Source organism: Argopecten irradians, chromosome 2, assembly GCF_041381155.1.
Source record: "Argopecten irradians isolate NY chromosome 2, Ai_NY, whole genome shotgun sequence".
NCBI classification, from domain to species: Eukaryota; Metazoa; Mollusca; class Bivalvia; order Pectinida; family Pectinidae; genus Argopecten; species Argopecten irradians.
Genome location: NC_091135.1, coordinates 41,161,085 through 41,219,487, shown reverse-complemented (window position 1 = coordinate 41,219,487; position 58,403 = coordinate 41,161,085). Strand labels below are relative to the sequence as shown.

Here is a 58,403-nt window from a genome sequence, read left to right as displayed (position 1 = left end):
ATTAGCGTACCATTGATACTACAATTGTCTACACATTCTGGACAATTTTATCAAAATAAATCAAATGTTAATTTTCTTTAGTCTTATGTTTCCAGCCGTCGTCCTAATTACCGATCGTTAATTGACTATCACTGCGCCAGACGGCAAAACAGCACATAAGTTAACTTTAATGGTTATCTCCCTTTCAACAGAGATAAAGCATAATTCACAAAATAAAATAACCAATTTGTCTTCTTAAGACATCTTTGTGTCCAAAAAAACTGTCAATCAGTCATCAGTCAACATGTAACAGCATATTTAGCACATCTTTTGGCCGCTGCCGTATTTTGCGTAGCATACTAATATACTGTCGGATTTTGCCATACCGGACGCCTACTGGACCTTTCGGTTGTAGTTAGTATGACAAAACTTTAAAGATGGCCGTCTTCAACGATTTGGGGTTGATCGGAACGATAGACGATAACGATAACATTGATTTGGCAGAGGAGAGTAGTGACAGCGATGATGAGGTTTGATTTTTTGGTGTTATACTCATTGGTTTTTTTTTGTAATATATACATTCAAATGTATTTTCCAAGAGGGAAATCGAAATCACAAGTACACACGTGGCTAACACATGGCCATTTTGTTTATACCACAGCAGGGTAACCTGTTTTGACGGACGCAAACATTCACAGTTCAAGAGCAGAATTATTCGTTACCTTTTTAAAACAATAATTTCTTCACTGGTGAATGAAGTGGGTGTTTTGTTTGTGGTGTACATGTTTTATTATTGATTCAGATGTCTTCTTGATGAATTAATATATTTATGCTATAGAAATAAATTTTAATTTGTATGTATATCTGTATAAAAGCTGAAGAATTTCATTATTAGAATTTTATTAATAAATTTCATTTTGAGAATGTAACTAACATCGTTCTGCTGTTCATATATATATATATGTTCTCCATTTTAGGATGCAGTTAAAATTGTTAAGAAAAAGAAAAAGAGCAAAAATCTAGCAAAAGATTTCAATTCAAGTTTTGTCTTTGCTGATGAGAAAGATTCACAAACAGCTTTTAGTGTTGATTATGGCTTAAAAAAGCAACGACTAAGACAAGATGAAACAACCTTAGATGAAAAAATTGCAAAAGCTCGCAAGAAGATAAAAAGGGAGGTAAGTAGTGCTGTGAAATTGTCCATTGTTTTATAAAATGTTGGATAAAATTGTTAATTGATATATCTACATCAATTACACAGAGGGCTTAATTCATCCACCTTTAAACCTGTTATGTCTGTAATGACACTGGCTGTTAAGCTATACAAACATTAATTGTGTCAATAGCCTATTAGGAAATAAAGAGCTACGTACGAATATTATTTATGTATCATCACTTACAGAAGAAAGATGAAGATGCTGAAAGTGGTGATGAGGAGATAGAAGAAGACATATCATCTGATGAGGAGATGATAACAGGTAAATCAAATAGCAGTGTTTATCCTAGAATTGGGAATCATCAGTTCATAAAATCACAATCGATGATTACCTGAGAAAAACCTTTTTGTGTACTTATTATCGATTGTGGGTTATTTTTGGAAACTAGAATGGAAATGTTATATAAACCACTTTCATTATGTGCAATTGAATAAATATGTTATATTACTACATCTAGCTTTAATTTGCTTCCATGTCTTGTTTTTGTGTAGATACTGTTAAAACAAAAGAGAAAAAGAAAAAGAAGCAAAAGAAAAAGAAGCAAGATGATGAAAGTGAAGAGGTGAGGAATTGAATAAGTCTTATAAAAAACTTGATCATGGCATGTAAACCCCCCGCTATGTCAAGTTTGGTTTAATTATTCATTTTCAGTGAATTGTTTCTTTTTTCCCTAAACGGTGAACAAGATGGCCGACAGGCGGCCATATTGGATTTTGATAGTTAAAGTTTGTTACCACTATTTCTCAAAAAGTACTGAAGGGATCTTTCTCAAATTTCATATATATGTTCCCATAGGATCCTAGTTGTGCATATTACATTTTAAGACCGATCGATGAACAAGATGGCCGACAGGCGGCCATCTTGGATTTTGATAGTTAAAGTTTGTTACCGCTATTTCTCAAAAAGTGCTGAAGGGATCTTTCTCAAATTTCATATATAGGTTCCCCTAGGACCCTAGTTGTGCATATTGCATTTTGGGACCGATCGGTGAACAAGATGGCCGACAGGCAGCCATCTTAAATTTTGATAGTTAAAGATTGTTACCGCTATTTCTCAAAAAGTGCTGAAGGGATCTTTCTCAAATTTCATATATAGGTTTCCCTAGGGCCCTAGTTGTGCATATTGCATTTTGGGACCGATCGATGAATAAGATGGCCGATAGGTGGCCATCTTGGATTTTGATAGTTAAAGTTTGTTACCGCTATTTCTCAAAAAGTGTTGAAGGGATATTTCTCAATTTTTATATACAGGTTCCCCTAGGATCATAGTTGTGCATATTGTATTTTGGGACCGATCAGTAAACAAGATGGCCGACTGACGGCCATCTTGGATTTTGATAGTTAAAGTTTGTTATCGCTATTTCTCAGAAAGTACTGAAGGGATCTTTCTCAAATTCCATGCATAGGTTCCCCTTGTACCCTAGTTGTGCATAGTACCTTTTAGGACTGATGCATAATGCCTTTCGGGACTGATCGGTAAACAAGATAGGCAACCGGCCGCCATCTTAGATTTCATTGTTGAAGTTTGTTACCACTATTTCTTAGAAAGTACTATAGCGATCTGTCTCAAATTTTATATGTAGTGTGTTTGAAAAAGTTTGAAAAGCAGGGAAAAGATCCCTCTTTCCATTGTCAGACATTGATCATTCTTTGGTGGGCGCCAAGATCCCTCTGGGATCTCTTGTTTACAAACTGTTATTACATTGTATTATTATAGCAAATTTGTAAGAGTTTAAAATATAATTTATAATATCTTTGTAATGACAGTCAAATAAACATCCAAGTTAGAAGCTTTCCTTAGATGATCTGAAAATATCCCCTGCCAACTTTACATAAACTGTCCAAGTTAAATCTTTTAATATGTTTAAAAATTTTAAAAAAATTAAAATTTCTAGGTCATGCAAAAGCCTTTTTCGTTTACTTACAGGAGCCAGAGAAGATAGAGTTTTCAGAATCAATTGATACATTTGACGACAGAGTTACCTTTAATGATATGAATATATCGAGACCACTGATGAAAGTAAGTTTATAATGTACCAACTTTCTTTCATATTCAATTGTTGTTCTGCTTGGTCCATATTGCTTTAATTTATATATGACTGAGTATGTAGATTAACAACATCTCACATGTGACTACTGTAAAATGATGTGGAAAGATCATTAAGCACAGAAACATAAAAATTATGTTGTCTTCAAAATATTATACGTTGGTTTAGCTTGGTAACTTGGTGAAGGCTATATTAACTTTTTGGGAACGACCTGAAGGGTACGAATAAAGGAGAAAGATATCAGTGTAATAATCGATACAGTACTAGCATTTGATGAACATATAGGTGAAAAGATAAAAAAGGCAAATCAAATCTTTGGTATATTACAAAGAACATTTAATTTCATTGATAAAAAATCATTCATCCCGCTGTACAAAAGTTAAGTTAGAATACAACTAGACTATGCAAGTTTGGTGTGGGTTCCCTACAAAATTAGGAATATTGACAGACTAGAAGCGATGCAGTGTAGGTCAACAAAAAGTCTTCCAGGAATGAACAGTTTAGATTATATCATAAAGAGGCCTGTACTGTCGTAAAACTGTTGCAGCTAGGCATAGTAGCAGAGGAAATACAAGAATGATCTTCCCACAGCAATCCAGGACACTATTACGTAGTAAAAATTTCACATTAAGAACAGTGAAACTGCTTAACAGTCTACCCGAACAAGTTGTTTCAGCACCCAAAATAAACTGCTTTAAAAATAGACTGGATAATAATTGGAAATAATCAGGAAATACTATTTAACTATATAAGGCTAACATAACCTGAATATGAACTTAATCACTTTAACAATAAATGTATGAGTCTGGTGTAGAGGAACTAAGTAGTTCATGTACTGGAAATTTTCTATATTCTATATTCTATTCTATTCTATATTCTAAATAATGATGTATGCATATCTCATAAATCTATTTCTTTTGATGATGATAAAGATGATGTTTATATCAGCTGAGTTTTGATTGTCTCTCTCCTACTAAGTTTAGGAAAGTAAAGTAGTTTGGTTCTTCTTGTGAATTTCTTCTCCATGGCTTAACTTCCGAAATGTAAACTGGTTGATGAAATATTATTATACTTGCATCAATAAAGTGCTATTAAGCCATTGCACATCAAAGGTCAATTAATCAACTTGCAGTTTGATATTTTCCAATTAATTTTCTGTACAGGACCTTGAACCCATTAACTCATTCACCCATGAAGACATATTTTAACTCCTATGATTCAAAGACTGGAATAGTTCAATAAAAATTTGTCAGGGGCGAATGAGTGAAATATATACATGTACAATGTACATAGTGATTAAATATTGTTGATATGCTTGAAACAAAAATTTACAGCACACAAAAGAGATAGCAACAATTCCTCAGTTTTAATTAAGCTGGTGAAGAATAAAACAAAAAAGAAATCTATAGTACTTTATGTATTCAGTGTTAGGTCATTTATTTTGTGAGAACTGGTAGATAATTTATGTATTAAGTGTTAGGTTATTTACTTTTGTGTGAACTGGTAGATAGTTTATGTATTAAGTGTTAGGTCATTTATTTTGTGAGAACTGGTAGATAATTTATGTATTAAGTGCTAGGTTATTTACTTTTGTGTGAACTGGTAGATAATTTATGTATTAAGTGTTAAGTTATTTACTTTTGTGTGAACTGGTAGATAGTTTATGTATTAAGTGTTAGGTTATTTACCTTTGTGTGAACTGGTAGATAGTTCATGTATTAAGTGTTAGGTTATTTACCTTTGTGTGAACTGGTAGATAGTTTATGTATTAAGTGTTAGGTTATTTACTTTTGTGTGAACTGGTAGATAGTTTTTGTATTAAGTGTTAGGTTATTTACTTTTGTGTGAACTGGTAGATAGTTTATGTACTAAGTGTTAGATTATTTACCTTTGTGTGAACTGGTAGATAGTTTATGTATAATAAGTGTTAGGTTATTTACTTTTGTGTGAACTGGTAGATAGTTTTTGTATTAAGTGTTAGGTTATTTACTTTTGTATGAACTGGTAGATAGTTTATGTATTAAGTGCTACGTTATTTACTTTTGTGTGAACTGGTAGATAGTTTATGTATTAAGTGTTAGGTTATTTACTTTTGTATGAACTGGTAGATAGTTTATGTATTAAGTGTTAGGTTATTTACCTTTGTGTGAACTGGTAGATAGTTTATGTATTAAGTGTTAGGTTATTTACTTTTGTGTGAACTGGTAGATAGTTTATGTATAATAAGTGTTAGGTTATTTACTTTTGTGTGAACTGGTAGATAGTTTATGTATAATTAAGTGTTAGGTCATTTACTTTTGTGTGAACTGGTAGATAGTTCATGTATTAAGTGTTAGGTTATTTACCTTTGTGTGAACTGGTAGATAGTTTATGTATTAAGTGTTAGGTTATTTACTTTTGTGTGAACTGGTAGATAGTTTATGTATTAAGTGTTAGGTTATTTACTTTTGTGTGAACTGGTAGATAGTTTATGTATTAAGTGTTAGGTTATTTACTTTTGTGTGAACTGGTAGATAGTTTATGTATTAAGTGTTAGGTCATTTATTTTGTGTGAACTGGTAGATAGTTTATGTATTAAGTGTTAGGTTATTTACTTTTGTGTGAACTGGTAGATAGTTTATGTATTATAAGTGTTAGGTCATTTATTTTGTGAGAACTGGTAGATAGTTCATGTATTAAGTGTTAGGTTATTTACCTTTGAGTGAACTGGTAGATAGTTTATGTATTAAGTGTTAGGTTATTTACTTTTGTGTGAACTGGTATATAGTTTATGTATTAAGTGTTAGGTTATTTACCTTTGTGTGAACTGGTAGATAGTTTATGTATTAAGTGTTAGGTTATTTACTTTTGTGTGAACTGGTAGATAGTTTATGTATTAAGTGCTAGGTTATTTACTTTTGTGTGAACTGGTAGATAGTTTATGTATTAAGTGTTAGGTTATTTACCTTTGTGTGAACTGGTAGATAGTTTATGTATGAAGTGTTAGGTTATTTACTTTTGTGTGAACTGGTAGATAGTTTTTGTATTAAGTGCTACGTTATTTACTTTTGTGTGAACTGGTAGATAGTTTATGTATTAAGTGCTAGGTTATTTACTTTTGTGTGAACTGGTAGATACTTCATGTATTAAGTGTTAGGTCATTTATTTTGTTGAGAACTGGTAGATAGTTCATGTATTAAGTGTTAGGTTATTTACCTTTGTGTGAACTGGTAGATAGTTTATGTATTAAGTGTTAGGTTATTTACTTTTGTGTGAACTGGTAGATAGTTTATGTATTAAGTGTTAGGTTATTTACTTTTGTGTGAACTGGTAGATAGTTTATGTATTAAGTGTTAGGTTATTTACTTTTGTGTGAACTGGTAGATAGTTTATGTATTAAGTGCTAGGTTATTTACTTTTGTGTGAACTGGTAGATAGTTTATGTATTAAGTGTTAGGTTATTTACTTTTGTGTGAACTGGTAGATAGTTCATGTATTAAGTGTTAGGTTATTTACTTTTGTGTGAACTGGTAGATAGTTTATGTATTAAGTGTTAGGTTATTTACTTTTGTGTGAACTGGTAGATAGTTCATGTATTAAGTGTTAGGTTATTTACTTTTGTGTGAACTGGTAGATAGTTTATGTATTAAGTGTTAGGTTATTTACTTTTATGTGAACTGGTAGATAGTTCATGTATTAAGTGTTAGGTTATTTACTTTTGTGTGAACTGGTAGATAGTTTATGTATTAAGTGTTAGGTCATTTACTTTTGTGTGAACTGGTAGATGATTTATGTATTAAGTGTTAGGTTATTTACTTTTGTGTGAACTGGTAGATAGTTCATGTATTAAGTGTTAGGTTATTTACTTTTGTGTGAACTGGTAGATAGTTTATGTATTAAGTGTTAGGTCATTTACTTTTGTGTGAACTGGTAGATGATTTATGTATTAAGTGTTAGGTTATTTACCTTTGTGTGAACTGGTAGATAGTTCATGTATTAAGTGTTAGGTTATTTACTGTTGTGTGAACTGGTAGATAGTTTATGTATTAAGTGTTAGGTTATTTTCTTTTGTGTGAACTGGTAGATAGTTCATGTATTAAGTGTAAGGTTATTTACTTTTGTGTGAACTGGTAGATAGTTTATGTTTTAAGTGTTAGGTTATTTACTTTTGTGTGAACTGGTAGATAGTTTATGTATTAAGTGTTAGGTTATTTACTTTAGTGTGAACTGGTAGATAGTTCATGTATTAAGTGTTAGGTAATTTACTTTTGTGTGAACTGGTAGATAGTTCATGTATTAAGTGTTAGGTTATTTACTTTTGTGTGAACTGGTAGATAGTTTATGTATTAAGTGTTAGGTCATTTATTTTGTGAGAACTGGTAGAGATAGTTTATGTATTAAGTGTTAGGTTATTTACTTTTGTGTGAACTGGTAGATAGTTTATGTATTAAGTGTTAGGTTATTTACTTTTGTGTGAACTGGTAGATAGTTTATGTATTAAGTGTTAGGTTATTTACTTTTGTGTGAACTGGTAGATAGTTTATGTATAATAAGTGTTAGGTCATTTACTTTTGTGTGAACTGGTAGATGATTTATGTATTAAGTGTTAGGTTATTTACTTTAGTGTGAACTGGTAGATAGTTTATGTATTAAGTGTTAGGTTATTTACTTTTGTGTGAACTGGTAGATGATTTATGTATTAAGTGTTAGGTTATTTACTTTTGTGTGAACTGGTAGATAGTTTATGTATTAAGTGTTAGGTTATTTACTTTTGTGTGAACTGGTAGATAGTTTATGTATGAAGTGTTAGGTTATTTACTTTTGTGTGAACTGGTAGATAGTTTTTGTATTAAGTGCTAGGTTATTTACTTTTGTGTGAACTGGTAGATGATTTATGTATTAAGTGCTAGGTTATTTACTTTTGTGTGAACTGGTAGATGATTTATGTATTAAGTGTTAAGTTATTTACTTTTGTGTGAACTGGTAGATAGTTTTTAGGTCATCTGACCCGAAGGGTCAGGATGACCTATTGTCATCATGCACCGTCCGTCGTCGTGCGCCGTGCGCCGTCCGCCGTCCGCCGTCCGCCGTGCGCCGTGCGTAAACTTTTTATTCAAACAACTTCTTCTCAAGAACCAGAAGGCCCAGGGTACTCATATTTGGCGTGTAGGTTGCTGGGATGGAGGGCTACCAAGTTTGTTCAAATGAATGACCTTGACCTTCATTCAAGGTCACAGGGGTCAAAAAGGCTAAAATCTTTAAACGACTTCTTCTCAAGAACCAGAAGGCCCAGGGTACTGATATTTGCCCTGTAGGATGCTGGGATGAAGGGCTACCAAGTTTGTTCGAATAAATGACCTTGACCTTCATTCAAGGTCACGAGGGTCAAATAGGCTAAAATCCTTTAAACAACTTCTTGTGAATAACTAAGAGGCCTAGAGACCTGATATTAGGCCTGTGGCATGCTGGGATGAAGGGCTACCAAGTTTGTTCAAATAAATGACCTTGACCTTCATTCAAGGTCACGAGGGTCAAATAGGCTAAAATCTTTAAACAACTTCTTCTCAAGAACCAGAAGGCCCAGGGTACTGATATTGGGCCTGTGACATGCTTGGATGAAGGGCTACCAAGTTTGTTCAAATGAATGACCTTAACCTTCAATCAAGGTCACAGGGGTCAAAAAGGCTTAAATCTTTAAACAACTTCTTCTCAAGAACCAGAAGGCCCAGGGTACTGATATTTGCCCTGTAGGATGCTGGGATGAAGGGCTACCAAGTTTGTTCGAATAAATGACCTTGACCTTCATTCAAGGTCACGAGGGTCAAATAGGCTAAAATCCTTTAAACAACTTCTTGTGAATAACTAAGAGGCCTAGAGACCTGATATTAGGCCTGTGGCATGCTGGGATGAAGGGCTACCAAGTTTGTTCAAATAAATGACCTTGACCTTCATTCAAGGTCACGAGGGTCAAATAGGCTAAAATCTTTAAACAACTTCTTCTCAAGAACCAGAAGGCCCAGGGAACTGATATTTGCCCTGTAGGATGCTGGGATGAAGGGCTACCAAGTTTGTTCAAATGAATGACCTTGACCTTCATTCAAGGTCACGAGGGTCAAATAGGCTAAAATCTTTAAACAACTTCTTCTCAAGAACCAGAAGGCCCAGGGTACTGATATTTGCATTGTAGGATGCTGGGATGAAGGACTACCAAGTTTGTTCAAATAAATGACCTTGACCTTCATTCAAGGTCACGAGGGTCAAATAGGCTAAAATCTTTAAACAACTTCTTCTCAAGAACCAGAAGGCCCAGGGTACTGATATTGGGCCTGTGACATGCTTGGATGAAGGGCTACCAAGTTTGTTCGAATAAATGACCTTGACCTTCATTCAAGGTCACAGGGGTCAAATAGGCTAAAATCCTTTAAACAACTGCTTGTGAATAACTAAGAGGCCCAGGGTACTGATATTGGGACTGTGACATGCTTGGATGAAGGGCTACCAAGTTTGTTCAAATGAATGACCTTAACCTTCATTCAAGGTCACGAGGGTCAAAAAGGCTAAAATCTTTAAACAACTTCTTCTCAAGAACCAGAAGGCCCAGGGTACTGATATTTGCCCTGTAGGATGCTGGGATGAAGGGCTACCAAGTTTGTTCAAATAAATGTCCTTGACCTTCATTCAAGGTCACGAGGGTCAAATAGGCCAAAATCTTTAAACGACTTCTTCTCAAGAACCAGAAGGCCCAGGGTACTGATATTGGGACTGTGACATGCTTGGATGAAGGGCTACCAAGTTTGTTCAAATGAATGACCTTAACCTTCATTCAAGGTCACGGGGGTCAAAAAGGCTAAAATCTTTAAACGACTTCTTCTCAAGAACCAGAAGGCCCAGGGTACTGATATTTGCCCTGTAGGATGCTGGGATGAAGGGCTACCAAGTTAGTTCAAATAAATGACCTTGACCTTCATTCAAGGTCACAGGGGTCAAATAGGCTAAAATCATTTAAACAAATTCTTGTGAATAACTATGAGGCCTAGAGACCTGATATTAGGCCTGTGGCATGCTGGGATGAAGGGCTACCAAGTTTGTCCAAATGAATGACCTTGATCTTCATTCAAGGTCACAGGGGTCAAATAGGCTAAAATCTTTAAATGAATTCTTCTTAAGAACCAGAAGGCCCAGGGTACTGATATTGGGCATGTAGCATGCTGGGATGAAGGACTACCAAGTTTGTTCAAATGAATTACCTTGACCTTCAATCAAGGTCACAGTGGTCAAATAGGCTAAAATCTTTAAACGATTATGTTGTATTGTACTAATAGTCAGATGACCGTTAAGGCCCATGGGCCTCTTGTTGTATTAAGTGTTAGGTTATTTACTTTTGTGTGAACTGGTAGATAGTTTATGTATTAAGTGTTAGGTTATTTACCTTTGTGTGAACTGGTAGATAGTTTATGTATAATAAGTGTTAGGTTATTTACTTTTGTGTGAACTGGTAGATAGTTTATGTATTAAGTGTTAGGTTATTTACTTTTGTGTGAACTGGTAGATAGTTTATGTATTAAGTGTTAGGTCATTTACTTTTGTGTGAACTGGTAGATAGTTTATGTATTAAGTGTTAGGTTATTTACCTTTGTGTGAACTGGTAGATAGTTTATGTATAATAAGTGTTAGGTTATTTACTTTTGTGTGAACTGGTAGATAGTTCATGTATAATAAGTGTTAGGTTATTTACCTTTGTGAGAACTGGTAGATAGTTCATGTATTAAGTGTTAGGTTATTTACCTTTGTGTGAACTGGTAGATAGTTCATGTATTAAGTGTTAGGTTATTTACTTTTGTGTGAACTGGTAGATAGTTCATGTATTAAGTGTTAGGTTATTTACCTTTGTGTGAACTGGTAGATAGTTCATGTATTAAGTGTTAGGTTATTTACTTTTGTGTGAACTGGTAGATAGTTCATGTATTAAGTGTTAGGTTATTTACTTTTGTGTGAACTGGTAGATAGTTCATGTATTAAGTGTTAGGTTATTTACCTTTGTGAGAACTGGTAGATAGTTTATATGTATTAAGTGTTAGGTTATTTACTTTTGTGTGAACTGGTAGATAGTTTATGTATTAAGTGTTAGGTTATTTACCTTTGTGTGAACTGGTAGATAGTTTATGTATAATAAGTGTTAGGTTATTTACTTTTGTGTGAACTGGTAGATAGTTCATGTATTAAGTGTTAGGTTATTTACCTTTGTGTGAACTGGTAGATAGTTTATGTATAATAAGTGTTAGGTTATTTACTTTTGTGTGAACTGGTAGATGGTTTATGTATTAAGTGTTAGGTTATTTACTTTTGTGTGAACTGGTAGATAGTTTATGTATTAAGTGTTAGGTTATTTACTTTTGTGTGAACTGGTAGATAGTTCATGTATTAAGTGTTAGGTTATTTACCTTTGTATGAACTGGTAGATAGTTTATGTATAATAAGTGTTAGGTTATTTACTTTTGTGTGAACTGGTAGATAGTTTATGTATAATAAGTGTTAGGTTATTTACTTTTGTGAGAACTGGTAGATAGTTCATGTATTAAGTGTTAGGTTTATTTACTTTTGTGTGAACTGGTAGATAGTTCATGTATTAAGTGTTAGGTTATTTACTTTTGTGTGAACTGGTAGATAGTTTATGTATTAAGTGTTAGGTTATTTACCTTTGTGTGAACTGGTAGATAGTTTATGTATAATAAGTGTTAGGTCATTTACTTTTGTGTGAACTGGTAGATAGTTCATGTATTAAGTGTTAGGTTATTTACCTTTGTGTGAACTGGTAGATAGTTCATGTATTAAGTGTTAGGTTATTTACTTTTGTGTGAACTGGTAGATAGTTCATGTATTAAGTGTTAGGTTATTTACCTTTGTGTGAACTGGTAGATAGTTCATGTATTAAGTGTTAGGTTATTTACTTTTGTGTGAACTGGTAGATAGTTCATGTATTAAGTGTTAGGTTATTTACTTTTGTGTGAACTGGTAGATAGTTCATGTATTAAGTGTTAGGTTATTTACCTTTGTGAGAACTGGTAGATAGTTTATGTATTAAGTGTTAGGTCATTTATTTTGTGAGAACTGGTAGATAGTTTATGTATTAAGTGTTAGGTTATTTACCTTTGTGTGAACTGGTAGATAGTTTATGTATAATAAGTGTTAGGTTATTTACTTTTGTGTGAACTGGTAGATAGTTCATGTATTAAGTGTTAGGTTATTTACCTTTGTGTGAACTGGTAGATAGTTTATGTATAATAAGTGTTAGGTTATTTACTTTTGTGTGAACTGGTAGATGATTTATGTATTAAGTGTTAGGTTATTTACTTTTGTGTGAACTGGTAGATAGTTTATGTATTAAGTGTTAGGTTATTTACTTTTGTGTGAACTGGTAGATAGTTCATGTATTAAGTGTTAGGTTATTTACCTTTGTGTGAACTGGTAGATAGTTTATGTATAATAAGTGTTAGGTTATTTACTTTTGTGTGAACTGGTAGATAGTTTATGTATAATAAGTGTTAGGTTATTTACTTTTGTGTGAACTGGTAGATAGTTTATGTATTAAGTGTTAGGTTATTTACTTTTGTGTGAACTGGTAGATAGTTCATGTATTAAGTGTTAGGTTATTTACTTTTGTGTGAACATCCTGTAATAATATAGTAAAACTTTACTCCACAGGGACTGGCATCCATGAACTTTGAGAAGCCGACACCTATACAGGGAGCTACCATACCGGTAGCACTACTGGGCAAAGACTTGTGTGCTTGTGCTGTCACCGGATCAGGTGGGTAAAAGTCCTTCTATAATATATATTTACTTATACATGGTTAATGGAATGATGAATAGTCTCACTCCTGATTAGTGCAATGCCACATTGATATCTCTTCACATCAATTTAGTTTGCTTAACTCATAGCAGACTCATGTCTGATTCTTCATCCAGTAACTGGTGATTTTACATTTATACTCATAGAGTTGATTTTAAACAAAGGCATTAAGATGTGTCAATTTTGTTAAAATGTTAATGTTTGACATATCAAGATGAAGTATTTTTATTTAAGGTAAAACTGTTGCCTTTATGCTGCCAATCCTTGAACGACTGCTGTACAAACCCAAACAGGATGCTGTGACTCGTGTCATCGTCATGGTTCCCACACGAGAACTGGCCATCCAGGTCTTCACTGTTGCTAAGCAACTCGCCCAATATACTCAAATCCAGATAACGCTATCTACAGGTAAATAATTCACTATCTTTCATTATCAGTTTACTACATCCACCTTCTTGTACTTGTAATGAAATTTTATTTCAAAATAACCACTAAGTAGGTAAGGTAATCTCATAAATGCAATTGATGCATATTTATTTTCAGTCAAAGCTTTTTAAATGAAGTCAACATGGCCATTCTAAAACTTTGAATAATAAGTATTCAGGTTTGGAGTTAAACATTTGGGTCTGACCAACAAACTGTTGAATTTAAACAGGGTCTGCTAATCTTTTGAGTTTGATGAAGTTTTGTTAAGGAGGTACAGTCAAATCAGTTGCCTTAGTGACCACCTCTGTATAAAGACCACCTGCTTAAAAAGACCACATTCTCAGGGCCCCAAATCATGAAAAGATCAATTTCAACATAATTTGTCCTTTCATAAAGACCACTTCTCTTTGTTCTTTGGATGGCATAAAGACCACTTCTCTTTGATATGTGATGTGTACATTCTCTTTGTTCTTTGGATGGCCTTTATAGACAGGTTTGACTATGTATGGTATTTGTAGTATGATATGTGATTTGTAAATTTCTCTTGGTTCTTTGGATGGTCTTTATAGACTGGTTTGACTATGTATGGTATTTGTAGTATGATCTGTAATGTGTACATTATTGTGCTACAGGTGGTTTAGACTTAAAGGCCCAGGAAGCTGCATTGAGACTGAATCCTGATGTTGTTATAGCTACTCCTGGACGACTCATTGACCATCTACAGAACTCACCAAACTTTGGTCTCAACAGCATCGAGATTCTCGTCCTAGATGAGGCTGACAGGTAAGTCAATGACACTTTTGTATTGGATAAATCTATTAGTGTACATAGGTATTCTATAACAGAGTATAATAAGCGTAATCTAAAATCCATTGATGATACATTATTGACTTTAATTTTGTTATGTTGATGGAAAAGTTACGTAATTTTCTAGAATGCTGGATGAGTACTTTGCTGAGCAAATGAAGGAGATTATCCGACAATGTTCCCGTACCAGACAAACCATGCTGTTTTCAGCTACAATGACAGAAGAGGTAATTAGCTGATATCAGATCATCAGCATTATCTTTCTATATCTAAAAAAGCAGTAATAAAGAAATAAAGACTACTTATATACCTCATTTTCACTTTATTTTGATTTTGATCTTTTTGAATGAGAGAACTAAACATTTGTTGGTTATAAATAATATACTGCTAATGAAAGATTGACAATGTTTGCATGACTCAAATGAGAGTGTTATTTACTATGATCATGGAAAGTCCTGATGGATGGAACAGACCCTTCGGGTCTCTTGTATTATAATGGATTGTATGCCACCCGAATTATCTTTCTTACAGCCTAGTGTCAATGTACTATGTAACAAAATCTTGGCTCTTTATTTGGAACGTCTCCAACTGGAGATTTTACCTATGGATTATTAAATCTAGTTATTAGAGCTTTCTATATGGACAATGAAACATTCATTTGTTACAAAGCCAATAGAAAAGCTAAATCACAATTGTATTTTCATATTCCAAGATATACATGAAAAATTTCATCAACATATTTTTGGGTGCTTGTTATGCTTAATTTATCTGTTTTGATGGTCAACAGGTAAAAGACTTAGCAGCAGTTTCGCTGAGAAACCCTGTAAAAATCTTTGTGAATGAGAGTACAGATGTAGCCCTGGGCCTTCGTCAGGAATTTGTGAGGATACGTCCAAACCGAGAGGGTGACCGTGAGGCTATTGTATCAGGTAAGTTGTTACTTTACCACAACAAGGTATATAATGTTATGTGTATCATATACTGTACATGTATCATAAAACATTTTTACTCTGTCTCATTTTGTCTTCTCTCATTCTATGACATGCTGCCCCCCTTCTCATACCATTCTGTCCTTTGGGCCGAGGTGGCCAAGTTGTTAAGATGTCCCGACATATTACCACAAGCCCTTCACCTCTGGGATGCGGGTTCGAATCCTATGTGGGGCAGTTGCCAGCTGGTACTGACCGCTGTTCTGTGGTTTTTCTCCGGGTATTCCGGCTTTCCTTCACCAACAAACCTGCCACGTCCTTACATGACCCTGGCTGTTAATAGGACATTAAACTAATAAAACCAAACCAAACCAAACCATTCTGCCCCTAGAACGAATATACGTACCCGGCCTACTATACCTTTCGGCCGGGTACGAATTGGTCCCTATGTGTCGTAGTGGAGCACTGCCTCCGAAAATCACTCGGGCATAGTTTTCTATACTTTTTTGTAGGTTTCCAATTATTTTATGCGTATACATGCATTTACATATTATTTTTGTCCAAAACAAACATAACTACCATTCTTAATATCTACCGTACCGCTCACAAGACGTCAAATTCACAATTTGTGGGCTTACAGTATAAATTCCCTTCAGAAAGACCTACATATGTATTATGTAAAAAATAATGCCTCGATGAGAATTTGATATTTTATGTGGTTCAGTTTTATTGCCTAGTAGGTAAGCGATATCAAACAAGTACAATAAAAATGCAAACAAACGTTTTATAATGGATTGCATAATCATTACTTTGCTCCATTAGCAGTAATAGGCACCAATTGTAGCTCTAAAGACGACACCATTTTCTGTCAAAAAGTCTGTTGAGCAACAATATTGCAGCTATTCTGCCCTGTCCCGTCCTGCTTTGGCATATGGACTGGGGATATTTATGATAAACAGATATATAGCTAAATCTCTATGTTGCAGCACTTGTTAGCAGAACATTTAGAGACCAGTGTATTGTGTTCATACAGACGAAGAAACAGGCACATCGCATGCACATAGTACTGGGCCTGTTAGGCGTGAATGTTGGAGAGTTACATGGCAATCTCTCACAGGCACAGGCAAGTTGACCAGACATTACAGTTGTTAACTCTTAAACATTATATACTTTGAGGATTTGTCAGCATAGTCAGCATATTTTTAGTGGAGATTTTTTACAAGAAAAAAATAAACAATGCATGATAACTTTAAAATAGTTTGGTCATTTAATAATGCAGTTCTTTTAAATTTAAGTAACACATTTTAGTAACTATCAAGTTCTTATTGTGGGGAAATGATTCTTAACTGACAGAGTTTCTTGAAACTTTTGTAACATTTCATTGAGATTGATGCCTAAAATTTTCTGAATGAACATGTCACCATGTCATAGACATTGGTAATTTCAGTGCTACTTTAACCTTTTTGTGAACAGCGATTGGAGACTTTAAAAAAATTCAAACAAGGCCAAGTGGATGTTTTACTAGCTACAGATCTGGCTGCAAGAGGTCTGGACATTCAGGGTGTGAAAACTGTAAGTGTATAGTCTTTGTTGAAATAAATGAGTATAAAGTATCTATTAAATTGTGTAAAGTATATATCAAAAAGTGGATACCAATTTACTTACATATATGTAATTATAAAGCTGTATTATATGTTGGCTCCTCTGCATTTGTATATGAAATAATCCAGTACTTAAGTATCGCTTCGATGTAACTTGCTTAGGGAGAAGGTGTGTATAGCAATTCACATTGTCTTCAACATTTGACAATCAAACATTCTGAAATGAAAAACTGAATAATTTCAACAGTGTCAATCTTTACTAATGTTATTTATGTGCGCATGAATGATTTAATTTTTAAATAAATTTGCGTATAACACTGTACATTATAGATAGTACAGTAGATGAATTAAATCTGTACATTATAGATAGTACAGTAGATTGAATTAACTCTTTACATTATAGATAGTACAGTAGATTGAATTAACACTGTACATTATAGATAGTACAGTAGATTGAATTAACACTGTACTTTATAGATAGTACAGTAGATTGAATTAACTCTGTACATTATAGATAGTACAGTAGACTGAATTAACTCTGTACATTATAGATAGTACAGTAGATTGAATTAACTCTGTACATTATAGATAGTACAGTAGATTGAATTAACTCTGTACATTATAGATAGTACAGTAGATTGAATTAACTCTGTACATTATAGATAGTACAGTAGATTGAATTAACTCTGTACATTATAGATAGTACAGTAGATTGAATTAATGTTTCGTTAATTTGATGCATATATTGGTACATTCAATACAGTAACCATTTTATATAAACTATATATGTAGTGTATAGTGTAATCACAAATCAGCAGTTTATTATCAAATACATGTACCAGAGGCTGTATATACACTATAGTCAGGAAATTAAATTATCACTTTTTATAGACAGCATTTTGTACCCATTGCTTTAAATTACTATGATTTCATCACTATCGTGTTTCTTCATCCTCGTAGGTGATAAATTTTACCATGCCAAACACAACGAAGCATTATGTACACAGGGTGGGAAGAACAGCTCGTGCAGGACGCAAAGGAAGGTATGCTCATATTTGTCACTAAAAGGTTAAAACTTTTAACAAAGACGAAAGATTCTAAATAAGCTGTCAAACACTCTGCGAGAATCGTTTTTGGCAGCTGAAGTCTTTTAAAAACCTTAACTTGTCGGTTAAGATTTCCTTGTCCCACATCAAGCGGATGAAAGATTCTATAGGCTTACAGGTATCTCTACTACTGCATGAAGAAATTTTCATAAAAGTAGCATATTTTTTGCAAGAGTTCGATTAAAACAGACATATGAAACAAAGAGGTAATTTAATTTGTATTTGTTCTCTCTGGACAGATCTGTGACGTTAGTCGGTGAACAGGAGAGGAAAGTACTCAAGGATATTGTGAAACAGGCCAAAGCACCACTCAAAACCCGCATAGTACCTCAAGGTAATCTCTAGTGGACGAAAAAGCGTATATCTAAGGTCAAAAATCACTGATTAAAATTACTCCAGTCAGATACCTTGTCATGGAAAAGTATACCTGTATATTGAGACAAGGGTGTTTTTACCAATGTCAGCTATACATTAGATGGTGCTAACCCTTTTGAGAAAAAAGCAAAATCAAAACAAAAATTCTTAGATGAAATGATAGTACCAATATGCTGTTTTATTAAATATGCATTTATTACAAGAGATTTACATATTTCAAATTTAGAACTAAATGGTCTAATCATATACTGTAAACCAACTTTTATTCGCGGCTACTAAATTTCACGAATTCCCCTTCAAAACAAGTTCGCAGATATTAACTTTCGCGGATCAGACCATCGTTCTACTTTCATAACTTTTTCTGACATAATAAAGTATTTATAAGGTATTAAAGATCTGTTTTTAGCTCACCTGGCCCGAAGGGCCGGTGAGCTTATGTCATGGCGCGTCGTCCGTCGTCCGTCCGTCCGTCAACATTTTCTTTAAATCGCTACTAGTCATAGAGTTCTGAATGGAATGTAACCAAATTTGGCCACAAACATCCTTGGGGGAAGGGGAACAGAACTTGTATAAAATTTTGGCTCTGACCCCCCGGGGGCAGGAGGGGCGGGGCCCAATAGGGAAAATAGAGGTAAATCCTTTAAATCGCTACATGTCCTAGAGTTCTGCATGGATTGTAACCAAAATTAGCCACAAACATCCTTGGGGGAAGGGGAACAGAACTTGTATAAATTTTGGCTCTGATCCCCCAGGGGCAGGAGGGACGGGGCCCAAAAAGGGAAATAGAGGTAAATCCTTTATATCGCTACTTGTCATAGAGTTCTGAATGGAATGTAACCAAATTTGGCCACAAACATCCTTGGGGGAAGGGGAACAGAACTTGTATAAATTTTGGCTCTGATCCCCCAGGGGCAGGAGGGGCGGGGCCTAATAGGGGAAATAGGGGTAAATCCTATAAATCGCTACTTGTCCTAGAGTTCTGGATGGATTGTAACCAAATTTGGCCACAAATATCTTTGGGGGAGGGGGAACAGAACTTGTATAAGTTTTGGCTCTGACACCCCGGGGGCAGGACGGGTGGGGCCCAATAGGGGAAATAGAGGTAAATCCTATAAATCGCTACTTGTCCTAGAGTTTTGCTTGGATTGTGACCAAATTTGGCCATAAACATCCTTGGGGGAAGGGAAACAGAACTTGTATAAGTTTTGGCTCTGACCCCCTGGGGCCAGGAGGGGTGAGGCCCAATAGGGGATTAGAGGTTGATATTAAAATTCCTTCAGAAAAGAAACAATGAACCTGTATTCAGATCTAGAACATTACTTGGCATTACAAACCAGGTGAGCGATACAGGCCCTCTGGGCCTCTTGTTTTGTACGAAACAGACTACCAGTGTACTTCCATTTGTATAAAGTACATGTATCTCATTCGTAATAGGCCTAAGTGTTAATCCCTATACAAACACACAGTACGAGAGAATAGAATTCACGATCGCACACAAAAAACCAATGGAATCTGCCAGTATTGACGACGATCAGTATGCCTTGAGTTGTCTTTGGGTAAACATGTCGGTATAGTGTAGTTAAAACAAAACAAAATAACATCTACTACATGTAGCTGAAAAAGATACCATTACTCAAAATTCTGAGACTGAGATGAAAAAACTCCGGAACTGAAGTGACTCCTATTGTCCCCTTAACGAAACGAAAAGAATGCACCGATAATGATTTCCCCCTGGCATGTCATGGCGGCCTACTCAAAAACCGTCTTATGGGGATGGTAGTGTTATGGGATTAGTTTTATTGAACTATGAATTGTTTATTTAGTTTGAGCATAGATAGTTTATTTCTGAACAAATGGGCTCATCTTAACAAAGCATTTTTGAACTATTCAGCCATACAAATGTTACAATAATAGTTCGCGGAGATGAACGTTCACGATTTTTAGTAGATCGCGAAATTCGCGAAAGTAAATCGCGCGCGAATAAAAGTTGGTTTACAGTACTCATCCTGTACTTCTAGTGTCAGATAGTGTTACTTTTGTGTATTGGCTGAATTTATCCTTCACAATTTATGAAGGTTATCAGTATATATATCCTCTATTTTACTCCAACTAATTAACTAATGATTTGGTTTGTTTAGTTTTACGTCCTATTAACAGCCAGGGTCATGTAAGGACGTGCCAGGTTTGTTGGTGGAGGAAAGCCGGAGTACCCGGAGAAAAACCACCGGCCAGCGGTCAGTACCTGGCAACTGCCCCACATGGGATTCGAACCCGCATCCCAGAGGTGGAGGGCTTGTGGTAATATGTCGGGACATCTTAACCACTCGGCCACCGCGGCCCCAAACTAATGATTGGAACAAAGACTCAATTAAGATTGATGAATCAAGTTTTAAACAAAGGATTATTTTTGATGAAACTATTTCATGCCTAATGGTTTCCAAGTCAAATCTATGTCAATCTTATTTTTTGTAGAGGTGATCACAAAGTATCGAGACAGAATTGGTCGTCTAGAGAAGGAGGTAGCTCAGATTGAGGTACAGGAGAAGGAAGAACGCGAACTCCGTGCCACAGAGAATCATATGAACAAAGCACAGAACCTTCTCAATAAAGAGGGGGAGGCAGCTCCTAAAAGGGGCTGGTTCCAGACCCACAAGGATCGCATGGAAGAGAAAGGTAGGTTGATCCAGCTTCAGAGTCTGGGAAATAAATACTAAGTTTTAAATACATACTGTGTGCTGATATATATATTTCATGCATTGTATACCTAAGACAATTTTCATGACTTTAACATGTTAAAAGTTACTGTTTTTTCCTTACAGAAACATTACGACTTGGAAAATTTTCTGGAGGTAAAACTGATAAAAAGCTGGCAAAGAAAAAGAAGACTGTAAGTATTATAAAATTTTTATTGTATTCGACCTAATAAACATTCAGGTCGCTAAACAAATTGAAACAGAAATGGGGGCTCTTCATCGAAGAAAATTTGGACTAGCCTTTAATAGAGTGATTACACAAAGTAAGCTATAAAACATTTTGCAAAAAAAAAAATCAATAAAGAAACGCACAATTTTCATATTTTATGTCTGAATATAATTCGAAGTAAGTGATATTGAGGCCTGAAAAAGGGGGAGGGGCACTTATAGAGATGAGAGTGCTTATTGGGTTGAATAAAGTATTTACAATCATGCTGTGTCTTAAAAGTTATGGTAGTATAAGTTGTGTCATCTATGAAATAAGGTTTGTCAGTTGACCAGTTACAGCTACCGAGTAACTCTGAATGTCTTTTTCCATTTTATGTTTTGTGCCAGAAACTTTGCACTTATTGCATTTTTTGCAAATCTTTGATAGAGTTATATTGTTGTGAATGCACAAACTCGTCATTACTATAACTTTTCAAAATCAATTTGGCCGAAAAGAAGTATGTTTATAGTATTTATTGAAGTTTTACTGACTTGGAGAAAGATTTCATAATATTTATTAGGGTTAGGAAATAAAAAGTTTTTAAAACATACTGCTTATGGTTTTGGTTTATAAGCATTCATTACTGATGGTGATACTTAGTTGTCATGGTTTAAACAGTTTCTTTTTTCAACAGTTAAAGATTTACAAATAATATAAATTCTGTATCTTCATTATTTTGCTGACTTGCTTTGACATTATTTACTCCACAGTCAGAGGACCGAGTGCAGCATGAAATTTCTAAGTCACAGCTTTACTCTATGAAGAAAGCGTACAGACCACAGAAACTGAGGGCTTATGTGGATGATGACCACAAACCTGGTAAGGGTCACCATAGACAGGGCCTCTTATTTATCCCCATTCTTATATATGTAGGAACATTCCATAGTTGTTTTGCTTTAATCTTTTACTCTGCGCTTTTGAGTGTTACTCTAAAGAATATGTAATTGTGTTGCTATGTGTTCTATATACAAGAGATGTGAACTAATGCAGTGTTCTTCCTCTAACAATAGTGAGTGAATAGTTGATCCTCTTTGGCAAAACAATTATCACTCTTGTTATGCAAATTTCTAAAACTTATCAGGAAGAATTTTCCTGTTTGATATTGTTGTTGAAGGAAGTTATGAAAAGAATTATTATATATTACTCATGTATCTATGATAATGAACATAATTTGAAGACTGTTCCATTGTTTCTCACCAGTAACACAACACAAGAAGCAGAAGAATAAGGGCCAGAAAAGAAAGTCAGCCTTTGATAAAGAGCTCACAGATACTGGGAAATCTGCTGTCAAAAAGTTCAGGGCTGGGTAAGTAACACAGTTACCTCCTTTTGAAATTCATCATTTGAAAGTGTTCTTTACAATATACCATTACATTGCTGTCAAGATATTTAATTGCCATTATATAAATATGTTATTAAAAGTTATCAAATAAATTGTCTTTTTTTATTTTTCAGTCCCTCATACAAAGAAAGGAAGGAAATGGGCATGAAAGGAAAACCAGCTGGCAATAGGAAAAATAATTTTAGTAAAAAGTAAGTTATGATTAAAAATGTGGTAAAATGATATCTCTACCTAAGTTTTAAGACTTGCAGTAATAGATAATCTAGAACTGTTCTTCTTGCACCAAATTAAGATGTCAAGGTTATTTGTTAAAATGTTTTTCAAACTCAGAAACTTGACATGAATAATATTTTGTATGTTCTGCCTTTGATATTTTTGGTGTATTAGAGTCCATCAGTTGTACTGGTACCATACTACAGTAAAACATGGTTATTATGAATATGCTCCCAACAACAAATTCATGGTTATTTAGGGTGTATCATTCCCTGTAAAGTTTCTTATAAGTTGTTTGCAATATGTATAACTGTGTTTACCATATTTCATAGCAGACCCTATCTACAAATAAGACCATCCCCACCAATTATTAATTATTTTTAAATTCAGGGAGATTGTCTGCAAATAAGACCCCACCTAATATCCCTGTTTACTGAAGGCTTGATTTGATGAGTGGAATAAATAAAAGAACTATACTTGTAACAATGTAAATGCTTTGGTCCTCAGAAATTCTTTTTTTAACCAGGTTTTACTGTAACTCACAATCGTTTACTATCAAACATTCCTAGAACACATCACTTACTTATTATCTCCAAATGTTTTACGTCAAAGCTTGGTTCTTTTCTGTTGCAGGAAGAAGAGATAATGATGACAGCTGGTGTGTATTAATTTCATTGTGATATCAGTTATTCATCATGCCATTAATAAATTTGAACTATTTATAGTCTTTTTTGTTTTGTTTAGTATGCGCCATTAGTAGCCCGAGATACTCTGACCCTTACACCAGACTTGGACATTATGACAGATAGATGTCTGGTTTAGGGCCAGAGCGCAGTAGTACTCGAAAACCTTGAATAAGCTGACACCGTTTGGTATCGGGCCAGGTACTCTCCGATTCAGACTGACCACCGAGAAGCACCACTAACCTTAGTCTATACAACAAATGAATATCATATCTACCCAAATATAGCAATCCGTCGAGATTAAAGATGATTTGCATACTACGAGAAAATGGCGACGACGACGAGGGAAATTTAAAGTTGCGGAAAAGAAACTACTGTGTTGACACGTGCATGCGTGATGAAACGGGTGGCTATGAGTTGATAAATTATTCATGTGTTGAAAAGACCAAGGTAAGTGGCGATTCTCGGTGGTAATATTTTGTAAGTTGTCTGAATCGGAGAGTACCTGGCCCGATACCTAACGGTGTCGGCTAATTCCAGGTGTTCGAGTACTACTGCGCTCTGGCCCTAAACCAGACATCTATCTAGATCTGTCATAATGTCTAAGTCTGGTGTCAGGGCCAGAGTTTCTCGGGCTAGTGCCATTAGATACAGAGATTGTATGATGTGTTATATGTAAATCACTTGTAGCAAGGTATATAATACAATATATAGAAGCTCTATATTCTATGAGTTAGAGTGCTAATTAAATGTAAAATGTGAATTCTTTATGCAAAGATTTTTTTTCAAAACTTAACTCAATTACCTCCAATTGGGTTATCATTGTTGTAACTCGGCTAAGGATTGTGCTGACAGGTGGCGCATCGTCCATCATCACAACGTGGTGATTAGATAAGCATCTGTTTTGCCTGCGAGTAAACAAAATGTTTATACTCCAAGTTTCAAATTTTTAAGTTCTTTGCGTTCCTTTTCTGATAGATGGAACGGTCTTGTCCACAGTTCGCGAAATGCACATCTGAGTTCCGTAACTTAACACCCAGTCTAAACCTACATCTTGTGTCTAATTTTCATATATCAGCTGTCACTTTCACTTTGTGATGGTACAGAGGCACATAGTAGCAATAGGTTTGAGAAGTCTTGCTCTCTTCTCTTCTACATATTTCTTAAGCATATTACATTGACATAATTTGAGTTTTCTTGCGCCTCCTGGAAATGTAGTTAACAGACCTTTTCTAAACAACATTAGGTCCAAAATCATCTAGCTTGCAAAGGTCTGACCCGGTATTGGTAATAGAGCAAAAATTTTTGTCCCTGGAACGGGCATCTTTTCATACCCTGTTTTAATTTTGCGTTTGAGTAACGGCCAAAATTTTCTTTTGCCAGTTCACAGCGCTTGTCACCATTTGCTTAAAGTTAGACCATACTCTAAAGAGATTCAACTTTAGAATCTTCGTCCTAATTTTTGTCTTTCAAATTTTTCAAAGGGCACCAGGTACAGTTTGTCAAACACTAGTTTCAAAAGGGACTGAAGCCAAGAGATCTTGTACAGTTTCTCTAACGCCAAACAACAAAATGTGTATACCTTCGTTCCCATTTCTTTTGTTTTCAAAACAATAAGATTTCATCATATTCCTTCAATGTCTGATGAAAACGTTCGCACCCCTGTCTGGATGATAAGCATTAGACTTATTACTGATTGTTATGGAGCTGGTACATGACTTGTGGAAAAATCCAGACATGAAATTCGAACTTGGTCCGATTGGACAGCTATGCCTTGACTATATTAGGGGACTTTAATATTCCTGAGTGGACTGGATGTGTGGAAGCAATATATGACCCTCGGGTAGTAACAAACCGGACTTTCTCCGCCTCTTCCTCACTCAAAGCCCGTTTAAACGAGTAAGGAGATTTCAGGATCTTTTTCCTGATCTAAGACAAAGTATCATGTCAGACAAAGAAAGTACCTTGTTAGGAACAAACTCTATCACTATCAAAGTCTAAAGGATTGCTCAAAAGATCACACTTTCTCCCGACATTACTCTATTATCATGAGCCATGAAAGTGTCACCCTAACCTGGACTATACTGATCCTCAACTAACTGCACTATCAGAAACTTCTTATCATTGAACGAGTTACAGCACAAAAGAAGGGAAAAATATATCATCTCTGTTTTATCAGGGATACTGGACACCTAGGGACTTTACCCTAACTTTCTCTCAGCCATAGTCATTGCATTAAAATGATCGACACGCCCTCTATCTCGGAAGTTCCGGTCAACACCAATGGTGACAGGCCCAGTAACCAAAGTTGACTTTTAATAAACACAATGGAGAGAGGCACATTAACAAAACTAACTTACACCTTGAAGCAAAAACACTACTACCAGATGAGGTCTCCTCAGACAAGGCACTACGCCATCTATATCAAAGAATGAGAAAGCCCCAGTATCGCGCAATATCTTCACGGTTTCAAGTTGGTAAAATCATTGTAAGTGAAAACAAAACCTTATGAAATGAAGGGGACGAGTACTTTCCAAGACACTATCAGACTTGAGCTCTTAATCTCAACAGACGAATCTTCCACAATAATCACTAGTTTTCTGACTAGGCTTTGACATAAGCTAAACACAAGAAGAGAACTGAACGCCTTTGCTCTTCAGCTGGAGAGGAATAACATTCAGACATAACATGCACCCTACCTTTCTTGCAGTAATTAACTATCATCTGTTTTAGAAGCAGGACTTTGTTTTATCACCTTATTTAGGGGGGGGGGGGGGTTTTTTGTCGTTGGAAGGGCCACTAAGGTTGGGTTCCTAGGGCTGTACCAAAATTTACTAGTAACTGTGGTACTGTTTTTGTCTTGATGGTTTTTACAAATGAGCCTTTGTTGGGTGAGAGGGGTATTCATCAGCCATTTGTTGCTGCTTCATAAGTGTGTTTTTATGTTTGAGTGGACACAACGTTTATACTCCTCTATCAACATTAATGGCCTCAATTTACCGTAATCCTCATCAATTTCTTTAGGAATCACACCATCCTATTAAAAATTATTGTTTATTCCTTTTCTTATGGCAAATTCTACATGACGTTTGTTCATCTATCTTTCTCGAGTTTCGAAATTTCTAGGCAGGGTAAGCCTCAGGGAACTAATATAGCTTTCAAAAATAGCTTCTTGACTACTTGGTAATTTGAATAATCATCTAACAGATAAAGATGAATAAATGTCTATAGCTTTACCAATCATAGGACACTCTGAAGAAGCATTGTAAGATTATCTTCAGGCATTTCATACTTATCAGCTATTTTTTCTCCAAAATGTAGAAAATAAATTTCTTTCTCTTGAAAAGGAGGAACTAACAATAATATTTCTACTGACATCAAACCTCTGTTTCCTTGTAAACCCCTAAAAGTTGGATTACTTGAACCGTCTTGGAAAGCTAGCTCTAATTCTTTAATTCTAAGTTCTGTTTCTGCTGATTTTTCTGCTCTCTCTAGTTCTAACATCTGATCATCTATGTCTGACAATGGAAAGAGGGATTCTTAATTCTGCTTTTCAAACTTTTACTACATACTGTATATGAAATTTCAGACAAATCGCTTCGGTACTTTCTGAGAAATAGTGGTAACAAACTTCAACTATCAAAACACAAGATGGCGTCCCGTCGGCCATCTTGGTCACCATTCGTTTCCAAAATGCAGTATGCAAACTAAGGTCCTAGGGGAACCTGGAAATGAAATTTGAGACAGATCCATTCAGCACTTTCTTAGAAATAGTGATAACAAACTTCAATTATCGAAATTTTAGATGGCGGTCTTTAGACCATCTTGTTGACCGATTGATCCCAAAATGCAATTATGCACAACTATGGCCCTAGGGAAACCTACAAATGAAATTTGAGAATGATCCCTTCAGTACTTTCTGAGAAATAGCGATAACAAACTTTAACTATCAAAATCCAAGATGGCAGCCATCTTGTTAACCGATTCGGTATCTTGTTAACCGATTGGTCCGAAAATGCAACATGCACAACTAGGGCCCTAGCTAGGGAAACCCGCATATGAAATTTGAGAACAATTCCTTCAGTTTCTTTCTGAAAAATAGCAATAACAAGAATTGTTAACGGACGAAAGGAAAGGACGGACCATGGACGAAAAGTGATTAATATGATGATGGTGGGCTAAAAAATTATAACTGGCTTACAAAGTACAACTGAGCTGAACCTGACCAAATGTTATCACTTTTTATGCCACTTTGAAATCCAAGATGGCTGCCACTGTCACCATCTTGAAGCACCATATAATCAATTTTGAAAGAAAGAAAATCTGCAGTTCCACTATATAGAGTCGGCTAAAAATTATAACGTGCTTTGCGAAGTCAAGTGACTATAAGCCCATTGCGCCTCTTGTTGGTAGCGCTGCACATCACATAACAATAAGAGTTAACTCCCTTCCAACATTGCTGGATTTTAACAACATGTTATGTTTCTACAATAAACTATTTCAAATCGTTATTTGAACTAATATATAAGTGTAAACCTTATCAAGAGATTGAGACTGTCCTTCAGAAAGAGCGAGATAGGTTGCATTATGTCTTTGATGTGTTTGATAGACGAGATATCAATTATGCATTTGCAGTTATGTAAATAGACGTTTGTATACGTCCCCCCCTCCACCCTATCCAACAGTATGTGTAAGTAAAAGCTAGACAAATACTCTAAACAAAGGATATGACATCAAACATACGGTGAATTGATTTGACATTGTGTTGTTGATAGTCAACATGGACATCTGAGAAAGGAAAACAAACAATGTTACTATCGGAAGATCAATATTTAAGTGCAGACTTTATAGAGTGTTTACACCCAAGTATAACATACATAACATCTCTATATTCCGTTTTATCTCCTGTACGTTTCCATGCTGTGTCAGTCTCGGTGACGTCAACAACTTGATGATAAAGGGACGATAAATCAGATGAGTAATGAACACGAAACCTTCATATTAATGAGGACTTATAAATAATACCTGTTTTAAAAGTGTACCATGAATTTACAGATTTCAGAGAATTCAGATTTCAAGAAACGATAAGTAAAATCAAACATATACATATATATTCAATAGGGCGATATGTCTTTATAAGTTGTCTTGACCTTTTAGAATTCAGTGAAAGCAATAGATTAAAGTTTTATGTGCCGTAATTTTCAAGAAGATTTTTTATATTATATTTACCACAACCAAACGTTATTCACATTTTGAAATTCACAATACATATAGGTTTTGATTTTACAAAGACAACCAAGGACTCAAAATGAATTTTGACACTACAACCTATTGCCAAAGATTTAGTGAATGTCTATTGTGGATTAAAGCGAGACTACGAACGGTCAAAGCGAGAAGTTCATGCACAATTTTACAGTATCATCAGTATTGGAAAGTAAATTCGTCTTATAAATATATATACAAAGAACATCAGACGTAAAGTATTTTACCTTGTGTAAAGACGGTATTGTTACTAATGTTTATCAAGTATACTTGTTTGTCGTCAGCTTTACATGATATATACAGGTTATTGGTTTCTGAAGAGAAAAAAACAGCATGTCAAAATTTACCATTTATGACACGTATAATCTAATAACTTGAAAAAAAAATGTATACATGTATCACGTTTAATTGTTTAAAAGTGTTAGACTTATAACACCTCCTTCACTATCTCCTCTGAATGTCTGCAACATATATATTAACCTTTGCCTTTTGGGTTCAGTTCCACCATCAAGGGTTTCGGAATGAAATCTATTGAAGCAAGATCTAGAATCATTGAAAAACAAGGACATCAACACTTGAAAGAAAATGCATGGACTGTCTACGTTCATAAATGTTTGTTTCTTTTTCATATACGGAAATGTTGGTTAAGTCAGTGATCGCATTACTGTAAACGTACATATTTTAGTAGCAGTATTATTTTAGCGCTTTTTATACGATACATTTATCGCTGAACATTATTGTGCTATTTGCATTTTCCATAAGACGCAAAAGTATGTACACGTGTGCTATTTGCATTTTCCATAAGACGCAAAAGTATGTACACGTGTGCCACGAATATGCAAATCCAGATTTGTATTTCTGTCGAGGGATTTTTAAGGTGACACCCGAATATAAGCAGTTTTAAATTTCCTCGTGGTGGTCAATCTTTGTATCAAAATTAGCATCGAATGACTAAGACCGTCTTGAATCATAAGTCCAAGATTAAGTATATAATTAGCAGTAAGCAACAGTTTGACCTTACCTGACACATGATCGTTTATATATGATATTCTCTATTACTCTTAAAAAATGCCGACGGATTAACTACAGAAAGAATAATTCGAATTAGTGTAAAATCTTTTCTTAGCCGATTAACAACTGACGTAATACTAACACAGGTGTTGTAGGTCAATCGCCCGGCTCCAACCAATCTAGGTGCTATAGTACTTACTAATAACTTACATCTATGTATGACATGTACAACAAAAACGGCTAAAATGTATATACATTGTGCTATGTCATGAAATTTTATATTAAAAGGAATCAGTAGTAGTCACTTGTATGATATTATAAAAAGTCGTGCCTTTCAAATCGGTTTAAATGCTTTTATCGATTGTGTAAGAAAGGATGGTTTCACCATAACATACATATGAGAGTGGCAGAACGAGAGTGTCCTGTCTAACTCCAAACATGATATGTTCGAGTATGGTTCAAGGAAGATGCCTTGTCTAACTCCAAACATTATATATGAGATACAAAATTTATGTAATGTGTTGTGTGTCTGCATTTTTTTTTTTTTTTTTTTGCGGGGGGGGGGGGGGGGGGGGGGGCTGGTATAATCATGTTGTATCCTTACAGTGCTATCCCACTGAAGAATGTCATCAGAGACACAACACACAACACCACATGTACACCTGGTCACGACGGTCAAACCAGTCGTCCCACTCCCGTTCTGCTGCCAAGCAGCAGCAAAAACTACAACTTTTATAGACTATAGTGTGTCTCGTCCAAGGAACAGAACACGGCCTTTCTTACATGGGCGAGCACAAATCGTCAGGCGATGTCAAGGGAGACTTTAGGAAGAAGAAAGAAATTAGGAAGAGAAAGGATGACATCCCATATCAAATAATAATTAAATTATAATAAAATGCATATGATTCAATGAGGGTCTAACTCCAAACTTATTTACTAAATAACGTACATGGCGCAATGAGGACGCCCTGTCTAACTGTAAAATATTATTCATAACAGTATGTTCCGGCCAATGTCTGACTTTTAACCTAGTGAGATGATAATAATATTCTATGTCCATATATTGATGGCCTGTTGAAATAGTACAGTATATTATAGATAAACAGCATTCAGTATGGTTACGGCAGTGGTTTGTACATGTACATATATCCTTTTGAACGGTTTTGTCCCGGAGGAAGAAAACGAATGCTCTTGCAGTGTAACAATAAGATATTGTGTGCAGTTTGACATCATTTTCATTTGAAACAGCTTTGCGTTGCATTGCTCATCGTTTGCCGAATTTATAATTAGTGTTTGTTATTTCGAGGCACCATAGTATGCAAGCTGGGTAGAATTTGTGATACATATTAAATATATAGATTATTTTCCATGTAATGTTGTATGATATATTCATCGATGAAATGTCATTGTAGTTTACTTAGCACTTTCGGTAAACGCTTTTAATGTGTGTTTTTTTCACAATACCTACATTTCTAAGTTCCATTATTGAATCTGCTAAGTGTTTAAAGAGTCTAGCATATGTCAACCGTTTAAAGTACTTGAGAAAATACCATAGAAGAAAATCGAATTTACGAATAGCATTTAAGTATCGAAATGTCAGACTAGTGTAACTTTCAGACAAGCGTAAGTGAGAGTATAGGAAATCGATCACTGACTTCTAATATCTGCAGAGGCGTTCGTGTGGAAATGACATGATCTTCTAGAAGTGAATTTTGTGGGGAAAGTAAAGAGACTTTAATACGAGTCGACATTTCCATGAATATACAAATAATGTTTTACCACAACATATATCTACCTATTAAAATGTCATATATTCTAAACCTAAAAGTGATATAGGACAATATTGAATAGTAATAAATCCATAATTGTGGAAAATATTACGGATATTATTATAAATAATAAAATATAGTTGATGCAGACTGTTAATGATAATTCTCGGGGGTTCTATGTTCTAAGAAGAGTTTGATTTTAGAGTGATCTGTATTACTGTATAATATAGATATTTTGATAGCGTAAGATAACTTATCTACCTGAATTTTTTTTTAACATAATGTTAACGATTGAGATGAAAATATTGAGAGTCAACAGATTTGACAAAAACCTCTGCGATTCGGCAATATCGGATGATCCCGTAAAAAAAGGGACGAGGGGTGGTAAATTAGTTTATTTTAGAGACTCATTTAGGAGACATAGGCGTATTTTTATTGGATTTTTTGTCTTCCATGTTCAGCTGTCGAAATGTTACTCACAGAAATAATACAGACTGATTTAGACCAGAAGTAACGGTCAAACATCAAGTGATTACAGTTATAAAAACTATCTCGTTTCATACTTTGTTAAGGTAAATACGCTTTGTCTGGTAAACATTTAATCAACATGTACGTTTGTATAGAATAAAGAAACAACCCTTATTAATCAGATCGATGTGCAAACGTACAAAGGTAAATAAACTAGATAAATAACACGCGATTGTGTTTTCTGAAACAATATCCAGGACCCGGATCATCGCCTTTGATTGTTTTTCGCTTTGAATCTGACAAATTAGCATGATTTAGATTTTTTTTTAATGTTTATCCATAACTTCAACACGCGTTTGCTGTGTAGCCATTTAATGTTTGTTTTAAATCACTGAATACTAATTGAAGGATATTGTAGATTCCACGTAGCTGATCGACAGATATTTGTTTCAATTTAAAAATGGCTGCAATTTAACACCGACAAGAGAAAAACTGACAAACTGAGCCGGATCTGCCTGTTGTTCTGCTATCAATGAGGTGTCAATGTTTGATCTGCCACATCTATTTATATCTTGTAATTGTAAAGACAAAATTAATTTAATTTAGGGTGTTTTCTTTATTAATTATATGAAAATATAAAAAGTCAACATCGTATTGCGTCACGTCTACGCTGATATATACTCAATATCAACGATATTAAAAAAGGAGTATTTAGATGGGTTACCTCAACATAATTGGGAAATCATGAAATTGACAGATGTGATGTTTGTTAGATATGGGAGCTAAACGTACTAAAATCAGCATTATTACGGTGGCGATCTTGTTATAGCTCGGTTAATCCAACGACTCTAAGTATACTACAGATATAAAACATCTGACATTTAATGACGATGTAGAATGTACGTCATTATCACACCATGTAGACAAATCTACAGTTTATAAGCATATTATGTTACAAAGATCACGTTTATCATTATTTACAACCTATTTTGTGTGCAAACATCGAACTCACAATCTGAAAAAAATGCTTTGAATTTGTTTTGATGAACGATTTAACTTTTGAAACAACCATGATGCAGTAAAATTGATATCGCTCTCAAAACGTCCATTTTGAACACTTAAGTTAAAAAAGACTATCCGTATATATCTGTGACATGTACATTTGTTTCTGTCCAATTAATAAAATTGTTTTTGTTTAATAGCTATGTTCTAACATCATGCTCTAAAAGTAATTTTCGTTGGTATACAGCCAGCCATTAAATCATCATGATTCTTAATTTTCGTCTAGGGAATATCACCTGAAACTCCCTATACATCACGATTTATAAGCGTTTTAAAATTTTACCGGTTTTGTGTTTTAACATCTTTGTACAGGTATATTGTGTGGAATTGCATATCATAGTGATATTTATGATCCACAAGGCTTCCAGGTTAAAATTGAAAGAATCTCTTATCATCTTACAACGATTTTTTTTTTTGGGGGGGGGGGGGGGGGGGGGGGTGGGGGGAGGGGGGGGGGGAGCAACGAGCTTCAACACGACAAACTCAATATTTGTAAACGACGAGTGTGTTTGCATTCAAATAAGAGTGGTCTGGTGCATTATTTAAATATCAGACGATGTTTGGTGATTGTGTTGGTGACGACCTTGGGGCCAAATCTAGTTTTTACTGGTCATAACTTCCAGATTCAGATCGGACAAACATATTCAATCTGTCTATTTGTTTGGATTAGTAATTTAAAACATGTAACTTAGACTGTCTGACAATGACAAAAACAGTTCGAAATAATCCACCCTTCTTCGATCTACCCAAAAATAGTCGATAATTTTTTTAAATATTTTTCATTTGGTAAACTTGGTGATTTTTTTCCCGTTTGACCAGGAAGTGAAAGTGGTTGGATCAATTGTGTACAGTCTACTATAATTCCATCCACTTACAATCGAATATTTGGATGAATGGTTACTGTTTTCATCTTTTAAATTTTGTCGGAACCTGTCAACTTTTCACCTTAAGTATTTAACATGATATATATATACATTACAGAAAGAAGGAGATCCCATAATTTTCTGAATGTTATTATAGTGTATCATATATATATATATTTTTTTTTCAAATATTATTATTATTTATCTAATTATGTTAATTAATCCAACTTTATACGTTTATAATAAATTTCTAACAACGAGAATAAAAGCCTTTGTAAACGACCAGACTTTTCAACAGATATACTAAAACAGGGTCGGTTACAAAGCTTTACCATAATCCGCGCAGAACAACAGAGGTTGATTTTCTTAGCAGACTGCGATAACAGGAATTGTTTGCCTAAATCTTTGTTGGGCGCGCTGATAAACCTGGTGTTATGTAGCGAACTAGGTCAGACAAACAAAATAAAATTAGCACTATATTTAAAGTTATAAAACACCTCAAAACGAATCTCAATTATGTATCGCTGGCTAGTGTTCTATGCACTGCACTTAGTGGTTCTGAGAGTAATATTTGTTTACAATCATATTACAGGGGAATAGAAATAATGTTTACACATTTTTTCCACAAGTGAGCTCCTGTTAGTCGTTATAACAACTTCTGACGTTATTCACAGGGGATTGATCGATCCGTGCGATGATATGTAAATTAGCACTGTGTAACGGTACTTTGTGTATTAGACGGAGCTACAATACACACGCACGAAACCCTGTGGTTTTGATCTAGGGATCACGTGTATTAGGATTGGCCTTCTCACGATCTTTCTATGGGATAACTGTATTAATGCGCAGTTTATTAAAGATTATCCTTATTTGATCATTTTATCATGAATTACTTCAATCACATACTAGAATTTAACATGGATATTCCATAACTTAAATCAAATTCCAACTACAAGAGATACACATTGAGTGAACAGTGCTTTATCAACGGACTATTTTCTTCCGCGGAAATCATGTAATTAACAAGTGCCCGTCGTCCATGTTGTTCTTCGACACCAATCGGATTCATGAGTGGATTCTAAATACGATCGGATTTGTGTATTCCCTCCGCGATTGTAACCTCGACCCCCTTCCGGACATCAGAGGGGATGACACCATGTAGAAGGAAGTGTTTTTCGTTTTATTTCAAATGGGCTGTAATGTAAGTAAGACGGTGCCTGATGACCCCACGGCAACTCGGGTCGTTGTCCAGGTTTTTGAGCAAAATGAGCGAAATAAGGAAAACAGTCGTCAGAATCCACACCAAAAACATGCCCGTAACAACAGGGACCAACCGAGGGACCCCCGGGCTTCGGGGCCCCCGGCAGACGGGCAGAGGTCGAACCGAAAGGTGAAAAAATACAGAGATAAGTTCGATGCTAGAGTGACAGCTAAGTATGACATAAAAGCATTGATAGGAAGGGGGAACTTCTCTAAAGTGGTCAGGGTGGAACATAGGGTTACAAGACAACCCTATGCCATCAAAATGATAGATCGGGTACAAGGGAAAGAAGTTTTCGAAGCAGAGGTCGCGGTCTTGCGCCGTGTTAAACATTCACATATAATTCAACTTATAGAAGTATTTGAGACGAAGGATAAAGTGTACATGGTTATGGAACTCGCTACAGGTGGTGAACTTTTTGACAGGATCATTGCGAAAGGGTCATTCACGGAAAGGGATGCTACTCATGTGTTGAATATGGTTTTGGACGGTGTGAAATACCTGCATGGTTTAGGTATAACACATCGGGATCTCAAACCTGAAAATTTGTTGTACTATCATCCGGGTCATGATTCAAAAATCATGATCACTGACTTTGGATTAAGTGCTACAAAGAAAGGGCCGGATAATTTTATGAGAACTACATGTGGTACCCCAGAATATATAGCTCCAGAAATCATAGCTCGAAAACCCTATACATGCCAGGTGGACATGTGGGCAGTAGGGGTCATAACCTATATTCTGCTCAGTGGAACTATGCCTTTTGATGATGAGAACAAAACACGACTTTATCGACTTATCCTGAAGGCTAAATACAGTTATGCTGGAGAGGTGGGTTCAAAATTGATGAGAAAATTACATATGTGTCAATGTTACATGTTTGTATTTTTCAGGATGGGGATCTGGAGTGCAATGCAGAGATCATGATTGGAAGCTTGACTGGTGTTCCCCACAATATCTGTTGATATGAGTCCGACCGTAAAGATTTTGGAAAAATGAAATTATTTTGTCAAAATCGTGTATTAATTGAAAACGTCACTCATTGGTTTCTTGCCCTTGAAATGAATTGCAAGATATGAGCTTGATTTGGTGTAAATTGCGCCTAGCTTAAACTTTAAGCAAAAAGCAGGATCTCTTTCACAGAATCAATATGCTTAAAAAGACTATGGGGACTGTATAATTGCAACCCCTTCAATTTTAGTATTATTTGGCCCCAAGTACCATTTAAATATGAAAGTGCAAAGTATATGTCAAAAATGGTAAATTGATAATCTACTTTCATTTCACCTTTACCTAATTAGCTTAAAACAAAGATCCGTTATAGTTTATATTTAAGGAAACAGGTTGATTTAGAAATGTTTGCAATATGTTAGAGGTGTCTAAAAGTTGTTTTATATTATTTTTACTTTTTGAAATAAGAAGTAGAGACTTAAAGGAGATTATATCAATTTAAAAGAAGGAAGGTTGTGTATCTGAAATTACAAAAGTAAACACATGAAGTAGTTTAATAAATGTCTACATTATTTAATTCCAATGTAGAAATATTTCTACATGGATTTGACAAAAATCTTGTTGAAATTCCCTAGATTTACTTGGTATAAAAAAATGATAATACATAATTCAATAATTATCTCTAGGAGTTAGCAGGTTTAATGATCTAATGTCTTGCTGTTAATGACAGTAGATGAGCTGTATTTTAAAAACAGGAGGCCTTTTGCTGAAAATACTTGTACAGGACTGGAGTACTTAAGTAGTTCTTTACAAACTATTTAATAACTTCTTTATAAGCATGTCCGATCATTGTACTCAGGAATAGAATTTAAACATGTGTCTAAATAAGCTAGGTTCAGTAATCCCTTGCCATAATATCTTGATCAATGATCAATTTATAATCTGTAAAGAGCTTTACCAGGATTTTGTTCTGTTATGGATTATATGGTATAAAAAAAAACCGGATAGTTATTAGTATATTACACCTACTAGATGATGTACATATATATATATATATATACACGCCAATTTTAATATTAAAATAGCTTTTAACAGAAATTTACTATCTTTTAATTTTGATTCAAAACCCAGGTAATTTGAGAACATGTGATGGGAAAGAAACCAACCTGCAAAATACTTAAATAGAATTATATATTTGGCCAAAAAAATTATATGCATGTTTCAGGTTACATGACTGAAAAAAATAGGGTAGGTCGGTTGGGAATTTTTTTTTTTTTTTTATTAATTTTTGGAGAGGTGGGGGTGGGGTTGAGTTGCTTTATCACTACATTACAAAGTAATGTGTCTTTCAGGCTTTAGGCTGGCTAGAAGTCTTTTATTTCTCATTACCATAATTGAACTTTATCTGGATAAACTTAAAGCCAGCGTAAAAATCTGAATTGAAAACTTCACACACATCATTTTTGTTTTGAAAAAGTGTGATAAAATAGGTAGGGTTGGAGGTAAAAACTAGGGTAGGTAGTATAGGGGTACCTAAAACATACATATTTTTTTTTTTGGCCTTTTCATCTTTTATATTTATTTGGGCTGAATGTAAAACATTGCAAGGTGTCGGATATTCTGCTATATATTCCAACTCTTAGTCCTGTCACTGTTTGAGATCTGTTATGATGTTAGTTCAGTTTCCTAATAACTATTCATGACTATGGGATCTTCCTTTCTGTGAAGGGGCTATGGCTTTAATTCATTGAGTAACAAAATATTGTTCACATATATAAGAATAGTGTTAGCATAATCTCATGACCAATATATGATATAGTTTGACTAAGGCTAAGGTTCTGGATGCAGTGGGTCATAAATGTCTCAAATTCCTAGTCCCTACACTTGACTAGGTATCATAAACCATTGAACCTAAGGTCTCTGGTGAAATCTCCAGTAGACTATGTATTAAGGACAATAACCCTGTATTGGTTACGGAAGCTGTTTATACTGAATTATGCATACTTTTTCTTAGCTAAGACATGTTCCTGGTAGGTTTATGTAGCTTCTATATTAGTCAAGTAGACATTTATAAAACTATTCATTACTTGGTGAATAGTGTAGTAAAGCAGATACTTATATTCTGAGGTCATTGTAGCAACCAGAGTCATACTATTGGGTGATTTGGCACCAGCAATATATATAGGACTCCATTCCAGCATATCAAAATTGATGATGAAGCTCCTCAATTAGTACAGTAATTTAAAGCTTAAGCTTATGTACTTTATTTAAAATAAGAAAGGGATGTAGGAATGAAAAATATTAATTTTGGGGTTTAAAAGATAATAAGATATCATATATTGAAAATTTGTTATATCCCCCCAAATCTGTCAAACTTGTTTTGTGAACTTGAAGCTATCTTGGCCTTAAAAAAGGTTGGTGGAAATATGCCCTGCTGACTGAACTTTGAGACAGTGTACTGTTTTGGCAATTTTACCTACACATTATAATAGGATGTAGTTTGGATTGATAGGAACTGGCACGCATGTTAGAAAACCTGCACAATCAACCTGCTTTAATCCTTTCCTTAGAGGTCTGTGTAATGTATCATTGTGGGGATTGTATGGGCATGTTGTGAGGTACTGCTGCCAAGTGTTGGGGTGCATCAGGACCTTAATGAGGAGATGCAGTGGATCTGGAGCTACTTAATGATATAAACTCTTGCATAACAATGGTGGGAGGGTCCCAATTAGAGGACAGATCGACAGCTGCGGGGTGGCCAGGGTCAAGGAAGCTAGACAAGATCTCGACATGTGTGTGATTTCTTTTCAAAGTCCCACATTTGCTTTTATGCAACAAGTCTGATTATAAGTTATCTAATTATATAAATTGGGATAAACAGTTGATATTTTGAAGTTGTCATTGGTGATCTGTCCATGGATCAGTCACATTAATTGGTGCAGTTGCCAGTTGTAAGATATTAGTGTGATCAGCGGAATGTGAGAGCGGTTGTCCAAGCAAACATTTTATCATGTTAAAAGCCCTCCACCTCTGGGCCATGACTTTAAACGAATCCCATGTGAGTAATTGCCAGGAACTGGCAGCAGGTTGGTGGTTTTTGGCCTGCTACTCCGGCTTTCTTCCACCTCCTAAACCTAGCTGACACATCCTAAAATGACCCTGGCTGTTATGGGAGCTAAGGATGTTCAACCATTCAAACCAAACCAAATAGATTGCCCAGTCATATCTGTTAGTACAGTTGTCATTTGCCGTTGGTAATCACTCCATTTAACCAATGTCATAATTTTATTATCTATGATTATTTTCCATTATTATTCATGAGCTGCAATTTGATTGATTGGCTAAATATTGAAGTTACGTTATGTTTTTGTCATACAACTAAATTCGATTATCTAGCTTTATAGCTTATGAATAGTAAAATGTGCCACTGTCATGTGATTATCTTGAGTTCTTTGATACTCAAATGACAGCAATTGCATCATTTTGATAAATGGGCAAGCAAAAACTGTAGATAACATTTGGTATAACAAGTGTATTAGATAGAATGCTATTTCTAGAAAATTTTAAGGGACGATAAACGCTTTTCTTCTTTGACAGTTTTAACTTTCTGTAAACAGATTTGTCGGATATACATAACTCTAATGTTTGCCAAATATATATACTGGTGTATATATATATTTTTCCACACCCCATACAGGTGTGTTTGCCTGATTTGCTCTGCTTTACAGATTCTGAAGTTCTAGACAATTATAAAGATTATACAGCCTAGGTATATAATATTGGTACTTGTAGGCTTCAGAACCATATATTGTGTTCAAGAGTTTTTGAGGATCTTTGAAGGAAATTCAATTATTTTGGTAACAATGAAAAACCTGTTAGAGGAAGATAAGATGCTAGTCGGAATGATAAGGCTGGCGCATATTTAGATTTGAAGATTTAGCACTGCCTCTGGGGTATATGTCTTCAGAAGTAATAACGTTCTACAACAATATTTAGAAATGAGTGTTTACTGCATAAAAGTGCTATGAAAACAGTGATTAACAGGTGATGGAGCTATAAAATTAAATACATTGTATTTGATAAAATGAACTCTGTGGGTAGTTAAAATAGACAAGGCATGTTGTGTAGGGCTAGAAACACACGATCACAATAAATCCTGAGCAAAAAATTGTTATAAATATATATATATCTGCATTTAAATAACGGCAACAGTGGCTTGTAGCCTCTATAAAACTTGTTTTTCTCAATTCAAAATTGTTTTCCATCACAGATTTTGACTCCGATGTTTATGAGTTTAGGAGATGGTTTCTCTGCGATTAGGGTATTTAAGCTAGCCATTGCATCTAGTGATATGGGGTGTATTTGTTTGGGAAGTAGATCCTCACCTCAGGCAGACAGGGTGTGTAAAATATCCTGAGTTTTTTTAATGTGGAGAGAATGTTAAGCCACAATGGAGAAGAACCATGCCTTTGTAATACTGTATAATCTGTCGGTGATGAGTCAGCACCAGCATCTTCATACATAAGGATATATAGGGCACCTACTGAACTGAGGGGAGCAGGGGCCCCTGTCTGGGGGAAAATACTGAAAATAACGGACGGAGGAGTGCTGACAATACATATAGGGGCCTAACTGGTAGATTAAGGGCCCTTGTCAGGAAGAAAATACTGAAAATATATATGGGCCTAACTGATAGATTAGGGGCCCCTCTTGGGGGGGGGATACTGAAAATAGTGTAGGAGTGCTGAAAATACATAAAATGAAATCTACTGACCTGAAGGGAGCACATAACCTGTTAGGGGGAAACACTGAAAGTAATAGGAGAGTAACCCCTTTTGTGGATTAACTTCACTTTTAGGGGGATGGGGCAGTAATAGCTATATAACTTCATTATTTTTGGGGAAAATGGTGGAACTAGGTGGTACAACAAAGGGGACATGAAGGGGTAATAAGACAACTTCTAGTTGTTGGAAATTTCAGCTCTGAAAGAAGGGAGATAATGCATTGGTCACACCCCCTTCCGATTAAGCTCAGGATGTACCCCCGACATGATTTTTAGCCATTTAAGGTTCTCGGTCGGACACCAGACTTGGCCGGCCGGTGGCCGGGGCTCTCAAGCTGCAGTGATTGGGGAGGTGCCCGAAAAGTTTTAATTGAAGTTAAAATTTCTCCGGTGACCCGTAGATTTTCATAGTTAACTGGCCACATATTCTTTACAAATCATTGAAGTATCGTCCGATATCCGGTCAGGAATCGAGCGGCAGTCAAACCGTCTGACATTCAGCTGGGCCATGTACTTATAGTTCGCCCCCAAAAAATTATCTTTTGAAACACGCACAGCCTCCTTTTTATGTAAATGGTGTGTGACAAATTTTTTGATCGGTGTTGTCTGATGATGGGGAAAAATAACCAAACCAGCGATGTACTCCCGATTACCCCCTATACCCGGATATAGGCCGATTATTGTGACCAAAGCATAACTGGATGTAAGAATATTGTATTGCAAATATTTAAAGATTGGATGAACAGTATAGCTGAGATGCATGATGTAATTGTTAGATAACAACGAAATGCAGTGAAAAGAGCTAGAAGTGACAAAATAATTTATAAAGATTACCTTTTAATCATTTACTTCATAGTCTACAATATGTGTATATCAGTTAACGAGAGGGGGGGGGGTATTTCCGAACAACATGACAGTGAACACCTGCAATGGGAAGAACATCCGCAGTTAATGAGATGATGAGGCTAACTGTTTTGTAAGGAAAAAGGAACATTCAATGAGATTAAAAATAGCGTTCTTTTGATTTAACATTTAGTCAGCAGTCTTCATTATACATATGAATTGCTAGATTGTTTTGATGTTGTGATATTAATCTACAAATATAGCTTCATCTGAATTAATATGTATAACATTTATGTGTTTGTGTGTGAGATAGCCAGACATCAATCTACAAATGAACTTGTTGGATGCGGGGTGTCTGTATAATACATGTGTGGTACTGTGTGCTCAGGAAAACCTGGCTGATATATAGATGTGGTATCATAATCAAAAACACAATGTTCAAAGGGGATGGGAATTAATTTGTAGAAAGCTGTAAAAACAATACAGATTTATAAAATGGGATACCTATAGAGATACTCTTTTGTGATTTGTATCTTTGAGGAGGGTTGTTATTGTGTGATGGTTGTTTCTGTCAGAATGAAGCTGTACAAATTGTGATATATGCTCATTACCCATTATCAGATTAAATGAAAACCCATATACCTCCAGTATTTGGCAACCTCTTTTGTCTGGGTAGACTTATCCAGCGCCAACATAATATAGCAGTCCACTAAATTGGTGTGTGTGTGTCGTAAAAGTTCTGGGTTCAACTTGTGACCTGCCTAATAGTTCCACAATAGCTTTCTGTTTGATATCCAACCACTCCTAAGTGAGGTGCTTTAGTGCGCAGTGATGGTGTTGGTCCATTATTATTACAGAAGTAAAAGAATAGAAATATCATTTCATCTCGGCTTTTACTTAGAGCGGCAGTCCCTAATGGATCCCAAGCTTTAACGGGACGGGATCACGGGGAAGTGCCAGGGTACTACAAAGGAAATGGTAATACCTAGGTAATCTTCTAATTCCTGCCGGGGAAATGCTGCCGAAGCTGCAGTAGTGGAATTAAAATTTTGGAAGTAATGCTTTGGAAGGAAACCAGATTTTATATAAAAGACTGCCAAAATCCATCTCGGTGGGTTAGCGGCTACTTGAGCTCTCCAAGAGCCTTGATACTTTTGTTGTGTAGAGAGATAGCTACAGTGATATCACCTGGAAGGTTCCAGGGTGCTTCCTTTTCCTTTCCCTTATTATAAAGCTCTTGATTCTGTGTAAGTTTAAGGATGATTTATTGTTAGTTAAAGGTAATTTCGTGATGAAATACACATTCTTTCATAGATAATTTTGATTACCTGTTTCATCTTGTATTTCAAGTTTTAGCTTATAACATTATCAATATATCTCTTTTGAAGTTTCATAAAGGTTAGAGGAACACATAAATTATGTTGATCTTAATTAAAAGTTGAGAATGTCCTAGAATGAATGAACAGGGCTAGATATTAAAGATAGAATTAGTGCATGTGTAAAAATATTAGTTTGTTGACAAGTTTAAATAATCTATAACATATATATACCTATATGAACTTAAGATCAAATTCAAATTAATATGCATGTAAAAAAAAAAAAAAAATGAATGTTTGTCCAGGTCTAAAAACATATTGTACAGAATCTTTACCAGTTACATTCAGAACTTATAAACTTTTAAAAAAAAATCACTATAGAAGTAAAGAGAAAAAAAAAAAGTAAAATGAAGATTATTTTCTTACAATAATACAGCTGTACTGGATCGCGGAGTGCTGTTTTAAGTTCTATCGCTAACGTTCTAGACAGTTAATATACCGACATCATTGGATTTTCTCCTGGCTTACTTGCAGAATTATTATGAGATTTAGCTTTCTGTACAGTGAATTACCTTAATTTCCTCCCTTAATCATAGTCTTGACTGTTATTTTGTCTTCATAAAAGTTACACCGTTGTATTTGATACAGAAAGGATTCAAATTGCATTTCAGCTTAGCCCATTTTTACATGCAGGAAGCTTGTTATATTAGAATATTAAAGCTTAAAACTAATTTCTATCTCATTTGCATTAATTCAAAATGGTTTGAACTTTTTTTTTATATTAATAGGAAAATTGTCTTGAAAATTCCCAAATATGGATGTAACTAATACTTTAAGCCAGTTGCAACCCCAGCTTAACTTGTTCACCCCTGAAGATACATTTGAACTCTTTTAACTCAATGGTTGGAACAGTTCATTACAGATTTTCAGTGGTGAATCTGTTAAGATTGGCTATTTGTCAGATTATACCTGGTGGTACCCCAACTCCATACCCAGAAAAGCTGAAGCAACGGAAAGCTTTATGTACAAAGGAAACAGACTTCTCCCCTTTTACCACACAAATCTAATCTGTTAAATGATAATTCACAACAAACATATCTCCTCATCTACAGAATGGTACACTTACAGTTCCATGGACCTATCACAGCAGGTTTGTAAGAGACCTGTTAATTTGAAAGTCATGACAAATGTACCTAGTACATGTAGCTTGTAATAATAAATTATTCATGTCTAAACATATTTAATGATGAACATGAAGTACATTTTTTGTAAACAAAAAATTGCAGAAGTTCAGACTACAATCATATAGTGTGCTGCCATGCTTGTAGTTTGCTTCATCAAATAAGAGAGAGTGCTTTTGATCAGTTTATCAAGATTTTTATACTCATTCTATATATCATTCCAATGCATGGAGAGTTGGGAAGAACAAAGTTGTGTTTGGAATTCTTCCAATACTTGATTATTGATTGATTATTGATCATCAATCAGACCTATTTGAACCACATATTAATTTATTTGGAAAACGCTTTACAGAATCAATTAAGTAAATTAGAACATTTATATGAATGGAACTTGGATCAGATCATCTAGAGCATGCATATGTTGCTATGTGTTTGTTTTCATTTGTTTGTTTGAATTCACTGACAGCATTATTTTATGTGGACAATAACAAATACAGGGCTTGGCCATTGATAAAGCGGGGGGTTAAGCCACCGTGAACACATGTATATAAGCTAAAAGATGATGTTTATTCAATTGCCCCTAAAACTTCATGATGAATCATGATAATTTCCATCCATTAAGTTCAACCTCAAATGACATGTAGTAAATTCTCAAGTTCAATTGTAGTTCCAGGGTTGAGTGTAATTAAAGAAATTAAGAAGACTGTTAATTTTTTTTCTGCTTTGAAATTAGATAATGTTTTAACCAATTCTATTGTTACACCTGAGGAAATTGTTGGATAAATCGGTAACAGCTCATTACATTGTAATATCATATAATGGTAAAACAATGATTTGGGGTCATAGAAGACTTTTGACACTTTATGGCATTAGACATGTTTCCGACTTCAATGGTTGGTTTTTGCCAGATATAATATTGCATGTTCTATATATCATAAAGGAGAAAAAAAGGATCAAGATTTCAAACTACACAAAGAGCCCACAAGTTCTAACAACCTTTGTATGTATAAATATATATTTAGGTAGATAAAAAGTAATGCAATGTGTCACCTCCAGAACTTGCATTGTGTTGGGGGAAAATGTTATCAGTATGAATCTATTGACCTAGACAGAAGCACTATTTGTTTAGACAAAAAGCTCACCTTTGGTTCATTAATTATTGATTTAATTGGTGCTCTGACAGGGACATAATTACAAATACCTTTAAGTCTGTATTACCAGGTACTCCGTACTATAGATTTTGAACTGGTCGAATCTCGTTACCTATACTGAATTATTCAACATTTTCATAGGACAATGTATATTATATAGGTACTTAAGTTTTGAAGTTTAAAGTTAAACCCTTTAAATGTTTCCTCAAAATTGAAAAAATGGGGATATTAGGTTAGAATCCTACAATATTAGATATGCGAATTATTATAGTGACATTAATGTTACAGTAATATTTTCATCCAATTTGTAATTTATTTCTGAAGCACTTTCTCACATCTAACCAAAATTTAAGAATTGATGTGAATAGGTTACACTTTTTTTGTCAAACAAGCAGTTATTGTTCTAGAGAACTTGGTTGTCAGCATGTTAAACTCTTGTGTACTTTAAACTGTTAGGGTATGATATTTGCACTGAGCATTTGGTTATCGTATTCATAATGCACTGCACTATAGGTACATTATATTAATCCGGCCATCCCGCCGAAGTGGTGATGTAGAGGAGCTAGCAGGAGACTTGGGAGTTATAAAAGCCATTTCTTTATGCCCCATAAAGATAACATTACATGCATTAATGCACTGCAAAACAGAGCAGAATGACATAATACCATCCATGATATAATATACAGCATTGTATTGTTAATCTCATCGCCCACTACGGTTTATGTCGTGATATTTAGGTAGCAGAGTACTTGTGATCTCTCTGACTGCCTAATGATTCATATTGGTAATTATACTTGATAACGGTTTAATGTTTGGTTAAAAAAAAAATAACAATTTTGAAAAAGTAATCACACCATGTCTAGATCTGTGAAGATAGATAAAGTAATCAGTTGGTTTGTATTAATATATATATGTGTGTGTAAAAGAGAGCCACTAAGAGCTAGGGTCACAGGTCTAGAAATATAAACCTACTGTACCCTGATGAAGGGTAAAAAGAAATCTGGGTCTGCTAACTCTAGAATATAGCTATAGACATTTAAGAAATGATATGGTTGAAACATAAAATGCCAATGACATTTATCTGGTAGACAAGAATAGACTCTTTTCACTCAACAATCATATACACATGAGCAAGAGGTAAAAGTAAAAAAAGAAAATTCTTAAAAAAACCCAGAGCCGGACCAGAATAACACTAGGTACTTTTGCCAGTTGGTATTGAATAGTTGGAAACCCCTACGGAACAATGTAATTGAGTCTCCTACCCTAAGTCATGTCATCAGCCATTTGCATTGACATAGGTTTTTTTTGACACTGCACAACCTCAAATTTGAAGTGTAGATAAAAGACACAATTAGTGAATAGCTAAACCATGGTTTTAAGACAAAGATAAGAGCCGGTGTTGCATTATTTTGTTATGACAATTCTTGTACATTTTGAATGAATAAGTCACAATTGGTGAAACATTTGGTTTGCATAGCTGTGTGTGTAATTTGACAATTCTTTAAAATGTTGAATGAATTAAATTTGACAATTCTTTGAGACTTTGAATACTTGAGACTCAAGAACAGTATAATTTTGGTTTATTTAATATTTTACATATTCCGTTGTATTTAACTATTCAGTATTGAATGTCTTTGGTAATATTGTATGTATATGCTTCAGTAAGATTGCACTATAAATGAAGTAAGCGTATGTTCAGGGCTCTTATAACAAGCAGAGAATCAAACACTTTTCACATGCATGCCACATGCATAGAGGCTACCACATACATAAGGCTACTTGACTGAAATAGTAACAATACAATTGTCTTTCACCCTGGTGTGGTTTGATTATTCAATATGGCTAAATAGGGGTATATAAGGTAACTTCCTCACCATGTGAAAATTCACTCCATGATAAAAATGTTACATGATTATTGGTGCCTGTAATTCCAGAACACATTCATTTGTGGATCTGTAGAACAAAAGTGCATTTCCATTTTAAGGTACGGTAATCTTTATTGCCAATAGATCGATCTGTAATGAATGATACAAAGCAAATATAGTTGGCATTGCCACTCTACGTAATTAATTTCACACGATAAAATGATGTTTCCTGGATCAGTGCTGAATTGTTATAGTTAGAATCAATACATGTTTGTTAACATGTTCCGCTTTCATTTGTTTTCAAATAATGTGAATATGTACATGTTAATTGAACTGAACAGCATTTGAGTTAATGTTGTCACTGAAAGTAATTGAGTATAGTCGAGGATAGAGGGTCAGAGGTCAACATAACCAAATAATATACCAGTTATTGAAGTTTTTCCATCCAGAATAACCTATATATCATCAGATTTCTACCAGGAAACACCTGTATGTCGGAGCTAGCTGGCATTGAAATCATATAGGTACAGTGCCACTAGAAGCTTTAGGTCGGACGTGGTTTGGTGAGGCGTAAAAGACGCCTCGGCTATTGTTACTTGTTCCTGTTTAGATATATATATATATACATTTGTATTGTAGTTCAAAACATACAATTGTGTATTATTACTTCTTTGACAATCCGCTAGCTATTCACAGTAAAGTTTTGATAGGTTCTATTCATTCTGATCTCAATGAAGTCTCTATCAAAAAGGGAGATATCTCTATGCTTGACCAAAAAAGGAGAAACATTAATGTTTTACAGCTTTGATGAAATGAATTTTTGTTGCTTTTTATCAGAAATAAAGAATTTAAATGTTATTTATATCCATGTTGCTTTAAGCTTGCTATAGTATGTAGGATTAACTAAAGTATAGGACCTCCACCATAAGTGTTTGATGGCAACTACAGTGGTATTCAGGACAATATCATGTACAGGACTTGTGAATTAGTCAAATTAATATATCGGTAGCCTGCATAGTACACTACACTTTAGCTAGATTCTTGTGAATTCTCTAAGCTCCAGCTGACTGGTGCACTATAAAGGTACTGTTAAAGTACATTTATATTAAGCAATTTTTCATGCAAACGATTTGTCTTGATATTGGTTGGTAACTTCCATGCACCTTCTTTGAACTGGAAGGCTGTAATTAATATAAGTTGCTCCTGTGTCAACTTACTCAACTAGTGATTAAGGATTTCCAAAGCATTAATCCCATTGTGTATTGATTAACTTTGTAGTCACTTGTGAGATCTGTTGGGAACAACTGGTAAAACAACACAATCTGTGGAACTTTGGTCTGTTTTCATTTCGGGACAGGTGTTCAGGTGAACCTAGTCATGGTTTTATAATGGGAGTCCGCACCGTAGACACTACTCTCTCTACAGCGATTTGGTCGGGTATCACTGCCAATTTTATATATCACGGCCAATATACGTATACACTGTAGTGACGCAAAGCTGGATTTAGGAGGATTAGGAACACATATTTTGATATTCTTCAACTAAAGTTTACAACACGGTGAACAAGTAAACCTAAGTGTAGTATAGGTATTGATATTATCAGCTGTAATATCCTACTGTTGTATACGCCATCCAGGTATATCCTTTAAACCAAACACAAACTCTGGAAACCATCTATCAAGTGATACACTTTTGTCCAAAATATAGTACATATATACAGGTATAGTCAAGATATTCGGACCAAGTAAATTGACATTGTTTTTGGAGAAAATATTACTACTGTATTTGAGGTAATTAGCATCTTCCTCCTATATATAAGCGTCCCTCCCCTCTTCTATAGGAGTTGAAAGTTATATAAAAGCCCCTCATCCCATGGATTAAGTAATGTTTTACAGTTTTTACAGTCTTTCACATTTGAATCACGATGTAATGATGTGTCTCAAAGGAAAGAAGGCATATGCATGTCTACTGTGAATGAGCCCTAAATACATTGTGTATGGCAAATATGGTAAATGACTACCAGTATTATTTTGGGGATATGACATATTCTAGCTTCAATGGCACACAATTATTATTCATTCTTGAAAACATTGGGCAGAAAATAAATTGAATTATTCTATCTCTTACAACTTGTGATGCAAAACTCTTAAGGAGTGATTCAAGTGAGTGGACCAATTGTCAGCACATTTTGTTTATGATTCATAATGACTACCAGAGGAAGGATTCATCATGGGAGGGGGAACCAAGTGTTAGCTATAGGACACATGTACAATGTCTGTAGTCTAGTCCTATACTAAAATGTCTACCAGATGAGTTGTCTAGATACAGGCTAGTATAAACAAAAAATATATTAATATGTTTTTTACATTCATGATGCTACATTGTACATATTTGGTCATGTCTGGTTGGATGGGTTCTTTGTGTTAAGGCTGTTACTCCTGTTCCCCCTTGAAATACCTTTGAACTCTTCTAATCCTAATGCTAGTGTAGTTCATTATAAAATTTGAGGAGGGATTTACTGATTGAGGTAATGTTTTTAAAGTTGCATTATTCGATTATTATATTGACGAGTAACAAAATTTTAATGTTTTTCATATTGTGTTAAGACTATTTTCTGTATCGGCACTATTCTATATATGACAGATATTTCTGAAGCTTTGGTTTAATTGAAACTTTCTCCTGCGGTGTACATTTCCCAGTACAAGAGGATGTTATGGTGAAGCAGTTGATCTAAGGTTAAGTGCGAGATGGTGGTGTACAGGCAAACAGTAGAGACTCAGTAATTGGTTTATACACATGTTGGACAGCTTGGCTGAGTGACTGGCAACAAGCTGCAGTCTTTTGTTTGTGATGTATTGTCTGAGCATCTTGGGATTAGGAGATTAGCCCCCAGATAATGACCTCCATTTCCTGTGTATTAGGATTATCTCCACCAAACGCTCTCAAGCTTGGCAACCGAGTCTGCATGCTTCTGGGCCAGTGAACGTGGTGTTTGAATCATATGGTACAGCTTATCTCTGAGGGGATTATATAACTAGGCATTTTATAGAACAAATGATGTTACATGTTGGATGCAAATTACTAATTGGAGACATAATTTTTGCTTAGTAAGACAGAGAAGTCAAGAACTTGATGTCAATGAATTCAGGGGAAAGGGATGGCCTAATTCAGCATGTCTGAACTCAATGATTCAGGGAAGATAATCAATTTTTATGAAATGAGGGAAGATAGTTTATGTTCATAGAATAAGGGGAGATAATCAATGTTCAAAGGATGAAGGGAGATTACTATAATAATCGGGAATTACTGGGAGAAAGTAAATGCTCATTATAAGGGAGATTATCAATGTTTAAGAAATAAGAAGAAATAATGTTCAATGATAACTTTTTCATAAGCTTATTCCTTTAATTGTTTCAAAAAGGAGAGATGAGGACTGTTCTTGTAGTAGCTGTTGGCTACCATACTATTTATTGTATTAGGAAGTATTGCAGATAGAGGTGAACATTTGAGTTTTAATCTGTGAATTATCTAACACTAATGCAGATGTACTTTAAAGACAGTGATAGTTATTGGGTGTCTGAGACCATTCACAAGAATGTCAGCTGGGAGTGAGGTGGAGATACGCCACTGAATGAACAAACTATTCTTTCTGTTTTACTGGGTCACTCCCCTACCATTGCCTGTGTACAGCTGAGCTATAAATATCCAGTTTACTCACTGAGATGTAAACTAAAGCCCTGTCCTTGTCAATCCTCTGTACAATCAAAAATTACTAAATCTCTTGATCTTGGTGTTAGGTATCTTGGGTCTGTGAGCGCATGTTAGCCCAGTCGTTGTAACTTTGGTACATTGTGTACCAGCACACTTGTTTAGCCTCCTCAGGTGGTTATTAATAGTACAGCACGGCTATATTTAGAAGGAATTCTGACCATTAACTGCTGTTCCGCAATATTTCACTGATACAAATCCCATTCAAGAATATAACCACTGAGATGGTGCTATACAGAGAAGATAAGACGGTATTGGAATTATCCGGAATTGGATGGAATTCAATTCAGTATTCTTATTAGAATAGGATGGAATATAATCCAGTATTCACATCAGAATAGGATTGAATTCCATCTAATTCTAATGTGAATTGGATTGTATTTCATCCTGTTCTTATGTGAAAACTGGATTATATTCCATCCTATTCTAAAAAGAATACAGTATTCTTATTAGAATTCCATCCTATTCTAATGTGAATACTGGATTATATTCCATCCTATTCTAATAAGAATACTGAATCAGTTCAAATTCAGTATTCTTATTAGAATAGGATGGAATATAATCCAGTTTTCACATTAGAATAGGATGGAATACAATCCAGTATAATTTACATTAGAATAGGACGGAATACAATCCAGTATAATTCACATTAGAATAGGATGTCAATCCAGTATAATTCACATTAGAATATGGTATTAATATTGTGTTTTAGCTATAAAGCTCAGCTTGATAATATTAATAAATAAAATGCATCAATTATCTTCATACATCCCCCTCTCAATTATCTTTATATTCACATCTTTGAAAAATTGGTAGAAGCAAAACTTATACAAATTTACATGTTTATGAACTTTGTAAGAACCATGTTGTATGAATGCGTCGATAATAAAAATGAAGGTATGGAAACATGAATCTGAAATATTTATAACTGTTGTGATATACATATGTAAATTTTATGTCATTTATTAAGGAGAGCATACTGTTAATGGATATAGTAAAGATATATATGTAGGCTGGTGTTATTTATCCTAGACGTTGTTACATACAATAAGCCACACCATACAGTAGTAGGAACTAACCAGATGATTAACACATTCTCACCGCCAGCTTTATCTGGGATTTAGGTCTAGATCTATCTCCTTAGCTAATCTATACCAGAGCCATTTCCTTTACTTCTGTTAGTAAATACATGCTGAGATATCTCCTCTTGTGGGCCACAAACTAACACTTTAGAAGGAGTGGAAACAATTGTTTTAAAAAAATGAACTGAAACCATGTATTTCCAGGATATACATCACAATGTATAATACAGTTTTAAGATGTCTTTTTTTGTAATAATGTAAAGTAGTATATGTGTAAGAGGGAAAACATAGTCAGTACTCATGATCAGATGAAGATACTGCAAATGAAATATGATTACAATGTACATGTATATTCTAATCCAGAAATATTCTCCCGTGGGGAGCCCCCAGTAAATAATAACACAATAGTAAGAAAAGCACCTGCGAAGCTGACACCTTTATACGCTTCAGTGTTACAGCAGATTTACTGGTAGGGGGGGCGGAGGGGAGGGGTTCTTTTACCCTACATCTTACAATGAGCAAGTAATGTCGATCATCTCCTGTCATACTCTCTTGGAAATCAATTAACCAACATTATTATTATTCATGATGCAGGTTTATAAGGTTTTTGCCTTCGAGTTTTCCCCTATATTGCGCTTAACACACTGCCATCTTTTTACTTGCTGTCTCACAATGTTGAAAACAGAGCTGTAGTTCAGAGGCTGGCAGATGATCATGAGGCACGCCTGCTCCTTACACAAACGGCAGATTTAGGACGAGGGCTGTATTCTCAGCACGACTGAGCAGCAAGATCATTGTGTGCCAAGCAGTGTAGTTTTAAATATATTTTAAAAGCATATCGGTTGCCGCTTCCTGATATTAAACTTTATCAGTTAGTGGAGTCTTGTTGGTACAGTATTACTGAAAATTAGACTGAACTCACAGCCGATACACATTATGTGAGCTTATATACTGGGATTGAGAAGCTACATAATTGTTTATCAGCAATAGTGCTAATATGTTTTAAGTGGGAAATATTTAATTCTGGTATAGAGATTCATTGTGTAGACAGTAACCAATATATACAGACAGTTGACCTTGGTAGAAGTGATGTCAAGGTCATTGGCCACAGCACTCTACCAATATAAAGTTGTGTCTATCTAAATAGAACATCTTTGTGAATAGCTGGATGATATTGTAGCCTACATTATAAACTCTATTGGCCATTTTGTTGACTTTAAAGTAACACCCCTTTCTATACTGATCCTCTCATACAGAAATGTAACTATTTTGGAATAGGTCCGAACTATTTCCTATTTGGTAAAATGCTATACAGACAAACTATAAGGTCCATATATACCATAACCTGGGATACTTATTGGACAGAGGTTAAGAAGTCATCTTATCAAGATGCTACCTTAGCTGATGAAGCTTATTTGTACATGTATTTGTAGCCTCCTTGTGTTGAATATGCGATATGCTTTTATGTAACTTGCACAGTATTTTTGTATGCTCCCTGCCATGATGTGAGGGACACAATGCTACCGATATTGTCCTGCCCTGTCCCATCCTGCCCATCATTTTGATATGTATATTGAGGTGGGTGCAATGCATTGATGTCTTATACAGACTTTTCTGGTTCTGGGTCCAGTTTCATGAACTTTCCTAAGATATAAGGAATCCCTTAACTTAAATTTCTCCATAGGAAAGCATTACATTTAAGGTAGGCTCATCAACTTAACATTTTCCTTAACTTTTGTAGTGCCTCTCTATGTGGAAATTTCAGTTGAGAGATTCCTTAAAGTTAAGGAATGTTGATGAAACTGGGCCCAGGTTTATATTATTACATTTTGTATCCGTATCACTGCTATATAGTAATATCTTAAAGTCTAAAAATGTCTGTGAGACACAAATGCCCCCGTCTTTTGCCTCCATGCATATATCAAAACAGGACACAATGAGACAAGACGGACATGGGTAATACTATGCTGGTATACTCCTCCATGAAATTGAATGAAAAGAAAATGTACCATATATAATGTAATGTTTTTGTTCTGAAATCTAATATGAATGTTTTTTTATTTACAGCACTGGAAAGATGTGTCGGCTGCCGCTAAGGACTTCATTGACAAATTACTGATTGTTGACCCGAATGTTCGGATCGGGGCCAACCAGTCTATGAACCACACGTGGCTGGTGACCAATGCTGCCAGCTCCAGCAACAAGAACCTTCATCGTACGATAAGTCAGAACCTCATTCACAGACAATCCATCCGTGCCAACAGTACGAAAAGTGCCAAATCAACGAGATCAACTAAAAGCAATAAGTCCAATCGATCTGGCCGCTCGTTACGATCGGAGCACAGACGTGTTCAGCCGGAGGAAATTGACGAGCTTCATCGTGACCCAGATGTACAGGCAGACCTGGCGTCACTGGGTTGAGGAGCCCTTCTGGTCTATATACTGGTTTCTAAATTTGTTTGTTCCACAACATCGAACCTACTGCCATGTCACAACGACAACCTCCATTAAGGAGAGTTCTCGCTCAATCTTTTACTTTTCGCCCTGTCCTCATCCATAGGATGGAAAGAATTGCATGCCAATGCAAAGTAAAAGAGAATTGACCTTTTCAGGAACCACCATTTGTTCAGAGTGTTTCACGCCTGATGGACTTAATCTCGGGGAACTGTACACAATTGTTATGTTGTAAGGGTCGCACAACTATAAGAATGTGCATCTTCTATCATGGAAGGACATAGACCCGTCCCACCACATATATTCTCCTCTTAGTCTTGTGCATGGTCCCTTTCATCCAGATACACCTAATCCTGTGTAAGGAAATCTTTCCAACTTGACCTTCATCCATGATAGTGCTATATCAATGCTAGATTGTTTGTCATCCAATTGTGACAACATGGTTCCATTATCCCTGTTAAACCCCCCACTTCAAGTGCAGTTTCATCAAATGTGTATAAACAGCTGTTCCGTCATATCTACATTGATATCCCTCCCTCACATCAGCGGTTACATCATGTTTTGTAACATGTATATAATCTCCCCTTCCCAGTAGTTGTTCCATTACAATGACTGCCTCCCTTACACACGTACTTGCAGTGTCATTATATTAGAGATTCATTCATTGGAAACCCTGTGGATTATCAAGCTGAGGGAAGGTACAGAAAATCCTTTTAATTGGTGGAAAAACAATATTGAAAAAAACTTTTGATTTTGTCCCACATTATGTTAGTGTCTTATTACAAATTTTGTTATTATTTGTAGCTGTGATAGTTGTCTACAAACTATTTTGCCTCCAAAAATTTGGTTTTATCAAAGTGCTTCGATTGTATGTCCATGACTTTTTTTAATTTGTTCAGGTACAAGATTATTTGAGGCATAAATATGTTTTAATTATGACCGTTATTTTAAATTATCCATTGAAATTTTGTTGATGTATTATCACATTGAGAAGGTTAAAGGTTAAAATGCTTGTTATTTGATAAAATCCTGTTGAAGCCAACAGAAGTTTGAAAGTGCCACCATATTGAAGGGTTGCCTTGATATTGGCTGCCGTTGTGCCAAAAGTTCGTTGGTAAGTTTGTGAATCTAGTCAGTGTTGCCATGGTGTTAACACACTTCCTTCAGAAATTTTGAAGATGGGAAATTTATCTAGGTTCCATTGTAGTGTTTTGATTACATAATATTCTACTTTGGTTTCCAGCTGAATTATTGATAAAAGTTGTCCTTGATTTTTTTCCCGACTTTGGAGAGAACATGAAACTTTCACTAAGTAGTGCTGCAAAGATTTGATAAGATATCAAAATTTTATCTGTTGTTTTCCTTTGTTCAGTATTTGAGAATCCGTGCTAATGTGTTTATGTTATTGACATTTATATTAGATAGGTATTAGTTGAATTCCATGTCTCTTCACAAATGGGGTTTTCTTCAGATCATAAAATATGTAGTGATCTAGATCATTAGAGATATTGAAACAAAATGTCCTAGGGTTTCGTCCGGTGACAGTTGAATGAGGATTGGGATGTAGGTATAAGCTGATGAACTGTATTGTTTATAACTTTAATTATATATTGATGGTCAAGTGTATGCGAAAAGTTGTAACAACAAAGCGAAATGTCACCAGCGACTGCTGCGTATAGGTATTGACTTCAGAATTGGAAGAGTTTGCAGTTGTTGGTTATTAATATTCATATATATATATATATATCAGCAGGGATTTCAACAATAGAATGGCATTATAGTTTTCCTACAAGCCATATACATTTATATGTACAGTATATAAATGTGATACCCTTTGTCTCCAGTAATCCAATATTATTTCATCCCAGGGGTCCATCAGTCATTTTGATATAACAATGAACATTATGGATAATAACACAGGATTTGATAACATGTATCAGGGTTTCCATGACTTTGTACCGTTCATTATTTTCATCATACTCATATTTTTATAACAATTATAATGTAATGTTATAGGACCTGCCAAATGTTTCGGACATAGAGGGTGACAGTCGGCGATCTCTGCCCGTCATGGTATACTGATGGTTACCATGACAACGATCAAGTGTACAGCTGCTGCACCTGTACATTTTGCAGCAATCAACTACATTTCCCCTTGTGTACAGTCGATTTAATATATGTGTAAATATTGCTATAGTCAATGTTGTTCACATGATTTCAGATGAGATGTGTCCCAAAGGTCAACAAGAGGCTGTTGACCCAGTTAAATGGTTATAATAATAAATTAAATACTTTTGGGTCTTATAGCCAAATCAGTTTACATGTCCATTGTATTGTCTGTAAACATGTTTTTGTTTAGAACATGTACTTTTATTTTCCACATTTTGATAGTGAAATTTACAAGAATTGATTTGCTGGATGAAGAAAACATTGTATGCATATACCAGAATCAGGAATAAGTTATAATGATTAACAAGAAATGGTTAGATAAAAATGATGTATTTAATTATTTAATCAATTAAATACCCATCGATTGTATTCAAATAAAATTGGAAGATTCCTAATAACCATGGAAACAGATTTCTGTCAATAGTCTACCCAATCTTTATATTAAGTTCCTTCCATTTTACTTAGCATAGGTAGTTGATCAATTACAAAATCACCAGTTACATACATTAATTGAGGAAAGTCATATTTGAATACATTTATCTTATCAAAATGTTTCTTTTAATTCGTACACAAGTTTAGATTTGCTAGCAGTTGACGCAACAAAAATGAACAAAAATTGATTTTGTGAATGTGGTTTGATAAATTATACAAATATATTAGATGAATTGATCAAAATAGCAAAGTTATCAAACTTTTTTTCTGTGCACTCAAATGTGAGTTTTTTGTAAGTTTTAAATGTGTCAAGGTGATGATGAACTGGTGGCACCACTTAATTCGATGTAGAAGATTTTACCAAGTTTTGTTAGCTTACTAGGTATTTATGTCTAGGGAGAAAATTCAGCTATTACACAATAGCGCATTTGAACAAAATACTTGAAGTAGTTGAATATGTTTTGGAATTATACACACTTATTTTGTTGAATTTGAATAAATGTTAGATATTTCAATCTTTATTCTTTCACAGAAAGATAATTTTACACAATTTTTTTTAAAGCTAATGGATATTTATTTGTGTTTGTCTGTGCTAGTCTCAGACTTAGTGTATCTTTTTGAACAATCACATATTTTAAAGCTATATTTTATTACAATTAACAAAACCGTCCATTTTTTTCGTTGCTGAGCAACTGTTTTACTGTTTAACAAATACCGTCCATATTAATCACAAGTGTGATTTTAATGGCATATATACACGAAACTGTTGATAGATTTTTACTTGGGTTATTGTTGAATGCTGACAGGAGGCGTTTTACTTTAGAGTGATCTGCCCTTGTTGTCAGGGTGTTAAAGTGCTGTCATCTTCATGCATTAGTATAACTGATCAATCCGATCTGTAGGTGTTAACATACAATAAACTTTATTATTTAAACTGTAGACAGTCTTCTTTGTTTTATTCTGTTGGAAGTATATTTGATGGAGATGCAGCAACATCTTCATGATGATACTACATACTTCTATAAACCAACTTTCATTCACAGTTACTAAATTTCATGATTTCAATTTCAAAACAAGTTTGCGAAGATTAGCGTTCGCTAATTTTTAACTTAAATGGGAATTTCTATCAATTTAAGTGATGAATATATTTATTCGTGGAGATAAACTTTACTTGAATCGCAAAATTCGCAAAAGTAA

At 34.9% G+C, this 58,403-nt stretch overlaps 2 protein-coding genes across 2 annotated transcripts; both read left to right on the top strand.

The window, feature by feature from the left end:
- Positions 1–371: 371 nt before the first annotated feature.
- LOC138315507 (probable ATP-dependent RNA helicase DDX27) lies at positions 372–23,552 on the top strand. Its single transcript, XM_069256573.1, has 20 exons — positions 372–509; positions 957–1,157; positions 1,382–1,457; positions 1,688–1,758; positions 3,123–3,215; positions 12,925–13,030; positions 13,307–13,480; positions 14,131–14,281; positions 14,433–14,532; positions 15,093–15,234; positions 16,221–16,357; positions 16,708–16,806; positions 17,796–17,878; positions 18,181–18,275; positions 20,789–20,989; positions 21,136–21,203; positions 21,988–22,096; positions 22,478–22,583; positions 22,733–22,810; positions 23,466–23,552. Exons 1-20 carry the CDS (start codon positions 417–419, stop codon positions 23,476–23,478), a joined length of 2,196 nt encoding a protein of 731 aa, XP_069112674.1. The 5' UTR covers positions 372–416; the 3' UTR covers positions 23,479–23,552.
- An 11,288-nt stretch (positions 23,553–34,840) lies between these two features.
- Positions 34,841–58,145, top strand: LOC138315506 (serine/threonine-protein kinase H1 homolog). Its single transcript, XM_069256572.1, has 2 exons — positions 34,841–36,042; positions 54,219–58,145. The coding sequence occupies exons 1-2, from the start codon at positions 35,140–35,142 to the stop codon at positions 54,570–54,572; spliced, it is 1,257 nt and encodes a 418-aa protein (XP_069112673.1). The 5' UTR covers positions 34,841–35,139; the 3' UTR covers positions 54,573–58,145.
- The last annotated feature ends 258 nt before the right edge of the window (positions 58,146–58,403 follow it).

What these genes read in the sequence shown, in the direction of transcription:
- LOC138315507 (XM_069256573.1), top strand. Translation starts at nt 417, where the DNA reads ATGGCCGTCTTCAACGATTTGGGGTTGATCGGAACGATAGACGATAAC. An exon ending in AAGATGATGAAAGTGAAGAG is followed by an intron (nt 1,759 to 3,122) that starts GTGAGGAATTGA and finishes GTTTACTTACAG; the next exon opens with GAGCCAGAGAAGATAGAGTT. An exon ending in CCAGATAACGCTATCTACAG is followed by an intron (nt 13,481 to 14,130) that starts GTAAATAATTCA and finishes ATTGTGCTACAG; the next exon opens with GTGGTTTAGACTTAAAGGCC.
- LOC138315506 (XM_069256572.1), top strand. Translation starts at nt 35,140, where the DNA reads ATGGGCTGTAATGTAAGTAAGACGGTGCCTGATGACCCCACGGCAACT. An exon ending in AATACAGTTATGCTGGAGAG is followed by an intron (nt 36,043 to 54,218) that starts GTGGGTTCAAAA and finishes TTTTATTTACAG; the next exon opens with CACTGGAAAGATGTGTCGGC.